This window comes from Vipera berus, assembly GCF_964194415.1.
Source record: "Vipera berus genome assembly, chromosome: 1".
Classification (NCBI taxonomy): Eukaryota; Metazoa; Chordata; class Lepidosauria; order Squamata; family Viperidae; genus Vipera; species Vipera berus.
Window position 1 is genome coordinate 62,244,077 of NC_138202.1, and position 72,089 is coordinate 62,316,165.

The following is a 72,089-nucleotide window of genomic DNA, read 5'->3' on the forward strand; positions in this document are numbered from 1 at the left end:
GACTTAACATAGTGAACAAATGGTGAGGAATTCACAGAGTTTGCACAAGGCAGCAGTAATTGCAGAAAACATTGGACCTTGCCAGGTTGGTTGGGCCTCCTTTCATCACAGAGGCTAGATTTGAGGGTCTCCACAAATCTTACTAATCTTATTACCTCAGACAACCCGCCTTCCTTCCTACTGATGAAAGTAGGAATAGGATGTAAACTCAGATTTTAGGGTTTATTTTTTAATTTTCTATTTCTGTCCAAGTCTTGACTGTATCACATTTTTAGATTCTGCTGCATTCACTTTTGTAAATTGTTTATATTTTTGTTTTTAATCACATCCAGATTTAAGGTGTGTGTGAGAGTGTGTGTATGTATGTGAGAGAGATTTGTAATCCCTGGAGTATAATGCAAGGCTTTGATATGAGGGAGCTGGACATAAAGACCTCACTGAAATACATGAGGCCTATATCTGAATAATCAGATCCAGAATTTAGGGTGGCTGAATTTATAGAACAGGGACTTATTTTGCTAGCTGTTAGTATATTATTGTATTTGTTTGCTTCACTGTTTGTTTTGTTTGTTTTCTATTAAATGTTGCTAGTCATTGACCAAATTATTATTGATCAATAAAGGGGGGAAGAGGGGAAAAAGTTTTTTTGGGAAGGAGTGCTCTGTCTTAGAATTTCTAGTTTTGCTATGCAGTACAAGAAAACATTGTTTTCACAATGCAAATTTCTTTCTCTCTCTCTCTATCACACACACACACACACACACACAAGACACAAGACACACACACACAGAGAGAGAGAGAGAGAGAGAGAGAGAGAGAGAGAGAGAGAGAGAGAGAGAGAGAGAGAGAGAGATATTCTTCGGAAAACAAGAAATAGTTTAATTTATACCTTGTCTTTCTTTCTTCTTCCTTTCTTTCAGGAATGCTGGGCAGCATAAAGAGGATGGACTCCTTCCTCTTTTTTACTCTGTAAAATAATCCTGAGTGGTAGGTTGGGTTGAGAACCAGTGGGTGGACCAAATTCATCAGTCAGTCTTGCGACTGGATGGGGGTGAGGGAATGCATTTCGGCACTCCCCATCCCTGGTTTAACATCTTAACTGTTACACCACCCTAGTTCTCTTATTGGCCCCTTCTTTCTTATATGGAGGAGGCTTGTTATGAAATATCTGCTTTCCCTCCAAATTCAGAGAAAGATCTGAAAGGGAATCATGAAATCCAGGCTAGAAGATGCATGTAGCCTCAGCCCAAGTAAAATAATAGCCTTCCTGGTTAGTTCTCATCTCAAAAGCTTGCCCTGCAAACCCACAAGATGTTGAAAATATCACTACAAAATGGCTAAATGGGGGGGGGGGCTGAATAAAATAGTAGTGCTCTGACTGTTGGGGAATGAACCAATGTCTATTTAATTCTGAAGAGAAGCTCCTTATTTACCCTGAGTAATAACTATGCAATAATTCAATGCATCTTTGTTATTTCCCAAAAGAATTCAGTGTACTTTTATGTTGACATGTGGTTTCAAGCATCAAATAAGCAAAAAGGGGAAGGCAATTGGGACTGGCATTTCTTTTTCTTCTTTTTTAATACTTCCCCTTGAGTTGCTAAACCAATGAAAACATCTCTTTGCTGCTGTCTGGCAGTTTCTTAAGCTTAACATTTTAATCACTGCACTCTAGTTGATCTCAATATCAATGCCAGTGAAACCATCAGGTTTTTTTTAAAAAAAAATCCATAGAAATGGAGAATTTAAAAAAATGAACTCACTAGAATAGCTTTGCATACTTTGGGTCTTGTTAATAATTCTGTAATGTGCTTATCTAAAAATTATAAGCCTCTATAATAAGACTAGTCGAGTAGCTGATTCAGAAAGAAGCAGCTGTCATCAGCGGTCACTGCCTCCTTTTCTTGCATAATTTAAGCATACAGGATGCCAGTGGGTGAATGTTGTAAGAGTAGGGGATAATTTAGGACACAAAAATTACTAATGAATTATACTTTGACCTTTCAGTTGTGAAAACTGATGAAGGCATAGTATACGCCGGAGGTACAATTCTATATTTCACGTTAGGATAACTGTTGATTAAATAAATGAAAGCAGCACCAAAATCTTAGTGTTATCTATTTAGACTCCCTTGATATACCAGTAAAACCCACATGAAGGACTGATAACATTCAATGGCAAAGTTATGCAAGAAATTAGAAACTCTGATTGCGACTTAATACCTTTTCAAAGAACAGTATTAACAAAATTAACAGTTAACAGGTTGCACATTTATCTTCTATCTAATGTGTCTTCAGACGTTAACTTTAGTTAAATTAGATTCCATCTCTGTGTGTATATGTATGTGTGTGCTCATATATAATTAATAAAGGGCCTATGATATTGTATCATGAAGGGCATTCCAAGAATAGCCTTTATGAATGATACATTTACAAATTGTACATAATACACTGATTTTCTGTTTACAGTGGGCTAAAACAGAAAAGAACATCAAAGCATGTAAGAAGAACTGTGAGTATATGTTAAAGAAGAGATTCTAACTTTCACTCCCATGTAGCCTTTTTGTCTGTCCAAGAGTTGATCTTGAGTGCTGTCCCAATATCAGGATGGGAAGTATGTAATATGGCTGAAATAAATTTTTTGAAATAAAAGCAGAATTGTAGTCACTATTTGTCTATAACAGAGAATAATAAAGTTCTCATTCAAGGCAGAAATGATTAGACACAGGTTACCATGCCTGGGTCATGTTATATAAAGACCTAGCTCTACAGGAAAGGTATAAGGGAAGAGACTAGGATGACTGGCCCTTAGGCAAGTGGAATCTATCACAGTGGCAATGGGTGCAACATTGGAAGATCTGAAGGACATAGTATCCTGGAAAATATCTAGTTACTAAGAAATGACAACTACTTAATGTACATAATCAATAAAAATGTTCTCTGGATATAAATATCATATAAGGGGAGGGGTAGGGAGGGATAGGTTGGGGAGGGGGAGGGGGGGATTGTTAAAGATAAAATGTATTTTAAAACTTTTCAATAAAAAAAAATGTTCTCTGGATATAAATATCATATAAGGGGAGCAACTTTAAATCCTGATATGTGTTTATAGAAAAATGGGCAAGAAAATATTCATGTTTATTTTGTCCTGATATAAAGTAATCAGGAACCTAATTACATGTCACCATTATTGTGAACTAGCAAAAGGCTCATCATTATGCTTGTTTGAAAGCCAGTTGAGTGCAGTGCATTTCCATGATAAGGGCGGGATCTCTACTGGTTGTTAATGCTTGTAAGCCACCCATTGTCATCTCTACATGAAATGGGAAGCACACAAATCTAATAAATAAATAAATCTCTAAACTTAAATGCAGTATTTTTCCTGAGAATGAAACGGGAACCATTCCCTTACACTCAATGGTGGTTTTAAGGCCACCACTGAGCTACGCTTAGTTTTGCTTCCTATCCGTTGGCTTTGCATTGAGAGATTAGCTAACTAACCACATTTGATTTTAACAGCTTATGCAATCTTAGCCCAACCTATTAGGACTAGGTTGCACAAACTCAGAAAATTGGTGAATTTCGTCGTCATGGATTAACATGTTGGGCAAGTAACCAAGGATACACTTAATTTTAAAGTTTTTTTGTTTTTTTTATAATAGTGCAACAAACACCTAGGAACCTTTAACAATGTTGGCACTGAGTTATGTTGTATTTAACAATTGTTTATAGACTTGCCATCACATACCAATATTGAATTCAAACTCAAGAGTGTTTATTACTGTTAACTCTTTAAGAAGCACCCTGTGAATCAAGGGACTTTTTTTGCCATTGGAACAGTACTTGAAAGTAGCAGCCTGCTCCATCATCCATGCTTTTCTCTTTACTGTAATTAAACATTCCATGTTCACAGACTATCAATCTAAAAATAGATCTTTTGACAATAGAGGGATGTCAGATTTAAGCAGCAGAATGCTGAAGTGCCTCACGATGCATAACAGGACTACTCTTATTTTATAGCCTAGGAATTTAGAGCTGATATGGGTAGGCCTTTTGGCCTTATCTTTGGTAAAGAGGGCAGTGGGGAATCATTTATTATTAGAGAGCTTTTCACCTGGAGACTGCACAGTGTGCATATCATGTAGACAGAAATCTAATTGTTTTTCAATTGGACATTCCTTACATCAATTAAGAGAAAAAACAAATGTGAGACATACCGAAACATGGAATGTCATACAGCATCCATTCTTTAAACTAAGTTAATACATTTCTCTTTCTCATTTCCTATCAGTATGTTTTATATTCCTAACAACTCATGCCAATCTATTAGTTTGTCAAATTCTAATATAAATCCTGTTGTCCTCAGCCCTGACTTCAAATCAACTTAGGTAAGTTCCTCTGTATATCCAATTGTTAAATATGTGTAGTGACAGAGCCAGTACAATTAGAAATTTTATTTAAAAAATCTGTAAGCTTTCATCCTAGTTTATTGTACTTACTGACAATCTTATTAAAACCAATTAGCTAAAATGTCTCAAATTTCTTATTAATATATATAACAACTAGCAGCTGTTTCTGCCAGTATTTGGATTTATTTTATTAAAAGGCACGAATTAATTAAGACAGTGGAATATTTTTAGAAAATAGGTTAGAAAGCTGATGTTCTGTAGCTGAGCTGGCCACATTTTGCCAGAAGGTTTTTCTGCCATTCATCAAATTATGAATGTTAGTTTAAGTTATTGTATCATCAGGTCTCATGGCTCTGTATAATAAAACCTCTCTGAGAGACAAATTAAAATCTGTGACTTATTTTATTTACAATAACACTTAATGAACCAAATTGCTCTATTAATGCAGCAAAATCTTCTTTTCCATCTTTGTCTAGGCATGAATTTCATATACAGTGTTTTGAATAGAATAGAATAGAATAGAATAGAATAGAATAGAATAGAATAGAATAGAATAGAATAGAATAGAATAGAATAGAATAGAATAGAATAGAAGCTGGAAGGGACCTTGGAGGTCTTCTAGTTCAGCTCCCGGCTCAGGCAGGAAACCCTATACCATTTCAGACAAATGTTGTCCAATCTCTTCTTAAAAACTTCCAGTGTTGGAACATTCACAACTTCTGGAGGCAAGTTGTTCCACTGATTAATTGTTCTGTTGGGAAATTTCTTCTTAGTTCTAGGTTGCTTGTCTCCTTGATTAGTTTCCATCCATTGCTTCTTGTCCTGTCTTCGGGTGCTTTGGAGAACAGCCTGACTCCCTCTTCTTTGTGGCAACCCCTGAGATATTGGAACACTGCTATCATGTCACCCCTCGTTCTTCTGTTCATTAGACTAGACATTCCCAATTCCAGCAACCATTTCTTATGTTTTAGCCTCCAGTCCCCTGATCATCTTTGTTGCTCTTCTCTGCAGTCTTTCTAGAGTCTCAACATCTTTTTTACATCGTGACCAAAACTGGATGCAGTATTCCAAGTGTGGCCTTACCAAGGTGTTATAAAGTGGTATTAACACTTGAGTCTATCCCTCTGTTAATGCAGCCTAAAATTGTGTTGGCTTTTTTGGCAGCTGCAGTCCATTGTTTCACTGCGTGTTTTTTTGCGGCCACTCGTGGCTGGTTGCCATGTGGTGCTTTGTGCCGGTGCCACCACTCGTGGTAGGCCATGTGGTGCATTGCACCGGTGCTGCTGCTCATGTGCACCCTGACACATGCTACAACACACCATGCGTCCTCCTGCCATGAGCAGCGGCACCAGCGTGACGAGCCCTGTGGTGTCATGAGTGGCGGCACCAGGCTGATGTGCCACGTGGCGTCCAGCCACGATTGGCCACAGAACTCAGGCAGCAGTGCAACAGATTTTGGGGCGTGGGAGGTTGTGGCGGTCCTAAGGTAAGTGGGAAAGACGTCCTCTGAAAATAAGACCTGGTGCCTCTTTTGGAGGCCCCCCAAAATATAAGACTGGGACTTATTTTCAGGGAAGCGCAGTAGATACAGTTCCAATGAACTTCAGTGCAGTTGGTCAGCCAGTTACGAATTCATCTAGTGGTGATGCTGTCTAACCCACATTTTCCTATGTTATCAAGTAGTAGGTTGTGATTTATTTTATCAAACGCCTTACTGAAGTCCAAGTAAATTATTAGTAAAGCTCAGAAACTTAACTTCATAAATTATTATTCTCATTTTTATGCAATGTACAGACATAGCCCTGTTGGCAACTTTATCACCAAATGTAAATCTTTAACTTTGGAACATATTTATCCTAGAGTATTGTAGTCATAGAATTAAGTGCCAAAACACCTATTCTAGTAGTATATCACCCACCCACGTAACAGTGCATATGATGATTCAGTGCCAATTTGTGAATTGTATGACATCAGAATTAGGCAATATTTACTTTTATATCATCGTTATTTCTCTACTGGACAGGAATAACATTCCATTAAGAATGTACTACCTCAGTCAATAGGTAATGGGAAAAGAGAATGTTTTTCCTGATTTAAAAACCCACATGCATTATCTTGTTCCCAAAATCCTCACCTCCTAGTAGAAAATTATAAGCAGGGAAAAGAACAAGCCAGTTTAAAATGCATTTAAACTTCTATTATTACGGTTAACAGAAACACTTGTTTTTATAGTGGCACAACCTAATTATATTCTCCAAGTAAGGTGATCCTGAACTTTGTTTAGGTTATCATAACAGATTATCCCGGTAGTGGGCCGTGGACAGACTGGCCCACCCCCTCACTTGTGCTAGCACCATGGCCTCAACTGTGAAAACGGGATGCCAAAGCCATGCCTCGACCACAAAAACGGGCCACTGCTGCCACACTTTGGGGCATGAAAATGGGCCACCGCCGCCTCAGTTGCAAAAACAGGATGTTGCCGCCACACCTCAGCTGCGAAAACGGGACACCGACACTATGCCTTGGGGCACAAAAACGGGAAGCTGATGCCTTGCCTGGGGTACGAAAACAGGCCTTACTGTGGAAATAAGCTGGTATACCACCAAAATAAAAATAAAAAGCAAGTATCTTATGATCTATTCCTGTCTTCTTTCCCAACCAAGTATTTTTTTTTCAGTACTGCAATTTCTCAGCCAGCATGAGTCTGAGAGAAAAATTTAGCAGATACCACTTTAGAGAAACTTGATCTCTAGCTTTGGGCCTGTGTGTGAAAACATGAGCTTATGGTGATTTTTAGTAATATTTCTACTATCAATTGACTGTGACAAATGAAGGAGAATATTTGTAGCTCAGGGTTGAAATGAGGGGTCCTTGGTGCTCTTTGAGGTGGCTTGTTTTCTTGCAGACATTTCATTACCCTAACTAGGTAACATCATCAGTCCTGAGGAAAAATAAAAATCTCCTGGAAGTTTTTTCAATACCAAAAAATAAAAAAGACTCAGAGCAATAATTTAAAAATGTTTTACTAAATACATTACATACACATAAAATGTGATGCCATTTGTGGACGCTCCTTGGTTACAACCACATAAATGGTTCATTTCATATTTATAGTAAAAAAGATGAAATCTTAAGTATCATTAATATTTACAGCAGCTGACCCACTAAGACAATGGATACATATGGCATCTATGGTCATTTTTTCCTAGCTCCTTTTTTCCGACCTGAAAAGGCAATGTTCATTTATCAGCATCAAGTTCTGTTTCACTGTCTTCACTGTCACTATCTCTTCCAGGATGTTCAGGCATTTTCCGATGCTCCTCCTCTTCCCCTCTTGTCTTTGGTTTCTCATTCAAAATGTTGTCTTTTACAGTATCTCCTGACGTAGCTTTGATTTCAGTTTCTATTTCCATTTCAGAGTCCTTATTCTGGGTAACTTCAGTTTCTTGAGGTTTGGACGTTTCACTTTCCTCAATAAGTTCTGGAGGAGGTAATAAATCCTACAATGAAAAAAAGAAAAAAAGATAATGTGTTTTGTTTAAGAACAATTTCAACATAATACAGATCAAACTTAGATGTACATCAGTAAGAAAAATCTATTCTGCCAAATAACTCTATAACTTGTCTATTTTATTGGAGTGGACATCTATAACAAATTAAATGAAATAAGTGAATTTTAATTTACATGATATCCTCAACACAGAATTCTTTTATTTCCAGGTTTATAAGTGAGAGACATTGCATAGTGTTCTATAGGTTTATGTTGATTCCACAGAATTTTTGAATGCTCTTAAGATTAAAGAGAATTCAAACAAGCATTTGAATATGCTGAAATTTTGTGAATTATTACATGTTACTTAATGAAACCAGTTTTTATTAGTGTTGTGTTCTGAAGAAGAGGATTGCTGTTTGTGGGACAAAAATCATAATATTTAAGTAGGTCCTTATAGAAAGGAATAAACTCCATTAAAACTTTAATATATCTGTTGACTCAAGATGAAAACAGGCTAATCTTTAATTAAATAATACTATAAGCCTTTCTCCAGTCTTATCTTTCTGATATCAAGGCACAGGAACAGAGGGTATGACCATCTCCTATAATATTCTTTTTCATAGTTCCATGTGGAGTTCTTGTTTACATTAGAATTTAAATATGGAATTAAGCTAACTTTCTATATATTCAACTATGCTTCTAACAGCTGTATATAAATTTGATGCTGCAATGAAGAATAGCACTCAAACTTAAAAATTACTAAATGTCTGTATCTGGGTTCCATGCTATGTGGTCAAAAATGATATTTTTGGTAGAATAATTATAGACATTCAGAAAATCTAAGCCTCTTAAATTAGGGATTCCTTTGTATTTGACTAAATATATATTTTTATCTGCCGGATACAAACTCAGACTCCTTCTGTGATGCAGCTGGTACAATTTCTATCCATATACGATTAGTGTCATTCAGATCTTTTTGTAAGAAAACTAACATGAAGTTAAAAATAAAATTTTAATAGTGCAATTGAAAATGCACTTCCAGCATCTCCAGGTCTGCGGGAATAAGCTATGTACAAACATATTTAGCTAGATGCAAATAGTATCAAGAGCAAGAATACAATGAGCTTTCCTTTACATTAATTAGTCACAGGAGTTCCCAGTCATATCAACAAATGTACCCTAGTGGATGCCAAACAATTTTCTACAAATAATAATTACTTCATAAAAAATTGTTATTCTTTTTTCTCCATAACAAAATTCTTTGTTATTTGCTTATTTTTAATTAGCTGTGGTTTCAAAATGAAGTGGACGGAACACGTAGTATATATTACCAACTTTTATTTACAGCTATCTTGAATGAACAATATATAAGTGTAATACTTCTCATGCAACAGCTATTTTCAGAGGTTAATTGAACTGTGGTTTAGCAACATGTAAATGAATTTTATTTAGATACCTGGCTTCTTCTCTCAACTTGTAATAAGATGAATTTAGGACGCTTTTAATTAACTGGACTGTCATGCTTAAATCCATTAAATTGATTAATCTTATTTTGAACTGCTATTTCTTCTCCTGTACTGATTTTACTGTCTGCCAATATCACTAGATTCTGTTGTTATGGGAGACTAATAAAATTTCTTTGTCAACTTTCTGTATGTTAAATATAATTTAATTTATAATCTCTAGCGAAGTTCAGCTACAAGTTTTGTCTGACTCACAAGAGTACAGCATATATCATTTTCTGTTTCTCCTGTCTTCCAAATTGATAGAATTAGTTCATACTGTTTACAAAGTTACCTAAAGCATAAAAGGCTTTTTTAAAAATAAAATCAACCAAGTCAACGGATTTTCAACTCTGCTCATTTGTTATCGGAAAGCATTAACTATGTTTTCACTCAAAGCACTTAAATTAAACATGTTTTTCTCAACTTTTATTCCTTTACCTGTCGATGTTGGTGTGTACTTCGGATCATATGCATATACATGTTGTACACAAAATTAGCCATCTGAGGCATATTTTTTATAATATGAACTTGATGAGATGGATGTTCTCCATTCTGAGGAAGGAAAAAAAATGATAGAAAATTTTGGAACTAAAACAACCACTTCTTAAGCAAGATAAAAGAACTACCGTATTTTCTGGCGTATAAGACGACTTTTTAACCCATGAAAATCTTCTCAAAAGTCAGGGGTCGTCTTATACGCCGGGTGCTGAAACTTTAGGGACAGGGCTGGCTGGAAAACCTGGAGCGGATTTTCCATTTGGTCTGCGCAGGGAAAGCGGGACCAATTGGAGAAGAAGCTGCAGTCAGTGATTTTTTACAGGCTGGGGTCTGGGCGACTTTCCTTCTAAACTTGAAGAGCAGCTGCAGTCTATCCCAACTTGAAAGGCAGGTGGGGAATGCAGCAGCCAGAGCAGCTGCTTAGCTCTAAGGACACATTTGACTCAGGAACTGGGCGGGCTGGCTGGAAAACCTGGAGCGGATCTCCCATTTGGTCTGCGCAGGGAAAGCTTTAGAGTGAATTAGGAAAAGTTTAACCCACTTGCACTGTTTTATGTTTACATGTTTGATGATAAACAGCCTTATGTTTATAAGTGACAGTTTCCCTACCAAGTACCTGCATGTCATAAGCATTTGAATTAAAATTACCATATTAAAATCAAATCTGATGTTTTTTAATTTTTATTTGGTGTGCGTTGGAAGAGGGGTAGTCTTATATGGCGAGTATAACCCAAACCCTATAATTTAACAGGAAATGTAGGGGGTCGTCTTATATGCCCAGTCGTCTTATATGCCGGAAAATACGGTAATACAGTATTAATGATAGATATATTTTTAAACATTAAACATAATTAAAGATAGTTCGTTGTACCTGACGAGCAGTAGGAAAATACTCTGCAGGGACTATATACAGTTGAAGAGGACGAGCCGTAAGCTGGCTAAAGGCTGGAGTCAGCTCAAAGCAGTTCTGGAAAAGTGACACTCTTGCAAATATATAGAGACCAAGCCTGGCTCTTGACATAGCAACCACCAAACGCCGGACATCCCTTCAGGAAAGAAAAATTAAACAGCTCCACTATTTAACACCAATAATATTTAGTTTTTCACTTGAACATTATTATGACCACACACAACAACAACGCCCCCCCCACCGAAAACTAAAACAGGAAACCTATTCCTTTTCAATGTGAAATTCAATACAAATTAATCCCCATTTTTCCTTTAAAACTGAAGATAACATTCTGATACATATATTTCTGTTAAAAACTTTAATCAGCAATAAAGATGTTTTTAAAAAAATCAATTTCATAATTAGTCTCTAAAATTGGGCACTGGAGTTAAATGTTGCACTTATGGAATACATTAAATGTAAGTATGGACAAGACAGAAAACAGGTTAAATGTCATATTCCAATGGCTTACTGATAAGATAAAATGGAATTCAATTGAGTTTCTACTCATAAATAGTCCATAAATACATCTCATACATACGCCATTTATGGTAGGATTGCACTGAAGATACATTGTTGCTTACCTCAAGTGTCCAACTGCTTTTGTTCGCACAAGTGAAAGGATGATATAATCATTTTGCTGACCTTGAAACCTGTCCACAGTTGTCACCTAGCCAAAAAAAAAAGTTTATTAATTGCGCGCGCGCACGCGCGCACACACACACACACACACTTAAAATAAACCAGCCTATGAAGTTAATGGTATCAAAAGAAAACTACTGTAGGAGGACTGGCAAAATCTGGGGATGGAGTTAAAAGAACGATCAGTCTAGAATCCCTACACAGCCACAAATGAACTTAGTCCAATCATCCTTGAATTCTGTTGACCCTTATCTAACCCCACGCAGGTGCTGTTAGTTGAGAAAATTCCTGTGCATAGGCATGATTAGCAATACATCTGTTTAACTGCACCTTCACATGTGGACCTGATTTTTTTTCTGCCTGACAATTATTGCTTTATTAAGATGACTAGCTAGCAGCAGTAAACATACAATTTTTATTAGAAGTATTGATGTAAGCACTCCCTTCCTCTGTAACATATGACCCCATATGGAGGTGAGTGCAACCCCCTTGGATTGTATGGACCACTTTTTTTGTTCCATTCCAGTCCAGTTTCTGTCAAATTTGCTGTCTTGTATTCTTTATTTTTCTTATTGTATTTTTAAAAATGATTTTACTTGTGAGCCACCCAGTCATTTGGATTCAGGTGGCATATAAATCAATTTTTTTTTAAGGAGAGTCAGGGTCAGTTTCCATCTATTCTTTATTTTGTAGTGGCCACATTTGCCTTCATGTTTTTCACTAACTAGGAACTCACATTCTCCTTAGGGATTTATTTACTGTTTTTCAACAAATTGGTAAAATGCAAGTCTGTGCTTTTTGTAACACAAAACTGAATAAAAATTTTCTATACGCATCTAATATTTATAATAAATATTTATTATTCCCTGCAATTGACCAATTCCCTGCAATTACTTTAAAAGTAATTGAACTAATTTAGATAGGAAAACAAATGAATGACTTCTATTTTACAAAGTATGCAATATTCACAAGCAATATTCAATATGATGAATGCATTTAACAATGGTTACTTGCTCTACACTTTGCTTGAGATACACACCTGATTGTTATTTGGAATATTACCTTATTTGGTCTTCCAATCAATGGATTATTCCCGCAGCGCTGATTGATGATATCCCGGATCAGGTGTTTCTGCCCATTGTAAGTTGTCAAGATGCTTATCTTTTCTGCAGGGTATCCTAGTAGGCACATGTACATGAACAGTGCAACAACATATTCTGCCTCACCAAGATTCTGGAATTTTTAAAAAACAAGTACAAATCTGTTTCATGTATCAAATCACAGAATATTCATATAATTACGGTCAGGGAAAATCACTCCAAGCCTCACTGAAAAGAAGCAACATGCACCAGGCCTATGTTAATCTTCCATGATCTGTCAAGGAAAGGCAAAGAAGTCTACTTTTTGCCGAGGCAGAGCCACACTGATTTGATCTATCAGTTGGGAAGAGGGGGTATTTCTATGCATGCACAGAAGACTATAAACATAGAAGAAACCACTCTGCTCCAAAAGAAGCAAACTGTTATTCATGGAATCACTTTAATAAACTTTTAATAAACACGGCTTGGAGGGGGAAAGCCAGATTCCAGTCTATTTTGTTCTCCTAATTGAAACATAATTGTATACTCTCCTTCCAGGAAGAAGGTTAAGTTTAAATTCCTATGTCTTGCTTGTGACCATTCAAAGTGACAAAGGCACTGAAAAAAGTGACTGATGACCATTGTTCACACTTAAGACTTTTGCAGCATTTCCACAGTCATGTGATCAAAATTCAGACACTTGGCAACTGATACATACAGTATTTATGATGGTTGCTGTGCCCCAGGATCACGTGCTCTCACCTTTTGTGAATTTCTGACAAGCAAAGTCAATGGGGAAGTCAGATTCACTTAACAACCACGTATCTAATTTAACAACTGCAGTGATTCGCTTAACAACTGTGGTAAAAAAAAGGTTGTACTGTAAAATGGGAAGAAACTCACTTAACAACTGTCTTGCTTAGCAATAGAAATTTTGTGCTCAATTGTGGTTGTAAGTTGAAGATTACCTGTACACATTTCAGTAGTAGACTGAAATCTCCCAAAAGACTAGTTTAAGCATTCTGTGAGGGAGATGGGCAGTTTCTAAATATCATTTGGATCTCTTTACAAATATAAAGTGGCAGTAATTATTATAATTCAGACATCAACTTGTAAGACTTTGTGCCATCTTCAAAAGGAGAAAAAACTTTAGGGTATTTTAAACCCTGAGATATTGAAGCTTCTAGGAAAAATATCCTTTGTTATTTATTGAATTTATATATTTATATCCTATCTTTATTCCAGCCATGTAATTGCATCTGTTGGAACCATGACAGTAACACTGACTAAATACATCATCTCAAATAACATTTTCCGAATGCTGAAGTTGTATTATGTGAGCGTGGAGATACTGAATTGCTATTTTTGCAACTTAATACCATAAAATTTGTTAAACATATTTTTATCCCACCATAATAAAGTACATGGATATATTATAAGCTTTTCTGTTTTCATAATTATCTGAAAAATGTTGTTGATATAAAAGATAATGATATGCATTTCTTACCTGATAGAAATAAGGATTCGGTTCAGATTCTCCCATGCCATGGAAATCCTCTACATTTATAAGCTGGAAGTCATACAAAAATCCAGCATTTGCTGTTCTGAATTCAGGTAAGAGTTGTACATGTGGCAAGTTGCCCAATATCTTATATCGCCAATTATAGAGATTACATAAGCTTTATGAAAAACATAAAGAAAACAGTAATTAATTCAATTCTTATAAAATTATTTTACTATTCTGTGTCTGTAATTATCTGAAAGATGTATAATATGAAAATTATAAACATTCTTAATTTACTAAATTCCTTAATATACAAAATATGGAAAAATGTGTTTGAACAAATTAATTCCTACCATTTGCATATGAAGGGATAATTAGTTATTCTTGCATACACTCAGTTCCAAATGGTTCTGAGTATTTTACATGAAGCAACAAAAAACCAAGATCATAATAATCTCAACATTCTGTAATGCAGCGGTCCCCAACCTTTCTGGCTTTGTGGACTGTCAGTGGCAGCAGCGAGGGCGAAGAGGATGGTTGCGCTTGTGTGCCGCTTGCACAAATACAACTTCACATGCTTGCGTGACGCTTGGGTGGCCTAGTTCCCAACAGGCTGCGCCCCGGGGATTGGGGACCCCTGCTCTAATGGAGTTAGTTTAATCATCTACCACCCCCACATGTGTTTCTGAAGATCCATGAAATGATTAACAATGTAGCAGTGTGAAAAGGGAGTAGCTACATGGAAAATACCAAGAACATTGCAAAGGATAAAGTATATTTCAGAATGGAAGGACTAATTTCACTAAAATTAAAAACCAATTGCAATGTATCCTTATTATTAACATTTTTTTCATCACACAAAGCCATTTCGTTTAAATTTTTCTCATGCCTTACCTTGCTCTTGCTCTCCCTTGGGCATCCAAGTCAATAGTTGGCACTCCCACACGAACAAACCGTGTAAAAAGAGACTGTTCCATGTTTGAATATTTTTGAAAAGCCATGTTTTTAATGACTGGTGGCAACTGATGATGATCCCCAATCATTATCCACCGCTTTAATCGGCTGAACCCATCTTGTGGGTTCTGTTAAATACAAATAAGATTCTAGCATTAGCATTATTATAGATGATTGATCAAAAACTATGATTGTACTGTAAATGATTGAACTGATTTAGTATATTAGCTTCTACACACCAATTACATTAAACAATTACAAAATCAAGAAAAAATGAGTTGCATTTGTAGATATGCTTCTTGATGCAGACTCTGCCAGCCACTTCTGCTGTTGGAGTCAAAGTGAAGAAGCTGCTATATTTTCCACACAATTTTATCTTAAGGAATCTTTCTTATCTGTTACCCAGGAGCTGAACTGGATTAAGGGCCTAGCCTAACACTGGCTTATCCATGCTCACCCATCACATATATATCCCAAAAACACTAGTCTTGTTTCTAGACCACACTGGTTGCTTTCCATCTGCAGATTCCCCTATGACAGGGGTCGGCAACCTAAAAAAGGAAAAGAGCCACTGGGAACCGGTTCCATCACAAATTAAAAAAAGTGGGAGCCGCGTGCGTGTGTCCATGCACGTGCATGCGCAAAAAACGTTTTGCGCATGCACAAAATGGTTTTTTGCGCACGCGCGGACGCACGCAGTTGCCATTTCTTTTAAAGTGAGATGGAACCGGTTCCCGGTTGCCCGACGGCGACGGCCCGTCTGCAAAGCTGCCGCTTTCGGCAGCTTTGCAGACAGGCCGCGGCAGCTTCCTCAAAGAGCGGCGCCCCTGCCCATTCCGAGAGGTGCGCGCGCACCTCTCCGAACGACCGGAGGTGCGCGTGCACCTCCCCAAACCTTTGGAGAGGTGCACGCGTACCTCCGCGCGAAGGGGCAGGGGCGCCGCTCTTTGAGGAAGCTGCCGCGGCCTGTCTGCAAAGCTGCGGCAGCTTCGCAGACGGGCCACGGCAGCTTCCTCAAAGAGCGGCGCCCCTGCCCATTCCGAGAGGTGCGCGCGCACCTCTCCAAAGGTTTGGGGAGGTGCGCGCGCACCTCCGCCCATTCGGGGAGGTGCGTGCGCACCTCTCCAAACGGGTGGTGCCACTCTCCATTTGGAGAGGTGCGCGCGCACCATTGCCCGTTGGAAGAGGTGCGTGCGCACCGGGCGGCTGGGAGCCGCGGGTTGCCGACCCGTGCCCTATGAAATAAGTGAGACTTGGGCTCCAATGATAAACATAATTTGAAACCCCAGACCTCCATTCTTTCTCATTAAATTGTAACTGGAAAATATCAACTTGCAATTAACTTTTTTTCTATGTGAGGGAATATTTTCATTATTTTTCATCTAATTCCCAGTAGGATTAATGTGTAGTTGTCCTGAATTTACAGAATTGTAATCTCATGAATGGGTGACATGTGCCTAACTGAACACAAAAATATCTTTCACTGTTGTAGCCTTTGGATTAAGGAACTAGTCCTCACATGTCCCTTCGGATGACTCAAGTGTGTGATTACTGGTCTAGACTATAAGAATATTATCTCCTTTCTTCTGAAAATGACTCAAATAGAAGAAAGATTCTTGTCAAGAGAACTTTAAGCTATGAATCATCATATTTCTAATATAATATTTAAATGACTTAATAATAACAGAATTGGAAGGGACCTTGTAGGCCATCTAGTCCAACTCCCCACCCATGCAGGAGATCCTACACCATTTCTGACAGATAGGAGTCCAGTCTCTTCTTGAAAGCCTCCAACGAAGAAGCTCCCACAACTTCTGAAGGCAAGCTGTTCTATTGGTTGTTCTCACTGTCAGAAAATTTCTCCTTATTTCTAGGTTAAATGTCTCCTTGATCAGTTTCCATCCATTATTCCTTGTCTGGCCTTCAGGTGCTCTGTAAAATAGGTTGACTCCCTTGTCTCTGTGACAGCCCCTCAAATATTATCCCACTGGAATAATAGTTTCTTATTAATTTGTAAAGATAATAAATTGATGTAAAGCTTGAGTGCTCACCTGCAAAAGGAGTGGAATAAAAGTTTCAATTTCCAATATCTGAGCAGCCTCTTCCATTAAGATATTGTCATACTGAGAAATGACAAATGAAATATATTAAGCCAAACCCAGAAGCTGAAGGAGCAGAAATATCACAAAGACAACTGAATTAAGATGGTGACTTGCTTACCAAACGGCAGATAGGTTCCAAAATGTAGTAAACAAAATAATGTAATCATAATTTATTTGCCCTATAGTAATTAGTAATTGTAATTTATTTTCAATTTTCTGGATAATCTCATAACTTTGTTTGCCATAAAAGATGTGAAAAGTTCAGACAGAATTTAGTTACTCACATAACTCTTACCCATCCGCTGTCCAGAACTATTATTTCAACAAAGTACCCACATTCTTTTATATTCCTTTGTGGTTGTTATAACAATAAATGCACTTGAATTAGTACACTTGCAACATGCATAGATCTAGTCAGGATATCATTTAGTTACTTTGTGAGTACAAAAGGGATAGAAAAAATTGCCCATAGCTAACTAAAACGTTATAGTATTTTTTTATGTGTGCTTATGCATGGATTGCCTAACTATGTTTTTTTTAAAGAAGTCCCAATTGGCTGTGTTCACATAATGTATTAAACCATAAACCATGGGTAACAAACTACATGGTTGGATATAAACATAGTACTAAGCTTTATGTGGCTTGTTTGGTTGTAGCTCAATGTTTGAATTCAGTCTATGTTGAAGCATTTTGATAAAAGTAATCAGTAAAAGTGGCCAGTATATCAACTAAAATAAGAATACGTCTCTTTATTTTCTTTCTATAACACCTTGACTATTGTTAATTTTCATTAGTGTAATGTAACTCTTTTAATGTCAATCTTTTACAAAAGCAATTTGAAGCAAGCAGGAATGTGAATATAGTATATATCTGCAAAGTCTTAAAAGCAACACTTCTGCAGCTGTTTTGTGATTCCAGAAAAAAATTTTTAGCAACTTGCAGACAGATGTGGTATTCATGTTTCCACACATGCTGAAGCATCTTTCAGAAATAAAACCTAAAACACTGTATAGTCCTAATCTTTAAAAAATCTCTAGAAAATTACACTGGTACAATCATCATTTGAACAGCCAACAAAAATAGGGATTATCTTTAATGTAACTGACATTATGATATTACCTTAAATCCCAGCTCAACCAAGTCATGGCGTTTCAATGCAGCATGAGTACAAGTCATTGCAATAATCTTTGCTTCCTTCACAAGTAAATATTTTGATCTATCCAGTCCACTACGGAGCAGTTCAAATGCTCTAAATTCCTACAGAAAGAAAAGATTATACCCAAAATTCTATGAAAAAAGATCAGAACAGTAAAGTCTTCTATAAGCTGTTAAGTTGTCATCAAACAGAACAAATATAATCCAGAGCACTAGGGCTCTACCAGCATATCCACGCTCTACATGAATGTCTTTGGAGGCTATCCAGAAGCTACAATGGAGGCACAATGCAGTGGCATGGGAACTTACAAGTACAACACAGTACGCCCATGTAACACCACTACACAGGATTCCTAGACTTCTAGGTGAAATTAAAGGTAATGGTTACCACTTATAAAGCCCTTCACAGAATAAGGGAACTGTTTATCTCCACTGTTTCTGCCCATCCCATGAGATCCAACAGATTGGATGAAAAAAAAAATCCCACCTACTGGGTCCCAGGAAATAATACTCTTTACTTCAGATGATTTGAACATGATGTGAGCATGGAAGACATTAACGTTACTCTTTTACTGTGATCACATTGCTTCCTCATCAAATTATGGTTCACAGATGCTATAGATCTCCACAAGGCTCGAAGATCAATTAGAATGGTCTGCTCCAGGTTGTCTCAAAACTCATATTATTAGCCCAAGTTTCATCATGCAGGCAGACTGCATGATGAAACTTGGCTGTATGGATTTCAAAACCAATGTATCAAAGATCAAGTAGTTATGTTTGACAGGGGAAATGGATGGCTAACTTATAAATGGCAAAAACATATAGCATGAATTTGGCTATCTTGACAGAAGATTTACTAACATTAGGAAAATGAAGAAATTTTAAGATATGAAAATGCTAGCTAAAACAATAGTAGATAATATATATTGTGTTGGAAGGAAGGAATGTTGGTCAAAAGACTACATTTTGTGAATACACACACACACACACACACACACACACACACACACACACACACACACACACACAAAACCAAGCCTCCACTCAAACCCAAATAATACTAAACAACATATATCCAATCCAAACTTTAAAATTACACAAATTCCAGACTACATTTTATATCCAGCAGCACCTTTCTCTATATATTGCAACACAATCTCAAATTCCTCCCTCTCTAAAGGAGATAGGAGTGAGAAAGCATCTTCCCCTTTACAGTGGGAAGAGCCTTCCCCATTCCTTCCTGGGTTAATATATATGCCTAACTAATTGTCTTCGCATATTCATTTGAAACCCAGTTGCTCTTCTTTTTTTCCTACCTTATATTCAGATTTGGGAAGATGAATCATATATAGAATATTTTGGAACAGCAAAAAAGATGTACAGTATACTCTTCATTGAGAAAAAAATTCTTACAGAAGTGTCAATGAAGATTTTCAGTAATCCGGGTTGAGTGGTCTGGAAGTTGAGTCATGGCAACTGGACTTCTTTTCTTGTTGGTTTGAAACATTTTTCTCCTTAACCAAGTAGCTTCTTCAAGTTTGAGCAAATTGATTAGGGGGAACCATGTCTTCCAGAGAGGTTTCATTTCTTACCTAATCTGGATAGGCTTCTTAGATGAGCAGGCAGAGTTGTTGTGATGTAAATGTTCCAACTCTTAAATCCTTTAACCTAGGAAGTTAAGTATGGCCTTAACCCTTGAATAAGCAGCGAAACGTTTCGAACCAACAAGAAACGAATTCTACTTGCCACGATTCAACTTCCAGACAAGGGTCAAAAATGGTATGCTCCCTAAACATTAGTATTAATGTATATCCACTAACAAAACAAGAATCTTTACCTCACTCAAAGCACTTTAAATTTGGAATATGGGGGGGATGTTGGTTTTTATCTTTAACAAGTGTTGAAAATTTAGTATTCAGAGTAGCTTACTATGTCTATTACCTTTATCAAAGGGGGGGGGATCATTCACTGCTGAGTGAGATCTAATTTGAAGGACCTTATATAAATCCATTATAACACTGTGATATAGTTATTTTTTCTAACTAAAAATTTATTTTTTATTTTTATTTTAATCCCATTTATATCCCGCCCTTCTCCGAAGACTCAGGGCGGCTTACAATTTAAGCACAAACCAATGTGCTTAGCAATAGCCTTCATTCTATGTATATACCTGCTTATTAGGGCTTTCGCGCCCCCCAGCGGCATTATTACAAAGTCAGCTTATTGCCCCCAACAATCTGGGTCCTCATTTTACCTACCTCGGAAGGATGGAATGTCAGAGCATTATTTGATTTTGTTAATCTTACCTCAAGTTGAGTAAATATTTTCTTGATATGTCTAAAACATCCTTCAGCAATTTCCATATCTTCAGTGTAAGATCTGCCTTTAAAAATTGGTTGAGGGGCATTTGCAAAATATTGATGAAAAGGAAAAAAGCTGCAGATATCAGCAACTTCCGGAGGCTTGCTGCCTTTAGCTTTCACTTTGCTCATATACTCTTCCCAGCGAGACATTACCTAATTTTTTTAAAAAAAGATACATTAACAAACCCAGAGTCAAAACAGGCTTGTACAGAATTATGGAAATTCACTACGGCTTTTGCACTTTGCTCCCATTACAAAATCATCCTTTCCCACCAAACCCTCTTGACTGCTGTGCTGCAAGATACATGAAGGAAAGAGGTAGTATGGTGTAGTGTCTAAGGCAGGGACGTCAAACTGCCGGCCCACGGGCCGGACGCATCACGAGGAAACTGTGCCCACCCCATTGCCAGCAATGAGGAAGAAGTTCCAATACATCGCATGACATCACGTGACGCCACTAGTTTCACATGTCTGGTCTAAGGGGTCAGGCTAGAGACAGGGAGGATGCAAGTTCTAGTCCCACTTTAGACAAAAAGCCCACCGGGTAACCTTGAGCCAGTCACTCTCTCTCAGTCATAGGAAGTAGAAAAGGGCAAACCACTTCTGAAAAACCTTGGAAAGAAAGTGCTTGTCCAAGAAGTTCCCAGTAGTAAAAAGAAACTGATCTGAAGGGACTAAAAAAACCCTCTCCATGAAGGAACACTATTGAAAAAGGAGTCTGAAAATGTGGAAACATTATCCTCTCACATGTGGGGTGTTTTTTTTGAACTCCATTAAACTTTTAATAGGAATTTGGGTAAATACTAAAAGGACTTTATTTCCTTTCAGAATGCGTATCATAATGATCAAGCTGGCTTAATACATTCAAAACACTCCTTTTCCACCTGGCTGACCTGGACTGACAGGGATTTTAATTATGTTTTTAATTTTTTAACTCTAATTTTTAATTTATTTTAATTTTAATTTTAATTTATTGTACAGAGGCCTTTAATTTTAATTTTATCTTAACTTCTGTATTTATTGTATGTTATTGTTGTTAGCCGCCCTGAGTCCTTCAGGAGATAGGGTGACATATAAGTAATAATAATAATAATAATAATAATAATAATAATAATAATAATAATAATAATAATAATAATAATAATAATAATAATAAATATATAATCAGGACAGATCATCAGCCAATTAAGACTCCTTCACTAATGCCACACGAAGACAAAATCACTGGCCTTTTTAATTGTGCTTCCTAATGTACATAGGTTAAACAATAGTAACAAAACCAGGTAAGAGCGTAATTACAGATTTAATTGCCAGTTACGTTTTAAAACGAAGCACAACTAGCATCTCAGTCCAAAGCTTTTGGCCAATACCTATGTTTGTATTTGTCATACATTTAGGGACATTTGAAACATGAGCATCTTATATTCCAATGTGCCTCAGATTATTCAAAATCATGCCATTACAAGACTTAACGTATTGTTCAGTGAGGCAATGAATGGACTAAAGGACATATCCTACAGCCCATTCGTTGCCTCATTGAACAATATGTTAGTCTTGTAAGAGCGTGATTGTAATGGTAAGGTTGAGCAGCCTTCAGAGTCTGGATACTATAGTGACAGCACTGTCAATCTCTATCACTTCAGACTGTAGGTCTGTTCTATCGGGTTCTTACTTGATATAAAAAGAAATGACCAGCTGTTTCACAAGTATAGGAAACATCGCCTGGGACACCCAAACTCTCTTGTAATCGCCCAACTTCTCGCAGAAGTTCCAGTCTCCGAGACAGAACATAATTTACTCTTCCATACCTGCAGATCAGATTTAACACAATGAAGATATATAACTGAACTGAAAAACTTCTTCCCCCCCCCCACATTTTATTTAATTTCAAGTCATGCAGCCTTCAATATATATTCTCCTCATTATTATATCACATGTAGAGATGCCTGACTATTGTATAATAAACATTCATAGCTCATAGGCTGAAATATCCAGAAATAGTGTAAAATGTTCTTTACAGGTCCAGAAATAAAATTTGCCTAGGACAGAAAATTGCACCATAAATATAAACAAGTCTTCTCGATCAATCTTGCTTTAGTGCAATGAATAAAAAAAATAGAAAGCACACAACTTGGGGGGGGGTTAGGTTGTGCAGCTTCATTTTTTTTAAATTTGCTATTGACTCACCTGCTAAAATCTTTCTCAGTTTCCAATTCTTCCTCTCCATGACCAAGACGCAAAAGGTGACGCTCATCAACATCTAGGGCCATGATTTTCTCAAACAGTTGGTTCAAAGCCTAGAGGTTAACAAGAGGAATCAAAAGAGTAGACTTTTGAAAATTAGATGCTACTAAAGGGAAGTCTGACATATTAGAATAATTATTTCTCTTTTGGGAAGAATTAAACTGAAAACAAACATGAAAAGAATATTTACATTAGGTACCAATCACTATATGCGAGGCCTGATTTGTGCTTTGAAACAAACCCACACTTTAGAACAGACATTTCTTTACCTTGATTCCTTTATGCAGGTATATTTGTACATATGTATTTTTATCTTGCTTTTATTATTTCTATAAATAACTCAAGGCAGCGAACATCCCTAATACTCCTTCCTCTTCCTATTTTCCCCATAACTAAAAGAGAATGACTGGCCCAAAGTTATCCAGCCAGTTTAGGATGAACTAATAATCTTAGCATATCATATCTTAGTAATCGCATCACTGTATTATCTTAGTAATAGCTTAGTATTCATCTCATGATGTCCTAAAATATATGCTGGGTATGGATAATTGTTCTCTCTCTCTCTCTCTCTCTCTCTTTCTTTTACTCTGTCTCTGTCTCTCTGTGTTAGTTTCAATAGAACAATCTTCCATGAATTTGTCTAATGCCTACATTAAAACCTAATCTGATTAAATCTAATTAAATCAGCAAACTAATTTAAATTAATTATACTTGAATGAAAAGCATAAAAACGCTCTTCATCTGGTTTGCCAGAAGTCTATTGCTTTGCATACAAATCCTAATTCAATCAGAGGCAAACTCAGAAACCAAGAGCCTCTCTGCAAACAATCCATAATAATGGACAATACCACTGTAAAGGTTTTCTCAGAGGTCTTTAAATACATTTTAGTTTTACCCAAGACTTACATAGCTACCGCTTTATTCAGTGAAGGATTGACATAAATGACAGTAAGGTCTGGGCAGGATTATATGGAAGAAATGTTCCTTCAGAAACTTGATCTCAAACCATTTTCACTTCTAAAGATTAATTCCTGTGCTCTGAATGGATTTTTTTTTTCTATTTATGGTCTATATCACTATACAGCATCTGCATCACTGATCCCCAGAAATGTCACCACTATAAATATGTCTCCTCCTGACCTCGTGATGAATCTCAACTTAGTTCAATTAGTGTCAATACCTGCACAGATACATCCAAATGGATAGTTTCCCAGATCAAATTAGTAAATCAGTGAAAAATCTTATTTCCTTTCTAACTGGGCCACTTGTAATGTAATTGGCAAATGATGCATTTCTTTTTGAAATTAAAATAAAAGCAATTCAAAAGCAATAAAGGAACACATGGTATATTTACCTGATTGGAATGTGTAACAATCAGAGTCCTCTGCTCAGGAAAGTTGTGATAGAGGTTAGATATTATCTGCACCGCCACATCAGTTTTACCTGTACCAGGTGGTCCTACTACCTGCAAAGGGGTGGGTGGGGAATACATAACATATTTGGCATTTTACTCACTTGAGGAAGAGCTGTTCAGAAAGTTAAAAATTCAGAACAATCAGTAAAATAAAAGCCTTTTAAAATGATCATAAGAAAGAACATTATTTAGGAGGGAATAGAGTGTACATTTCGATTGGGAAATGAAAGCATGAGGAACAAAATACCAAGAAGCTCTAGATCTTGAACATGGTTCTGAGCCAGAGTTTATTGGTTCTTTTATGATTTTCAGCTGGAAAATCAGCTGAAACTCCAATTAAAGAAAGTCAATTTTAGTAAGCCTGCATAATTAATTAATAATTGTTGTTAAAAAACATCCAAAATTCAATTGACTTCCTTTTTAAATTTCTAGTGAAAAATATGAAATCCTTTGCTAATGATCATACTGCATATTGGGAACCATTTAGTTTTACATGTTTGGTGGAAAAATGTAGAATTCTTCACTAGTTATTAATAAGGTATATTATTTGTTATTACCATTGTCAAACCAGGTTGCATTCCTGCACGGATTGCTTCAATCTGGGTATGAGTAAATTGTATGGTATTGCTGCAGATTGAATAAAAATTAAATCAGTTAATTCAGGGCATGGCATATTAGTTCCAATTTAATTTATCTGATGCTTTTAGTTTATTTCTATCATAGTTATCCATCCTTTTAAATCATAAAAACTTGGTTACCGTATTTGCTTTCTAAAGGAATCTATACATAGCCGGAGAAAAGAATTCTTGTTTCAAAAATTGATATATTACTCCAAGTCATTATACTACCTTTCCAAATGAAACTACAGTTCCTCCTTTGTAATTAGAGTACTGCAAGCTAACTGACTTAAAGCAATAATTTAATCTATTTCAGAAGAAATATTTTAGTACAAACCTTAAACAGGTTATTTAGTGCTAAATAAAACTACCAATATAACTACTCACTAAAGTAATACTATTACAAACATTAAAGGTGTGCAAAGCATTAAAGACATGCTCACAATGTGTACAGTACTGTATTACCAAGAACAAAACATCTTTTTTCCCCATTCATTAAAGCAGCTGCATCTTTTGCAAGACTCGTGCAACTGATTCCAACTGCTCATGTATGCAGAGAAAGCATTTTGACTGCCAGCAAAACAAAGTGACTATGCATTGGCAAATTTACTGCAATTAAATAATGACATCTCAAATCTTATCATCGGGTTAACTCCAGATCACGTAAACATGAAACATTAAAATTGTTTCAGCAGAAAATTACTCTAACAAACATGCCCTTAATATCTGGACTTCTTTGAGTTAACCATGCCACATATGTACTTCCACAAAAAGCTACTGCAATATTACCGCTTAGGTTGATTGTATGGGTAAGGACCTCTGTTAGGGATGACATGTGGTTCAACCACTAGTGTTTTAGAGCTTTCGGTATTTTCTTCAACACAGTCTTTCCGTTTCTTTCCTGCCTCACATCTGATTGGAAATGTTATCCTATGGCAAACAAAATCACAGTCCTTCAGATTTAAATGCTGCTTGATTGTTAAAAGACCATTTTAGACAGGGAATAGCCCTCCTGAATGATCAGATTTGTAGGAAAAATTCAAAAGACAATATGATACAGAAAAACTGAGTTCTGGAATGACTGAAGATCAAGAGTACAATTTTTAAAATAAATGGTTCTAAGAAAAGAGAATCAAGAAATATACAAGACAAGAATTGTGACAACACAAAATAAACAATTTTTTTAGGGGAGACAAAAACAGGAAAAGCAATTAAAAGCTGAGACTTCATACTAACAAAGTAGAAATTAAGGGAAATTTAAAAATTGCTTTATAATCATAAGAGAAGAAAACCTGCATTATTGGGCTCTTGAGTTACAATGGCACAAAAGCTATAGTTTGGAATATCCTGAGGCAAAAATTTCCTTATGCAGTTGTAGGCCACTATGAGAACAGACTTCTGGATGACATGAGCCAGGGATCTCATCCAACAGGGCACAGCTTATGTTCTAATGAACTTGTTCTGACATTACAGAAATACATTTTTCAAGATGCACATTTCATCAATGAATAAAATTAACAGTGCCACCCTTTTAATGAAAGACATGCTTATTAAAAAAGACTTTCACATTTGTACAAAGAAAAAGGTCTCACCTGAATGGAGGAATTTGCAATGCTTGGTCTTCCACTGTTACTTTAATGTCGTATCCAGGAAAGCTAGCTTTTAAGTGATCAATGGAAAGGAAGGTATCATTAAAATCCAAGCAGGCAATCTGATTTGGCATTTTTGAATAGTGAGCGCTGCCAGGATCACCATAACCAAGGATAATGTCATGCAGCCAATCAGGAACAACACAGTCTGTGTTCATCAGATTTCTTATGGTCTCCAGAACAGCCTGCAATCATTTATAAAATGCATGATATTATTTATTATTCATAACTCATATTTAACTGCACAAACCTATTCCGGCTACTAATAGATGGTTTTAGCTTGGCTGAATGAAATACATTTTCTGCTGACATCAGCTCATAAATGTTGATCATTTCACTACTGAATACATATAAAACTGAGACTTTTATGGATTATATTTTACTTTTATTTTCATATGTGCTGTTAATACTTTTAAATTTACATGTATTTCTGCTCAAAGAACTATATAGAAAAAGGTTGAGAAAGCAGAAGGAATGAAATAAAATGAATAGTTTTAAGTTCATCATTTGTAGGAACACCAGGACATACTGTAATCTAACGCCTGGATGCAGTAAAGGACTGGATGAGGGTGAATAAAGTACTGGATAAGGGCCAATAATCAATATTGAATCCTGGCAGGATAAAGACTCTGTGCTTTCACAGATGTCATACTTCTTTATGCTAGCAGTCAACATAAGACTTTTACCAATTTTCCCTTGCAAGCTCAGCAAAGAAATCATGCTTCTGCTATTCATTTGATAAATTATTCAATATTTCTCATTAGTGAGAGCAATTTATCTTATTTTCTCTCATGTGAGTTAGAACTTATACAGCAACTAAAAGATGACAATTCTCTAGGATGCAGCTATCCTATAAGAAGATTGAACCTAATCAATTGGTTTAATTTTAAACCTGAAAAAAATGAAATTAAAGACACTGTCAAGCCTTTTTGGCATTACTGTGATGTCTGACTGTAACTAAATTGCAAATAGTCTTTTAGAACTTCAAAGGAAAATCTACAATAAAAGTCTGAATAATTGTTTTTTGGGTTTTTTTTGCCTTTGAGGCACTTGAAAGCCATTTCACTTAGAAAAAGCAAATGTCATTTTAACATGTTTATTGCAAAACAAGCAATAGAAACAGATGGTTCTGGTGGATATGTTTGATTATTTGTCTTGGAATTTTTCCATCACTAAACAATGCTTACTTAGCATTCATTATTCTTTTATAGCATTAGCAATGAGACTTAACTGGAAGTAAACGTTTAGATCTATCTTATGTTTTTACCATGGCTGGCAGCACAGATTAGATAGAGAAAACTGTAGCGTAAGGAAGTAAACTAAGACTCCTTTTTAAAATTTGTATTTAAACAAATATTCTGGAGGGTAAAACACAAACTACTTGGGAAAAGAAAACACATCACAACTTACTTTAAAATTGTTTTCTTTGGGTTTTCTTCTCATTATTATATTAAATGTTTCATATACATCTTCTGTTCTATTTTGGATGGTACTGGCCATGTCTTGTTGGTATTGATTAGGATCCAAGAACACTCTAAATGTTCTTGAGTCACCTTTAAGTCTTGGTTTGGGTTCCGGCCCTGCTTACAATGAAAGACAAATCAAATTTAAAATTGATTAAATACAAATTAAAAAAAGAAAAACCATAAAAAAATCTTTTAGAGATTGGTTCAGGCTGTAACCGGTCCTTTCCAACTTATTCCACTTTTTACTGTTTCTTTCCCTCTTGCCTGCTCCTATATTGCATAAAATTGTTTATTTTTCTTTATCACAACCAGTGATCAACCTTCTGAAAGGAATACCACTTTTACATACTATTTTGAAACCACAATGGTATCCAAAGAGTGCACCCCATTTTAATGTTGCATCACAGTCTTATTGGCATAACACCTGGCAAAAGTCTATTTACTGAAATGTATCAAATGCATTGTTCTGACCTGAGAGATGTTATGATGTTGTTTCAATCACTCCAGAAGGATTCTAAATCTAAACTGCTGTTTGGTGTAAACATTATTGCACATCCCACATCTTTACATTAGGTATACTAAATTATCATTGTTTGTTTTGGTCCAGATAATGAATCTGAAACGTTAGCTTCAGAGTCTCAACATCACTAATGTTGAGAATATACAATGGACAATATATCCTCAAATAATAAACTGACATTTCATTCACAGCCTTATCCTTCCTACACTCCTTAATAGTAGGAAAGTGTATTTCAAGAGTGTAAGTTATTTTTTCCCCTTTGCAAGTATAAAAATAACCAACAAAGAAAAGAGCTGGGGCTGACAAAATCAATCATCTCAGCTCTGTCCCTTCAGAATGAATACTTCTTTAACATTTTTGGAAGTTCTCATTAAGGGTTGCGAGTGCTGCTATTGAAAAATGGACACATATTAAATGGCATCATTCTGATTCCCATTTATATCCACTCTTATGGTCAGGGATGAAATTTTACAATTAACAATTTCAACTACAATTTTATTGTCATACCTTCTTCAATGACACGTCCCTTATCATCTAGCATACCCTGGATTTCACACCCCCTGACATAAACAAGACCAGTTTGTTCCACAAATGGCTGCCTTCTATCAAACTTGGTACCATAAGGCTGTGTGGGTCGGACAGTAATTAGAAAACAGACATCATGTTTGCGCAAACCTATATGTAATGAGAGAGAAAAAACAAATTCATGTTTTATACTTTTAAATATAAATTTAAATATAAATGTGGTTTAAGAGAATGTAATTTAAGCCTACGGAAACAAAGTCAAAAAGTTTTGAAATAATATTGATGAACCTATTCAATAAAACGTTACTTTTGTCATTGGACTTCCAGCAATGTGTTTTTATAGGCTGATCTATAGAATTGTTCCCAACCAAAAGGTCTCAGTCAGAAATGTGCAGCTTTACAAAGGAATTCATAAATTATATTTACTGTTCTCAGCCAATCAATTGGGAGAGTTTCCTTTCTCCTCCTCTCTCCATTAATCTTCTGCTACAGATGTAACCCGCGGCCCTGGAGCCGCGTGCGGCTCTTTAAGCTGTCTCCTGTGGCTCCCGGTCACCCGGTGCGCGCGCACCTCTCCGAACGGGCGGAGGTGCGCGCGCACCACTCCAAAGGTTTGGAGAGCTGCGCGCGCACCTCTCGGAACGGGCGGAGGTGCGCGCGCACCACTCCAAATGGGAGGTGTGCGCGCACCACTCCAAAGGTTTGGAGAGCTGCGCGCGCACCTCTCGGAACGGGCAGCAGCGGTACCCGTTTGGAGACCTGGTGGTGCCGGTTTGGAAAGCTGCCACGGCCCGTTTACAGAGCTACCGCCTTCAGTAGCTCTGTAAACGGGCCGTGGCAGCTTTCTAAACCGGCACCACCAGGTCTCCAAACGGGTGTTCGGGCGGCAGTTTGGAGGTCCCGGGGGTGGCTCTGGCGGTGCCCGGGCTGAAGGCGGCGCCGCAACCCAGCGCCCGTCACCAGGGAGACCCGTCGCCGCTGGCGTGCAGATGCGTCCACATAAAAGTGGAACCGCACGCGTGTATCCACGCATGCGCACGCGCAAAAAACAAAACATTTTGCGCATGCGCAAAACATTGTTTTATGCACATGCGCGTGCGTGGATGCACGCGTACGGCTCCTTTTTTTATGTGTGATGGAACCGGTTCCCAGTGGCTCTTTTGCTTTTTCAGGTTGCCGACCCCTGATCTAGAGGCACAAAAAGCTGGATTAAAATTTCATAAGCAATTTTTGGGATTTTACATTTGGGATTTTAATAGTAATCCTATAAAATATATGTATCTATATCTACAATAGTTTCAATATGGATCTTGTTAACAAGATGCTTCCTTGTGATCTATCTATATCGATCGATTGATCGATCGTCACAAGGAAGCACAGTTTGCAAGTTCTTCTAATACAGAGAAGCACAGTTATCTCAATGTTCCTTTCCATTTCTTTATGGAAAATTCTGTCATTTTCACATTCCCAAGTTAGCTCAGCAAGATTAGAACTTTTATTAATGCCCATTAAATGCCCAGTTGATTTTGGATATCTTGATGGCCATTTAGCATATGATTTTAAATGATACATTCACATTATTTTCCAATTTAATTAATTTGCCTTTTGGTAAATGTAAGAAAGTACAATGGATTATGACATAGTTAATACTGTTTATCCATCATATTCAACTATGATAGCTGAGATGAAAATCCCAAATTATATACAGGCTATCAGTCCTGTCTGTCATTCTTGAATGTTCTAGTTCTGCCTTCTTTACATCCTAAGGGCTTCCTTGCTATCCTGTCAAAGCAGGATTCCGGATTGTGAGAAAATATATTAAGCTGATCTTCCCATTCAATACAGTAAAGTAGGAACAAATGTAGTAAGTGGAGATAGGTATAAGCCTTTCTGCAACTTAGGGAAGTAACATCGATATAGCACCACTCTTTCAATAATTCAAACGTTAGCCTTGTGAAGATGAATATTAATCCTTGATTCTAGATAAGAATTGTAAATCTAGAAATTAGGTATGCTTTACAAAAAATTAATTATTTTGTAATGTTTATATGATTTGCCATCTAATATGTGCTAATAGAAAGAGTTAAAAATAATTATCTATTCGTGACTTTGAAGATTACAATTTTCTATTCAAACTGAAGAACTTAATATACAGAGCAAACCTAACATTTGACAATTTGTACCATTTACATGATTTACTGAATATTCTATAAGATTTTTTTTTACAAAGTTAACATTCACTGGTAAATGAATTAATGGCCTCTTTAGGATTTGCTACACTGACACACTCAAACTTACCTTCCCATTCATCTTTGATGTTGTCTCTAATGTTCAAGTTAACTGTAACATCTGCACGGACTCTCATAGGCCAATTTTCTCCTATGTTTGGCTTTGCCACCTCTATGATGGTGAAAGAGACAATGGGCTGTGCCATTCGAGCCCATCCGCCAAAGACGATGCCACCATATTCTGATTGCCTAATAACCAAGGCCAGAAATAAGAAGCTATAAACCTTAGACACACACACACACAAACCCCTTAGTACAAACTTTCTATTGAAATTCCTTGGAAACATCTTGGAAACAAAGAATAAGAAATAACCCATGGCCTTCAAAGCAACTTTTCATCTTCACAACACCATAATTAATCTACCCTTTCCCATAATCTGGTCCTGGAAAATTAGCTTTCTGAGTGAACATGAGAATAAAAGTTAGAATGAAATCCATCCAACATTCTTCTAATTTAGTTAATTTCCCATAGCTCAAAAAAGAAAAAAAACAATGACAAAACAAAAAGCATCACATGGAAAATCCTTTTTAGTGCAGGTAACCCTCAACTTACGACCACAATTGAGTCCCACATTTCTGTTGCTAAGTGAGACATTTGTTAAGTAATCTTGTCCCATTTTGCCAACTTTCTTGCCACAGTTGTTAAGTGAATCACTACAGTTGTTAAGTTAGTAACACTGTTAAGTGAATCTGGCTTCCCTATTGATTTTGCTTATCAGAAGGTCGCAGAAGTTGATCACATGATCCTGGGACATTGCAACGGTCATAAACATGAACCAATGGCCAAGTGTCCAAATTTTGATCACGTGACCATGGGGAAGCTTCAACGATCTTAAGTGTGAAAGATGGTCATAAGTTACTTTTTTCAATGATGCTGTAAGTTCGAACAGTCACTAAACATACTGTTGTAAGTCAAGGACTACCTGTACATATCGTTAATGCAACCACTGTGTATATTACCATGGTTTCATCCTACTGACACTATCTTCAATATCTTGTCTGATTTCATAAGTAGACTCCAGACGAAAGAGATTGAAATTTCGCAGGAGGTAATCATGAAGAGTCAGAAACTGTAAATTCAATTTTGGGAGGGCAAGACAGCCTGGAAGAAAAAATGGATGGGAGAAGAATTTATCTCTAGTTTCTTCTGGGAATTAAAATTTTTGTATTAAATACTGCAGCTGCAACTCTGTACTATTTACCAGCAAGCAAGTCTCACTGAATTCAAAGGAACAACTTCTTTTAAATAATAATACAGAGAATTACAAATCCAAGGCAAAGATCTAAGCTTATTTTGCCACATATAAAAGCATTATGTATTGTTCATAAAAAGGGCTGTGGTCAAATGAACACTCTTGCTGAAAGAAGTGGAGCAGATTGCATGCGCTGATTTCCTCTTTCGGTGCAATCCACATTTGAGTCAGGAGAATAAAGGTATCATCATTATACAAAGATATATATTTGTACTCCTGAATGGACCCAGCTGAGTTGCACTCAGTTAGTCTAAACCCATATTCAAATATTCATTGCAGACACATTTTAATATTTACACGTACCCCTAATGTCAGTTTTAAACTGAAAGGATAAAGATGTATGGATTTATACCCCAAAGATGCAGTGCCCATTTATTGGACGAGGAATATACTGTCTACAAAGGGAAATGTACTCTCATTTATGTTTTAGGGTCCCTAAATCTACTTCACAGAGGATATACTGAAGAGGAGCACTGTATAATTGTCCTCCAGCACATGGATAAAAACCTGGAGGATGTAGCCAAGCTCTTCAGATTCTTAACAACTTTAATTATTCTCTTAGAGCTGTACAATATATTCCATTTCCAGTATTCCAATTACTGAAATGGGACGATTCCATTCGGTAATGGTCCAACCTGGAATAGGCTTATCTGAGGTAGAACTATTTCTAGCATACTTAAAAGAACCTGGTCTGAGGAAAAGTCCATTTCACCCTTGGACCCCTCAGATTGACAATCCCATGCGACAGAAGATTTTGCATCTAGTATCTGCCTTTAGGGAAATAGGTATTCAATGATTATGTGAAATGTCTCATCTCATTGCCATGTTTAGTAAATGCATTGCCCTTGGAAATTAAATTCCTGTTTTCACTGTAACATCATAAAGGAAGCTCGTAACTGCAAAAATAAAAGATTCCTTCCTATTTTTAGACAGCCGTGCTTTCCTTCCAAAGAGGCCTTTAGCACAAATCCTAGGTCTTCATAGGCTAATAAAACTCTGAATTGTTCAGTATTCTTTGGGTCACAGGAAAACACAGGGAAATAAATTTTTATCCAACTTCTTTGTTAATTGTCCTTATGTATTTTTTTTCTAGATCATCAGCCCAATGGGAAAAAGGAGGCAACATCTTTCTATCTCAACAAATCAGGGAAGACAGCTATCCAAAGGAAATAGGATGGACACTTTCCACAGAGAGATTCACTTAATTTTTAAAACTCATTTTCATAAAGTACCTTCTTGTATTCAGAAATCTAATTCTATTTCAGCAAATTTTACCTTCCCCAGAATAGTATTCAGTTGGAACAATATTTTCATCCCAAATAATCTTTTCAGTGGGATACAGAGGCATCTGATTAAGCTGTTGAATTTGAGAAATTCTACGTTCATGTCGAGAGACCTAAAAACAAAAACATCTTTATGAGTGCCAATTGCTTGCAAAGAAAATGTTCAGATGCTGGAATTAACCTGAAGGAACTATACCAATTTGGTCTCTTTCTAGCCTATCACAAATTTATCCAAATGTTAAGTTCTGTAGAAACAGTTCTTCTGAAGATGTTCCCACTGTCAGAAGATTCTGGCATGTTGGCTATGTTACTCTCAAACAAGGAATATTTTTTACCCTTCTTTAAAAGAAAGAAATCTATAATGATCTATTTGTTTTTTCAGGCTTTTAGTTTAGTTAATTTGTTCTTTTTGGAAATATGAGTGTTTGTGTCTGTGTTTCTCCTTCATAAGCCGTCTTGAATATCTGAGTAGACAGGTAAAAAATAAATTGTATCAATAACTATGCACAATTTGATAACTACATCAAATAAAGACACATAGGTATACAATAAACTTCACTGGAGATAACTATCTCCAAATTTACTAGTAATAGTTTTGATTACATTTTATAAAGAAAAGGTAAAGAACTGGGTTCTTTTAAAAATGTATCTGTCAACAGTTCACTGAAAGAAGCTAAATAATAACAGCATTGAATAGGAGGTCTGGGCTGGTTTCAGAATACATGGCAGATGTCCACTGACACATTAGCAACATTGTAAAGAGATTTGGCTGACACCAAATACAAATGTGTACAAATGGAGTGACAAATGTCAAACAGTATTTAGCATGACTTCCATGCAATACAAAATGTGAACTCAACTATAGCATGCTAGCAACCTGTCTCCATACCAGCTTTTGTATCTTGAAAAATGTAAAGAAGAGTATTATAGAACCACTATTTATTCAAACATTTTGTTTCCAAAATGTTAACCAGTAAGTCTTCTTCCACTGTATGTTGTCTTTGAAAATGAACACAGCCAATAATTAAAAGCTGTCCAAATTGACAGCTACAGTATATCTTGTCAACATGATTTCCATATTTGAATTGTGCTGGGTGAATTATTTCTTTCACTTGAAACGTACACCGATTAAAATATAATTCTATTGCTTTTTACATTTTTCAAATAATCCAGACAATTCTTTGTGCTACTGAGATTTTAACTTTTTATATTCTTTTCTAATGTGTGTTTAAATACAGTTGGAAGATAGGATGTAAGCTGAAATAATACTAAAAAGGATAAACATAATATTTTTGTGGATGCCACAACTTTTGGGGCTTTTCCTTCCTACCATAATTTATGTACACTGTCCGCCCATTGCCAAATCAGATTCTGAATGACCATCTGAATTAAACCAAAAAGCTATAGGTAGGGTATCTACTATTCCTTGCCAGCCTGTCATGAAGAGGCATGCTCTTCAAAACCAAAACAAACAAACCTTAAAGAATTCATTTAAGCAAGAATAACTTAAATTTACCAATAGTTCAAGCAGAAAACCTTTTTCATAATTTGTATTTTCTCCTTCACGTAGGGCTGGTAGTAAGCAAAGATATGATGCCACCTGGTGGAGCATATCTGGACTAAATAACAAAGAAATGTATTAAGAATCTTTCAGCTGTTATGAAAAAAATAGGCTGCTTATTTTAATATTTTTATTTACTTCTATCATAAAAAAGAAACCAAGAATGATCTACTTGGTCAAAGAGTTCAAAATAGTAAAGTTATATACTTCCTATGCATACAGTACTTTATCAAGATTTAGTACTACATTTATGAGCAAAATCATGTACAGCTAGGGAGATTAAGATTTACCTATTGCAAAATTAGTTTACCATTATGCTCAAACAGAAGGTGGTATGCTTAAACAATTGCTGGTTAATCAAAACAGAAATAATGAATCTAGTGTACACAGCTAGTTTTGAATCCAAGTCACTGTTACCATCTTAAATTCAATTATAAAGACAAGCCACAGATCTTATATAATGTGAAATTAAATGTTAAATGAAGCCAAATTAAGACACAGGAAGGTCTACTTGAGCATATTCCAGCCTACACGTATTATGTGAAATGCTAGTTATTACATGCATACCAGACCATTATCCTGCAGATTCTTTTTAAAATCAGCATATAAATTACACTACTTTTAGGGCACATAAAATGCTAAGCATTAGAGCTGTGAATTGCAAATAAGACAAATATGTATACAGGATATTGGTTTTGGAAACTATTGACACACTCTCCACTCTCTTTTTAAACAGTAACAGAATTGCTATCCTAAATTTAGAAACTAGTTTAGTTATACAGAACACGGGTATGAATCACAGAGTATTTTCATTTAAGCAACCATTTCAGCCAAAAATCTATAATAAAATACACTTTGGCTTAAAGAGATGGGCAATCATCGCTTAAATAATCCTGATCATCATGAAAATCAAGAATTTGCCATTAAGTATCTGCAATCCCCACCACCACCAAAAAAAACCCCCAAAGTTAATGATGATGTACCTTAGAGGCCCAAAAAACTTTACCAGAGAATCACGTGTGTCTACAGCAGATACATTTGAGAGGGCAAAATTGTAAAGTTCCGGAAAATGTGCAAAGGCAGCTCTCTGAAAAACAACCAAGAGTCAGGATTAGAATCAAAAATTCTTATCCTCTGCATAATTTGCAATTCACCAGACAAACTGCAAATTTCTGAAACTTAGCTGAGCATCAACAGCAGTTAAAACAATGCTTTAAGCCTGCTTATTGCTAATCTTACCACTTTCATCTTCATTTATGGCACACATTTATTGGATTTACTCATCATGCTAACTGACTATGGCTCTAGGTCAGGGGTCAGCAACCTGAAACAGTGAAAGAGCCACTCGGAACCGGTTCCCTCACAAAAGGAAAAATTGGGAGCTGCAAAAAATGTGTGCGCATGCACGTACATGCACGCATGTGCAGAACAGGGTTTGACTGAAGAGTGGAGCCAAGGCAAGATATGCACCTACCCTGCATATTTGAATTGATTGGTTGAACTTTTTTAGTCCAACTTTTTTTTTGGGGGGACTGCACATGGCAGAGAACTGGGAGCCACAGGAGACGTCTGAAAGAGCCACATGCGGCTCCGGAGCCGCGGGTTGCAGACCTGTGCTCTAGGTGATATACAGCATCCAAATTAACAAAACATTGTAACAAAAAATAATGCAGATTAGCATCCTCTTCTAATCTGTGAAACAGCATATACATTTTGATACTGTATATTATTTTTTCAACCACTGAAAATTTTGGTCTATGGCAGTCTGTTCTCTTTGGGTAGTTTCAGTCTAGCAGAGGAGAGGTTAGTTCAGTGGTTCCTCACTTACAGGGTAGCACAAAGGTCACTCCCCACCGCCCATTTTTTAAATAACTATATGAAACCACTGAGGTAAGCCCTTAGACAATTTTGGATACAGTATGCTGATGATACATTGCTATTCCAAGCTGTGGAGCAGATGCTTTTGATATTCTACTCAGCTACCTGGAGGATGTTGGGCTTTGGATGGGAGAGAACAGGCTCAAATTAAACCCAAAGTTGCTATTCATACATCAAGGTTCTCCTTTGGTGCCAGTGTTAGCCCTAACAGCAACTATCTCTGCAGCAGCAGGTTTCTAATTTGGGAGTGCTTCTGGACTTGTAGTTGCTACTTTTTTTTTTAATCCCATTTATATCCCGCCCTTCTCCGAAGACTCAGGGCGGCTTACAATCTAAAGCACAAATCAATGTGCTTAGCAATAGCCTTCATTCTATGTATATGCCTGCTTATTAGGGCTTTCGGGGGGCCCCAAGCGGCATTATTACAAAGTCAGCTTATTGCCCCCAACAATCTGGGTCCTCATTTTACCTACCTCGGAAGGATGGAAGGCTGAGTCAACCTTGAGCCTGGTGGGACTCGAACCTGCACTAACTGCAGGCAGCTGGTGTTACTTAAGGAGGAAGGCTGTGTGTAGAGTGACATTTGGCCAGCTTTGGCTGGTGTACAAATTGTGTCATTACCTGGTGGAAGAAGACTTAAGTGATAGCAAATCACAGTCTCATTACCATCTGCGTAACTATCTGCAATGTGCTTTACATGGGGCTGTCTGGATATTACAATCAGTGGAGAGTGCGATGACCTGTGTCTTCAATGCTTTCTCAACGCTTACACCTATACTGAGGGCCCTGAAACTTTCTGCTGGGGAGATTTAGAGAAGGAAACTTCTAAACAGCGGGCTCCATTCCAGCGGTGCTTCAGAAGTCTCCTTCCCCAAATTGCACCATATGGACACCGATACTTCCAAAACTCAAAGAGAATGGAGCCCATAGAGAGAATGGTGCAAGGTGGCCTCGATAAAAAGGCTGTGCCTTGCATAAGCAGAGCATGCCTGTCAGTAGCTGGAGAACAGTGAAGGTAAGTGGGGCACATTCTGGTGGGGCAGGGAGCAGGTCAAGGCCTCCCAAACCCGGCAGTCTGAAGCCTCCCTGTGCCACAGCAGCTTTACACACTAGTGGGGAAAATGGAAGGCTGAGATAGGGGGAGGAATATGTGGGTGCGGATAATTGAAGCACCCCTGTACTCATAAGTGCAGGTGGACTGTCAAGCACCCAAATTGGGACACTGCAATGGCTATGAACTATGGTGCTGGAGAAGACTCCTGCAAGTCCCTTGGACTGCAAGGCGATCAAACTGGTCAGTCCTAGAGGAGATCAACCCTGACTGCTCTTTAGAAGGCCAGATCCTGAAGTTGAAACTCAAATACTTTGGCCACCTAATGAGAAGGAAGGACTCACTGGAGAAGAGCCTAATACTGGGAAAGGTTGAGGGCAAGAAGAAGGGGACGACAGAGAATGAGGTGGCTGGATGGAGTCACTGAAGCAGTAGACGTGAGCTTAAAGGGACTCCAGAAGATGGTAGATGACAGGAAGGCCTGGAGGAACGTTGTCCATGGGGTCGCAATGGGTCGGACACGACTTCACAACTAAAAACAACAACAATGGCTCTAAATTTGGGCATAGGTTGTAAGTCCTTTTGTTCAATATCATCGTAATGCTGAATAGTCACTGAATGAATGGTCCTAAGTCAAAGACTACCTGTATGAGTATGCCTGTATCTACATATTCAGATTATACAGAAGCAACTAAATACATATCTTATGAAATATAATGCTATACTTTATTTATTATTATTATTATTATACAAATTGTATTTCCAAACATATATCCATGCTTTCAATTTCATAGCAATAGCATTCAGACGTATATACTTTACATAAGTATCCATATACTTATATGCTTTACAGCACTAAGTGGTTTACAGAGTCAGCCTATTGTCCCCAACAATCTGGGTCCTCATTTTACTGACCTCAGAAGGATGGTAGGCTGGGATCAAATTCCTGGCAGTGGCAATACTGCATTCTAACCAATGCACCACCATGGCTCCTTTATCATATCCTTTTATCTTAGCATAAATATTTAAGAATCAGTGATATATAAAATAAGTCTTTTCCAAAACAAAGTTTGGCAAAAAAACCCAAACCCTTTAATTAAAAAAGCCCTGAAAGAAATCTTAGAGAAGTCTGAAGGTCTAATTACCTGGAGGGAAGTAATCCTATCATAGTGAATTGTAGTCATTTCATTTTCAGTCAAAGCATTTCCAGTCTGATCATTAATTTCAAATCCAGTGTAGAATTTGAGCATGTCTAAAAGCTGAATAAAGTAATATGTGAGGCCAAATAAAACATAGTAATTTCATAAAAGTTATATTCTAGTACCCGTGCAGTTTATAAACTGTTCAGATATTCAGTAATTCAGGGTATGCTTGGCAATGTTTAAGCAATAATTTATGAATAATGTGACTATGAAAAATATTTAGAAAAACTTTTATATTAGATTTTAAATTTTTAAGGCATGGAAGTAGTTTTAAAATGGATGTATAAGTTGAAAATTGATAATCATCAGAAAAATCCAAACACAATTAGACTTCAGCTAATAGTTACAATGCAAAGAAACCTTATTCTCTCCTGTATAATCATCACAAGAACAATCAGAGGCAGAAAATGTTGGCAGTGACTGCTACACTCCCAAATTCCTGCCAATAGCAAGTGATGCTCACTTGCCCATTCTCACTTTTCGGTTGCAATACTGCAATCTTTCATGAAATTTGAAGAAATTCAGTAAACAAAAGCAGGTCTCACCTGGCAGAACAGATGCCCCTCTTTGTCCCTTTTTGCTAGGCTGGATAAATAACAATGTACAACTAGGTGGGAATCATCTAGTACAGTATTGAACCATCGCCGTGTTGGAAGCAGAGCCTTTAAAAAAAGGTAGTATCACACGCTAAAATATTATGCAAGTCAGTGTTTGATCACATTTATTACTCAAATACTAGTTAGAATTCAGAGTTCATTAAAAAGTATGACTAGTTCTTAAAACTCTCTACTCTGATGTGTAAAAAAAAAGTGTTGCTCAATCATTTATAGTGGGCTAATTTATATTGATAAAATTCAACTATTCAGACTTTTTGAAAGTGTAACAAAATTGAATTAATATTTTCTGACAAAGGTTGTGGCTAAAATGGCTACCTCTTAAACTGAGATAAACACTGATCTCTTGGCTCAAAGTCACACTAGGCCTTAGAGTGAAGTATAAGTTTACTAATGTCCAAAAAAACTATCTAAAAGAGAATAAATCCAGAGATGAGGGGGATAAAATATAACAGAATTAGCAACCACACAAGGCTAGTTTCTAACTTTCTTTAATGGGTGTTGCTATAATTATTATTCCCCTTCATGGATTACTGCCTCGTCGTGGCGAAGGAGCTTGCGTAATTCAATGAAGCTATGAGCTATGCCGTGCAGGGCCACCCAAGACGGACAGGTCATAGCAGAGATATCTGACAAAACCTGATCCACTGGAGAAGGAAATGGCAACCCACTCCAGTATTTTTGCCATGAAAACCCCATGGACAGTACCAAAAGGTAAAAAGATTTGGCGCTGGAAGATGAGCCCCTCAGGTCGGAAGGTGTCCAATATGCTACTGGGGAAGAGCAGAGGGCTAGTACTAGTAGCGCCAGAAAGAATGAAGTGACTGGGCCAAAGCTGAAAGGATGTTCAGCTGTGAATGTATCTGGTGGTGAAAGGGAAGTCTGATGCTGTAAAGATTAATTCTCCATAGGAACCTGGAATGTTCCATGAATCATGGAAAGCTGGACATGGTCAAACAAGAGATTACAAGACTGAACATCAACATCTTAGGAATCAGCGAACTAAAATGGACAGGAATGGGTGAATTTAATTCAGATGACCATCAGGTATATTCCATCCCTCAGAAGAAATGGAATAGCCTTCATAGTCAATAAAAGAGTAGGAAAAGCAATACTGGGATACAATCCTCAAAATGACAGAATGATCTCAGTTCGAATCCAAGGCAAACCATTCAATATGACAGTAGTCCAAGTCTATGCCCCAACCACCAGTGCTGAAGAGGATGAAATTGACTGGTTCTATGAAGCCCTACAGGATCTTATAGAACTAACACCAAAAAATGATGTCCTTAACATCATGGGGGATTGGAATGCTAGAGTAGGAAGCCAAAAGATAACCGGAATAACAGGTAAGTTTGGCCTTGGAGTACAAAATTAAGCAGGGCACAGGCTGACCGAATTTTGTCAAGAGAATACGATGGTCATAGCAAACACTCTTTTTCAACAACCCAAGAGACTATGTGCTCTGCAGCCAAAGATGGAGAAGCTCTATACAGTCAGTAAAAACAAGACCAGGAGCTGACTGTGGCTCAGACCATGAGCTTCTCGTTGCAAAATTTAGGCTTAAACTGAAGAAAGTAGGGAAAAGCACTAGGCCACTCAGGAATGAACTAAATCATATCCCTGATGAATATACAGTAGAGGTGACAAATAGATTTAAGGAATTAGATCTGATAGACAAGAGTGCCTGAAGAACTATGAACGGAGGTTCACAACATTGCGCAAGAGGTTGCAACTAAAACCATCCCAAAGAAAAAGAAATGCAAGAAAGCAAAATGGCTGTCTGAGGAAGCTTTGCAAATAGCTGAGGAAAGGAGGGAAGCGAAAGGCAAGGGAGAAAAAGAAAGATACACCCAATTGAATGCAGAATTCCAGAGAATAGCTAGAAGAGATAAGAATGCCTTCTTAAATGAACAGTGCAAAGAAATAGAAGAAAACAATAGAATAGGGAGGACCAGAGATCTCTTCAAGAAAATTGGAGAGATGAAGGGAACGTTTAATGCAAAAATGGGCATGATAAAGGACCAAAATGGCAGGGACCTAACAAAGGCAGAAGAGATTAAGAAGAGGTGGCAAAATTACACAGAAGAACTATACAAGAATGAGCTTAATGTCCCTGATAATCACAATGAGGTGGTCACTGACCTCGAGCCAGACATCCTAGAATGTGAAGTGAAATGGGCCTTAGGAAATCTGAGCAACAACAAAGCTAGTGAAGGTGACACTATTCCAGCCGAGCTATTAAAAATCTTAAAAGACGATGCAGTAAAAGTGCTACACTCGATTTGCCAACAAATTTGGAAAACTCAACAGTAGCCACAGGATTGGAAAAGATCAGTTTACATTCCAATTACGAAGACAGGCAGTGCCAAAGAATGTTCAAACTATCGCACCATTGCACTCATTTCACATGCTAGTAAAGTTATGCTTAAAATCCTACAAGCTAGACTCCAGCAGTATGTGGATCGAGAACTACCAGAAGTACAGGCAGGATTTCGAAGAGGCACAGGAACTAGAGATCAAATTGCCAACATACACTGGATCATGGAGAAAGCTAGGGAGTTCCAGAAAAACATCTACTTCTGCTTCATTGACTATGCTAAAGCCTTTGATTGTGTGGATCACAACAAACTGTGGCAAGTTCTTAAAGAGATGGGAGTACCAGACTATCTCATTTGTCTCTTGAGAAACCTATATGCGGGTCAAGAAGCAACAGTGAGAACTGGACACGGAACCACTGATTGGTTCAAAATTGGGAAAGGAGTCCGGCAAGGCTGTATACTGTCACCCTGCCTATTTAACTTATATGCACAGGACATCATGAGAAAGGCTGGGCTAGATGAATCAAAAGTTGGAATGAAGATTGCTGGGAGAAATATCAACAACCTAAGATATGCAAATGATGCCACTCTAATGACAGAAAGTGAAGAGGAACTAAAGAGCCTCTTGTTGCGTGTGAAGGAGGAGAGTGCAAAAGTTGGTTGAAACTTAACATTAAGAAAACCAAGATCATGGCATCCGGCCCTCTCAATTCCTGGCAAATAGATGGGGAAGAAATGGAGGTAGTGACAGTTTTTATTTTCCTGGGCTCCAAGATCACTGCAGATGGGGACTGCAGCCAAGAAATTAAAAGACGCTTGCTCCTTGGGAGGAAAGCCATGGCAAATCTAGACAGCACACTAAAAAGCAGAGACATCACCCTGTCAACAAAAGTGCGTATAGTCAAGGCTATGGTCTTCCCAGTTGCAATGTATGGCTGTGAAAGTTCGACTATAAGAAAGGCTGAGCGCCAAAGAATTGAGGCCTTTGAACTATGGTGCTGGAGAAGACTCCTGCGAGTCCCTTGGACTGCAAGGTGATCAAACCGGTCAGTCCTAGAGGAGATCAACCCTGACTGCTCTTTAGAAGGCCAGATCCTGAAGCTAAAACTCAAATACTTTGGCCACCTAATGAGAAGGAAGGACTCACTGGAGAAGAGCCTAATGCTGGGAAAGGTTGAGGGCAAGAGAAGAATGGGACGACAGAGAATGAGGTGGCTGGATGGAGTCACTGAAGCAGTAGGCGTGAGCTTAAATGGACTCCAGAAGACGGTAGAGGACAGGAAGGCCTGGAGGAACGTTGTCCATGGGGTTGTGATGGGTCAGACATGACCACAACTAACAACAACAACAACAACAACTATTATTATTATTATTATTATTATTATTATTAGTAGTAGTAGTAGTAGTAGTAGTAGTAGTAGTAGCAGCAGCAGCAGTACTACTACTACATGCTGAAAGCATTTAGATTTTTTAAAAAAGAAGATATTAAAATGTGGAATATTTCCCGGTACTGAATTTCTGTTACTGTTAAATTTCAGCATTTAAAACAACAGTAAAGAAATCCAAGAAAATGCAGCAAATATTAACATTGTCAATTATAATTTAAGACCAATATTAAACTCTTTTTCATGAAATACATGTAATAAAATTATGTGCCATATATTGAGGGGTGGGGGTGGATTTGGGTGTGTTTGTTATATTATCCCTTTAATCCCTAACCTATCTTTAAAAGTAGCATGGTTTGATTTCCAAATTTTAAAAAGGACAAAATGCTAAAGCATATTTATGATACTGTAAATTACCAAAAAAATATGAAACTGCCTATACTGCATAATAAGTTTATTTTTTTTCTCCTTCTCACAATATTAGAATGAACAATGCACGTAAACAGCTTGAAAGACTATTCAAAAAGCTATTGCCATTGAATAAGCCCTTACTGCAGCCTAGAGATGATATTGTAAAAGAACTAGCATTTGCCTTATAATTGGTTTACCTCTAAATCTATTGTGAATTCAATAAACCTTTCACAATAGCGGACTTTATCCATACAGAGGGCATCTAGAAGAAAACACAAGACAATTATACATTATCTCAAGGACATTGGTGGGATAGTGGTTAGAATGCAGCATTGCAGGCAAACTGCCTACAGTTGCATCCTGACAGAACTCAAGCCTTCCATCCTTCTGAGGTCTGTAAAATGAGGATCCAGATTGTTGGGGGCAATATGGTGACATTGTAAAACGCCCAGAGAATGCTGAAAAGCACTATGGGGCGGTATATAAGTCTCAATGCTATTGCTTTTGCTATCTCCTTACTTTACACAGATAGCAGTCTTACATGTAAAAATCCAGAGACTTTCAGTTATGTTGGCTGAAAATTATGAAAGCTGTTGTCCCAAGACTGAGGGTGGAGCTAAAATTTCATCCAGAGAACTCTTGACATTGCAGCAATGTCAAGTAGAAAAGTCGAAGGTAGAGTACACCAAATTTAAAAAACCTCTCAATAATCTTGCTCCCTTCCCTCTATTTGAGAGCACCTACAAGAATTAGGGAAAGAAGAGCTGAGGACAAACAAATAAATATTTAAAGCCCCTTAGCATTTTGTTTTCTATTTGGGATTCTTTCTTCACTGCTGAAGATCAGACGGGCAAGAACTGATCTTAGAAAAAATTTTCTTTAAATCTTACTCCTTAGCCCATTAAGCTACACATTAAAGAAGGGAAGGGAGTACTTGCCCATATGAACTACTTACCTGAAATGGATATTGACTTTAATACAGAGATAAATTTCTGGATTAGTTGTGAAAGGAATCTCCTTTCCTGATATGTCCTACAATATAAAGACAAAAGAAAAGCCAGTGGAACTCTGCATCAGCAGCCATCTGAAATAGGCATCATCAATATCTTTGCCTAAAAGTTGCTAATGGCAAGTTGAATAATAAAGGAGAACATCTGTAGCTCAGACTGAACTGTGTGGTCCTTGGTACTCTCTGAGCTTGGTTGTTTTCTTGCAGATCTTTCATTACCCAAAGTAGCTAATATCATCAATGCTAGAAGCAGTGCACTGATGATGTTACCTAGTTTGGCTAATGAAGTGTCTGCAAGAAAACAACCAAGCTCAGAGAGCACCAAGGACCCCCAAGTCAAATAATGACCTTCCTCCCCTCCAGCTGCAGCATGATCCCCAATAAAGCATTCTAAAATATTTGTATTTTTCTAAACTAAACAGACTAAATGCAGCAAGGGATTCTTTTTTTTTTCATTAGTAAACTCCAGTACATTATAAACTGTCCATAATGTAGAAGATATTGGAATGCGCAGAGATGGACAGACTAACTATGAGACTGAAAGACAAAGAAGAAACAGAATATTATGAAAGCTGGAATTTATTTTATAAATGGTTGGGAAAAAGAACCAAAGAGTGAAATTAATGAATTATAAACTCAGTTCACACGTTGTTTGGAAAATTAACATATGTATGTAAAGAATAAAAATAAAATATATAAAAAGAATAAACTGTCCATAATGTAATATGTTCAACATTACACTAACACCCCCAAGTTATATAGGACATATATAGGGTCAACTACATCGCATCTTTCAATATAAAAAGAGGCTATCAAATTTCAGGCTCATTGTCAAGGAAAAGGTTTTCTCAAATTTTGCTTTTCATTTTGAAGGGAATGGCAAGAGAGAAAAACCTGAGTGTTCATTCTTCTCACTTTTTCAAAAGAAGTTCCAAATGGTTACATATTTCTATGTACTTCCTGAACAACTACTTGGTAAAAAGTATTTTGCTAAATGGATACACTGCAGATTATTGGGGGTTTTGTATAAGATGGGCAGGGGAAGGGTAGATGGGAGGGAGGGGGCAGACAGACAGACGTATTTCAGACTAGCTTTGCTGCAAGAGGCTAGCTAGGCCATGGAACATACTGAATGCTTTCGCCTTCTAATCCTATCTAGATGTGGTATTATAAATTCTCCAACTCCTGACTTCTCACAACATGGCTTAAAAATGATCTTCCAGCTCAGCTCAAGAACTGCTATTAAACAACAGTGGTAGGGTTATTGTTAAACTTACTGCAATCGTGAATTTTCATCCATTTTCTCATCATTTTTCTTGATCAAATTCCAGAATTTTTTAAGTTTTGGTGTCTTTTTCAATTCAAGTTGTAGACGTGCCTAGAATTTTATTTAAGAGATTTATTTAATTTTTCAGAAAATCAGTACTGCAGCATTTACATTTACCTATTATGCTCCTATTTTCATTTAAAAATAAGTATGGTAAAGGGCCTTGTTTGCCCACCAAAATATAAGATAAACCAACATTATGGCTTACACAAAGTGTGAACAAACCTATTATATCTTAGTTAACAAATCATGGTTACACATGGTTTCATTGACACAGCCAATGAAATTTAGTTCTGTTTGCCTTTCTCAGCAGACATGAGTGGGGAGATGGTATAAGCTCCAAAGGAGCATTGAAAATCATATAGCATACAATAAACATTATGGTTCTTTGAATATAAAAGCTTGATTGATAATGCAAATAAAAATATGTATGGTGGTTAAGGTATAAGCCCTGATACCAGGAGTCTGAGTTCTAGTCCTGCCTTGGCACAAAGCCAACTGGGTGATCTTGGGCAACTCACTTTCTCTACAAGTAGGCAATGGTAAACAACTTCTGAAAAACCTTGTCAAGAAAACCGCAGAAACTTGTTCAGGCAGTCTCCAAGAATTGGAGACAACTGAATAAAAGAAAGGGAAAAAAAACAACCCCTAAAAACAGAAATTTTACCTGTCTGTATATTCACTGTAATTGTAGATACAAACATTTCTATCTATAACACAAGGTTCTGAGATCTTTGAAACCTTTATCTTAAGACAACTTACAGGCTGCAGCCCCATCCACATTGGGAGAGAGATGAGTTGCTGGATTTGTCCTCTGATCAAGTCCACTTCCTGTCATAAGAAATTATAAAATAATTTGGGATCTTATACAAATTTAGATACCTCATATATGGTGGTATAGGCAGCATTTCTAAAGTATGGTTATTCATTCTTTCTTGCTGCACGAGAATAGCTTTTAGTGGAAGAGTAAGAAAACACAATTTCATGAAGTGAAATCCCCCCAAAATGTACTATGATTAAGAGTTAATATTCTGATCAGCTACTTAAAACATTTCAGTCTACTTTCTACTATTCTTGACTTGCTTCCAAGCTCTAGATTTTTATGTTATTTCCCGAACCTCTGTTTCACCAGTCTAGTAGCATCTTTACTTTAGTGGCTCAAAATATTTTTTTTAAACTTCCTTGTAGAGCAAAAATTTGGAGGGGGAGGAGTTTGCTTTGCGTTGCTTTTAATTTAAAAAGGCAATAAAACAGGCTAGCGATGCTAACAAAGAATGATGCTACAATGAATTGGTATTACAGTACGCCAGGGGTAGGCAACCTTGGCTCTTTTATGACTCATGGACTTCAACTCCCAGAATTCCTGAGCCAGCCAAGCTGGCTCAGGAATTCTGGGAATTGAAGTCCATGAGTCATAAAAGAGCCGAAGTAGGCATTTTTTCACTATATACTAAAAGTATCATTAGTTGTAACAATCTTTGGAAAATAAACTTACCAAACTGTTGAAACAATGATCAAGGAACAGCAAGAGTATTGTCTGCTCTTGAAGAGTGATTTCACTGTTATGCTCTGCCAAGGAAGCCACCAGCACACGTTTGAAAAAGAATGGAAAATGCTCCGGCTTCTTCTTGAATGTCTAACCAAAAAACAGAAGTAGAAGCAGATTGTCAGGAAGTTCAGATGTAACAACATTTGGGGGAAATAAAGACTTTGAGACAAATACAAGTTCTGTTCCCATTTTCATATTCCAGTACTATATAAATACGAAGAATCTTATTCTTAACTCCTATCATTTTACTGAAAGATTAGAACATGCCTCTCATATGCTGAAGTATAAGTAAAGACAGCTGGGAACCTGTTACAAGGAGAGCTCCCAATGTCACATAAATGGATAATCTTAATTTGTGCTGCCTATGTGGAAATCTAAGGAGGATGCTCAAGGAATTGGGCCAATAACATGGACCAATTTCTTAACCTCTGAACTTAACACTGAATCTGCAGATGAAGAGATGAGGGACACAATCAATTCACTAAAACATTCACCTTTCTGAATTGGTCCCTCCCTCAACTAATACCTGCCAACAAGCATCCTCTCAGGCTGCAAGAAGTAAAAAGGAAAAGTAGAGGGGTTTCCATCAAAAGGCCAGCTTCCCCATGGTTTTCTTTTCCCTCCACTGCCATCTTTCAACATCTATTCCATCAGACTACAAGGGAAAGAAAGCTGGGAAGCAACTTGCTGAGGAATTAAAAAAAATGGCTCTATTTCCTCCTACACTATCTGGACCGAGATGCCCTACGCACAGTCACTCATGCGCTCGTGACCTCCCGTTTAGACTACTGCAATGCTCTCTACATGGGGCTGCTCTTGAGGACCACTTGGAGGCTTCAACTGGTGCAGAATGCGGCCGCGCGAGTTGTGATGGGGGCTTCCCGATACTCCCATGTAACACCTCTACTCCGCGAGCTGCATTGGCTTCCGGTTGCCCTTCGGGTGAGATTCAAGGTGCTGGTGATGACCTATAAAGCCCCGAATGGCTTGGGTCCGGGTTATCTGAGGGAACACCTGCTGCCGGCATCAAGCTCCCTTCGTCCCGTGCGCTCCCACAGGGAGGGCCTTCTCAGGATACCGCCAGTTAAGGAATGCCGGCGGGCTATTCCTAGGGGAAGAGCGTTCTCTGTGGGTGCGCCTGCCCTCTGGAATGATTTACCCGTGGAACTTAGGACCACCCCCGATCTGCGTTCATTTCGCTGGGACCTGAAAACCTGGTTTTTCGATCTATCAGGCCTGGACTGAAGGGGTTTTAGCTTTTTTAAATATTGTTTTAATTGGGCTTAATTAATTTAATGTATTTTACTTCTATATTATCTTTTATATTGTATTTTATGCTGCCCTGTAAACCGCCCTGAGTCCTTCGGGAATAGGGCGGTATAGAAATACATACAAACAAACAAACAAACAAATAAATAAATAAATTTAATTTAATTTAATTTAATTTAATTTAATAATTTGATTTCTATACCGCCCTTCTCCCGAAGGACTCAGGGCGGTGAACAGGGCAATACACAATAAAAATATTATACAAAAATTAAAAAGCCATTAAACATTATGCCCTTAAAATTAATACATATTACAATTAAAACTATTTATAAAAACCCAACCCCATCCCGTCAGACCAGGCCAGCTTGTTCGAAAAAGAAAGTTTTGAGATCGCGCCGGAAGGAGCGAAGGTCGGGGGCCGTCCGGAGCTCAACCGGTAAGCTGTTCCAAAGGTCTGGCGCGCCCACAGAGAACGCTCTCCCCCTGGGGGTCACCAATCGGCATTCTTTGATCGGCGGCACCCTGAGGAGGCCCTCTCTGTGGGAGCGCACTGGACGGAGGGAAGTTGACGCTGGCCGCAGGTGTTGCCGTAGGTAATCCGGACCCATGCCATGAAGGGCTTTGTAAGTCATCACTAACACCTTGAACCTCACCCGGAGAGCAACCGGTAGCCAATGCAGCTCGCGGAGCAAAGGTGTAACATGGGAGTATCGGGAAACTCCCAAGACAACTCGCGCGGCTGCATTCTGCACCAGCTGGAGTCTCCGGGTGGACCTCAAGGGCAGCCCCATGTAGAGAGCATTACAGTAGTCTAGACAAGAGGTCACGAGCGCATGAGTGACTGTGCGCAAGGCATCCCGGTCTAGATAGGGCCGCAACTGGCGCACCAGGCGAACCTGGGCAAAGGCCCCCCTAGTCACAGCTCCAATATGCTCTTCCAAAGAGAGCTGTGAATCTAGAAGGACCCCCAAGTTGCGGGCCCTATCTACGGGGGGTAATAGCTCACCCCCCATGGCCAATGATGGGATAATCGGAATTTCCCGGGATGCCGGCACGAACAGCCACTCAGTCTTGTCAGGGTTGAGTCGAAGCCTGTTCCTCCCCATCCAGACCCGGACCGCCTCCAGGCAACGGGACATCATAAATAAATAAATAAATAAATAAATAAATACATACATACATACATACATACATACATACACTGTTTTATTTTAGTAGTTATCTGCTTTCTGACTTATGTCCTATGCAAATTGTTCAAAGGAGGGCTTCACTTAGGGTCAAGCCACATGAAGTACCGTTCCTCAAAGCTCAAGCTGGCTGTGCCCTCCAAAAGTGAGGCCAATCTGAGAACTTTCCCAGATCCTCTGCACATGCTCAGAAAAAATTCCCTGAGTGAACATGGAAGCATATAACAGTTCAATGACATAAAGTTGAACAAGGGTGAAGTTGCTTTTAATTTCCCATGCAGTAACCTTATACAAATGAAAAATTGTATTACTATATTTTGAAAGATAAACTTTCCACAAGATTCTAGCAATGCAGAGGAAGTGCATCCAGCTGCCAAAACGATTCTTTTCACATTGACTCTGCTTCCACTGCAAGCTTTTTAACTATCCATAGGTATTGTGCAATGTAAAATATAGTGGCAGGTGGCTTCAGATAAGGAATGATCACCATACTGTTTACTCTAACGTTTGATAACTCTTTAAGTGGTTAATGAGAAACATGAAAATTAAGAATCAAAGTTTCTGCTTGCTATAACAGAAGTTTATTACCTCCCAAGCTGGAACATTTTCTCTGAACTTTTCATTCACCATACAACAGATGGACATCAAATAAGCTTTGTTAGACAATTCAGGAGCATAATTCACCCATAAGTAATTTTCCAGGTACTGACTGAAATGAAGGAAAAACAAAAAAGAAAATAGTGACCATTTGTATGTCACCAATCAGGAGATCAGCAATGTAATTGTTTATGAAAACTTTCCTGTAAACTTTGTAAGTAGCTTTCAGCGTTATCTTCCAACACAACATATCGCACATCAAACTTTGTGATAATTAGAACAGTTCAAGAATAGCAGGCAAAAGCATTGGGTCGCCTTGAAATTTCCACTTATTAAATGAATAGAGACATTTTACATACAGTGGTACAGACATGATATGCATTTGAACATTACTTCAAGTTGACTGTATAGCAGTAAGAAAACAAACACACCTCCAATTTACTAGAGTGAAACAAATGTCTGCTGTCTCAATAACAGACACAAAGGTTGTATGAAAGTCATCTTATGCAAATGTAACATAAACAAAAAGAAAAAAAGCACATATATAAACAACAGTCCTTGACTCCATAATGCAGCTCAAAAAAGGTACCATATTCAGAAGCCACAGACACTTCAACTTAAGTGGTCTCGATCTATCTGTTATAATTTTATATAACAACTATACAAAACAACAGGTAAATGCAAAGTAATAGATATGGTATTTTTAAACAATGAATGTTGATACCAGAACATTATGACCGTTGTAACATCCCCAGGGTCACGTGATTTACATTTGGATGCTTGACAACTGACTCACATTTATGACGGTTGTAGTGTCCCTAGGTCATGTGATCACCTTTTGTGATTGTCTGACAAGCAAATTCAATGGGGAAACCAGATTCACTTAACAACTGTATTACTAATTTAACAACTACAGTGATACACTTAACAAATGTGGCCAGAAAAGTCGTAAAATGGGGCAAAATTCACTTATAAAATCTCTCACTTAGCAACATACATTTTGGGCTCAATTGTGGTTATAGGTTGAGGACTACTTGCATTACAGCTATGCCATGCTTCAGATACAGTTCTTCCAGAGCTGCTGTGTCAAACAAGGAAAAGATCTGGCTACTTTAAAAATTATCTGGGAGGTGCTCACGGTGGTGCAGTGGTTAGAATGGAGCACTGCAATCTAACTAACTGCTCACTCCAGGAGTTTGATTCTGAGTGGCTCAAGGTTGACTCAGCCTTCCATCCTTCCAAGGTTGGTAAAATGAGGATCCAGATTGTTGGGGACAATATGCTGACTTTATAAACCACTTCGATGGGACTGTAAAGTATTGTGCAGCAGTATATAAGTCTAAGGGCTATTCTATTGCTATTGCTTTGTTGTAGATTCTGAAGCATAATTTTGGAATCAAATGCATAAACTCATACAACCCTCCTATTCCCTTAATTCCCTTTACTCTTCACTGTGCTAAAGAGTAAATAGTTCAAGAAAATTTTCATCCAGGAATTCATAATGAACTATTATGCTATACCAGACTACCTGTCATCAGATTTGAAGCTAGTATCAGCTCATTCTATGATCAGTTCATACTTTAAATTTATTTTCTATAAAAAATATACTTACCTAAATTCTAGAAGCATTATCTTTCTGATAGCAAATCTGAAATCAATAAAAAAATTAAATTTTGTCACATCAAAATCAGTAAAGAGGAATATCTCAGACTAAACCAGGCATGTATCACTCAAGGGCCTCCAAATACTGCTAAATTGCAACTTTTATATCCCTCATTATGAGCTCTGCTGCCTAGAGCTGTGGTACGACCTACATTTGGTGGGAGGGAAATTTATTTTTGAATGTAAATAACTGGCCATCTCACTTGCATATGATTTTGGGCAACGTACATAATTCCTGCTCAGAAGATTGGTACCTTTATCCTTAACCTGAAGAACCCCTTGCAACACAGTTGTTATGCTATCTTGTACATGATAATGGTATCTAAGGATATATAAGATTTTTTAAACAAATATGCTTCATAAAGGCCTGATTTGGATTATTACTTTCATTTATTCCAGTGAATAAAACTGTCCATGCAATACAATTTATAGAAGAAAAAAGCTCACATCAATTAATTTTTATTATGCTTTAAATGTAATGTAAAATGTATAAAACGTATCTATAAAATAAGCAATTTGGCAATTATATATAAGATGCAGTATATGATACATACTTTGACCTAACAATTTCTTTTTCATACACATCTTCAATAACCTAAAAAAACAAGAAAAAAATTAAGATGTATAATAAAATGATTGTCTTATGTATTTTCCTTTTCCCAGTAATGTGCATCTGCAAGGAACTAAATAAGCAATAAATAGTCCAGCACTGTTACTACACTTAATTTTTCTATTACTACAGAAATTTTACAAATGTCTTGCTAAAAATAAGGATGTATCAGGATATAAAAAAGTAATTAAAAACTCTTGCTAGCTAATTTTAAGAGTAAAATCAATATTGTTTTAAAGTTAAGATACAAACTACAAAAAATAGTTTGATATTGTTATTGCTCTTTATCCAATTAAACATTTTTTTATTTGTGGTATCTATTGTCAAGATCAAATTACTAAATATTATATTTAAACAATTACCCTTGTTTCAAATGGCAGCTTTTTCTTGACATGTGGTGCCCAATATTTATTTGCCAGCTGCAAAATAAAAGGTCATGTAATTCAATTATACTATTCATATACATTACTAACACTGTATTTACAATATTAAATGTATACTATTATGTGAGGTTAAAAGTGTATTAGCAAAATGAAGGCATTAGATAATTTAATCTAGTAAGTCATTCTTAGGTTAGTTTGCATTTAGCCTTTTGGGGCATAAAGAGGTAGTTCTCAACTTACAACAATTCATTTAGTGACCACTCAAAGTTACAACGGCACTGAAAAAAGTGACTTATGACAGTTTTTCACACCTATGACCATTGCAGAATCTCCATGGTAACATGATCAAAATTCAGATGCCTGGCAACTGATTTATCACCGTTGCAGTGTCCTGGGGTCATGTGAGCAGCTTTTGAGACCTTCTGACAAACAAAATCAATAGGGAATCCAGATTCACTTAACCACATTACTAACTTAACAAATGCAATGATTCACTTAACAACAGTGGCAAGAAAAAATGTAAAATGAGGCAAATTAACAAATGTTTTATTTAGCAACATACATTTTGGGCTCAACTGTAGTCGTAACTCAAGGACTACCTGTAATTTTCATTTCATAAGTAATCTGGCATTACAACCGGAGAGAAGATTCCTGGGAGTTATGAAAGCTCTTCTCAGATATCCAAAGGGCTGTCAGATATAAGGTAGAGTTGTTCAGATTTGTTCCAAAGGATGTAAGAAACAATGGGTTTAAATTAGAACCAGAAATAATTTTCTAACAACTAAAGCTTTAAAAAGTCAATCAGATTGCCTCAAGAGGTGGTGGACTCTCTTTTCTCCAAGATGTTTTTTAAAAGCCAGATGTCAGGAATGCAATAGCAAGGAATTTCAGCAATGGCCAGGGAGTTGGGCTATATAATCTATGAATAAACATTTATCATTAGAAGCAAAAATAGCTGAGTGTAAGAGCAAGTGTTTGTTCCTTTATTATTCAAGAATGCCAATTCTAATTATTTACGTAAAATTGTAACCATTTCCTGTAACAACATATTATATACTTCTTCTCTGTGCTTTGCTTAAAGTTGCTTACCCAGAAATGGAATAACAGAATAACAGAGTGGGAAGGGACCTTGGAGGTCTTCTGGTGCAACCCCCTGCTCAGGCAGGAAGCCCTAGACCATTTCATATAAATGATTGTCCAATCTCTTAAAATCTTCCTGTGGTAGAGCATTCCCAAGTTCCAGAGGCAAGTTGTTCCACTAATAAGATATTGGAACACTGCTATCATGTGACCCCCAGTCCTTATTTTCATTAAATTAGCCATACCCAATTGTAGCAGCCATTCTTTATATGTTTTAGCCTCCAGTCCTATGATAGCATACCTATGTTTAAATCACTATCGACCCATGAAATTTATGCCAATTTCTATCTGAATTCATGCATTATGCTAAGCTATAACACAGTTTTTCTGTTTATGATGTGGTGCTATTTTGTTTCATAAAGCATGGCTTAGTCTACAATTCAGCAAACATACTGCAATAAACAATAACTGCCTAAAGTATGTTGAAAAAACTACAATTTGCTGGATTTGTTAAACTATTATGATGATAAATTAGGAAGAGAAGAGAAAACTGTATAAGCAATTCTCTGAAAGAAATATGAATGCAATAATTCGTTTTTGAATTTTATTCAACCAATGACAATTCAACATGAGCTGAATTGATAGCTTTGTTTTCATACAACTTGGTATAGAACTGGATGCTTCAGTATCCATCTTACTATCCACTAACATCCATTCATCTTAAAACATGTAATATAATTTCAGGCTAATTTGTTGTGTTAAACCAGATAAAGTTTTTATTACAGAAAACACACATACAAATGTCATCGTATCTTTTCATGATAAGCAACATGCGCATTGCGCAGAAGTGAGCCCTTAGATTACTCTTCTCTTTTTAATATATATATATGTATGTATGTATGTAAAAGGGACGCGGTGGCTCAGTGGGTTAGGACGCTGAGCTTGTCGATCAGAAGGTCGGCAGTTTGGCGGGTCGAATCCCGAGTGCCGCGTAACAGAGTGAGCGCCTGTTACTCGTCCCAGCTTCTGCCCACCTAGCAGTTCGAAAGCACGTAAAAATGCAAGTAGAAAAATAGGGACCACTCCGGTGGGAAGGTAACAGCGTTCCGTGCGCCTTTGGCGTCTAGTCATGCCGGCCACATGACCACGGAGACGTCCTCGGACAAACGCTGGCTCTTCGGCTATGAAACGGAGATGAGCACCGGCCCCTAGAGTCGGAAACGACTAGCACGCATGTGCGGGGGAACCTTTACCTTTACCTATGTATGTATGTATGTATGTATGTATGTATATGTATATGTATATATGTATATATGTATATGTATAATTAATAAAGTAGTATTGGGGGTTGGCTCTAAGCTCTTTAGAAAAAATAGATACAGTTGAAAAACACGAAGATGCTTTTCCACAAAATTATACCCGGCTATCTAAAGACGGCCCTGTGGGAGATCAGAAGCGAGATTTTTTGAACAGCCATCTCCGATTTTATGCCTTGGATGCGTCCAAATACATCTTCCTAGGCCAGGGGTAGGCAACCTCGGCTCTTTTATGACTCATGGACTTCAACTCCCAGAATTCCTGAGTCAGCTCAGGAATTCTGGGAGTTGAAGTCCATGAGTCATAAAAAAGCCGAGGTTGCCTACCCCTGCCCTAGGCTGCAGGTGGCAGCTCTGGTGGGGCAACTAACCTGGCTGGGACCGGCATTAAGGAAAGGCAGTGCATGGGACCTTCCTAGACTATTAGACCAGAACCTGCGGCCACTAGCTTAACTTTCTTCCAGGTAGGAGGAAAGCCAAGAGGAAGAGGTTGCCAAGAAGCTCTGACCAAAACAAAACTCCCGTCTCTCCTTCCAACTCCCGCCTCGTCCGGGAGTTGCAGCCTCCTCTCCGGCAGCGGCCTTTACCTGCGTCACGAACTCCGCGTTAATCTGAGATACGGTGGGAGCCACGATCTTCTTAGGCGGAGGGAGAGACTCCGGTTGCTGAAGAACAGATCCTACCGGCGCAGCCATCTTGCTCCCGCATGAAGAAAAAAAAAATCCCCGCTCAAGTTAGTCAACCCCTTCCGGGTTCACGATAGGGAGGGGGTTTTTTCCCCCTCCTCTCTCTTTCTTTTTCTCTCGCTTAGGCCCACCCACCCCTCTCCCTTCATCAAATGGAATTGCCCCGTCAGTACCCCCGAGTATCAGAATAACTTCCGCTCTTTTACTCCTGCTTGCTCGCCGAACTCTTTACGTAAGACGGTTTCCAACCAATAGGAGATAGGAGGGAGGGGGAGGGGGAGGGAAAGAGCGAATGGTAGCTTTTGTCTATTGCTCTCGAGATTTTTACTACGGCAACGCGACTCCGTTCAAGTAAAAGCAGGGGAGGGATAGGAGGGATTGTAAGGGTTTCCTTTACTGCATCCCAGTTAGGTGGCATCCCCTAGGCCAGGGGTAGCAACCTCGGCTCTTTTAGGACTCATGGACTTCAACTCCCAGAATTCCTGAGCCAGCTTGGCTGGCTCAGGAATTCTGGGAGTTGAAGTCCATGAGTCCTAAAAGAGCCGAGGTTGCCTGCCCCTGCCCTAGGCCAGTGTTTCTCAGCTTCAGCTGCTTTAAAATGCGTGGACCTCAACTCTCAGAATTTCCCAACCAAAAAAACCAGTGTGCTGCAGCTGCCAAAAAAGCCAATACGATCAATAGAGGAATAGAGCACTTGAAGTGTTAGCATCACTTTATACTGCTTTGGCAAGACCACACTTGGAATACTGAATCCATTTTTGGTCACCACGACGCACACGCACAAAAAAAAGATATTGAGACTTTAGAAAGAAAAGCAACACAGATGATTAGGAGCTTGGATGCTAAAACATGAAAAAAATGCTTGCAGGAATTGGGTATGTCTAGTTTAGCAAAGAGAAAGACTAGGCCAGGGTGTTCATGATAGCGGTGTTCCAAGGGCTGCTACAAAGAAGGTATGGGGGTTCCTATTCTCCGAAGCACCTGAAAGCAGGACAAGAAGTTAGGGATGGAAATTTATGAAAAAGAACCAACCTGAAATTAAGGAAAAATTGACAGTGGAATTTGTGGGTATTCCAATACTGGAGTCTTTTAAGAAGATATTGGTCATTTTTCTGGAATGATATAGAGTCTCCTGCTTGAGCAAAGGACTAGATTCACAGGGGTGTCAAACTGCACGCGTCATGTGGAAGCCATGCCCACCCCATGTGCCGGCAATGGCAAAACAGTCCTAATACATCATGCTGGCTGGGGAATTCTGGGAGATGAAGTCCACACATCTTAAAGTAATTGAAATTGAGATACACTGACTAATAGACCCTGGTTGATCTCACAAAACAAAATGAATGGGGTAGATGGGAAGCCATCAGAAAATCTCAGGGTTACACATTAGAATTTGGGGGGGGAGTGAAGAAGACAATGACAAACTGCTTTCATAATGCTGAAGGACAGCTAATGAATATGTTCATATACCAAGAGTTAATCTTGCATTTATTTTATACAATTAACCACTCGATGGTTTGATATTCCCGTGCTTTAAAAGCAAGGTTTGAAAATCCAGGTTAATTTGGATAGCAAATCAATACCCCCCAGATAGGTTAGATGATAGACTCAGGCAAACTGGCGGTATAGTGAAAAGATAGTCCAAACAGTCAAAAAGCATCTATTGAGAAAGACTTGTATATTTTTGCGGCTTCGGGCAATATTTATCTTAGATTAAAAGGTTATGTAGATATTAATTTGATAGTGTTATAATATGAAGAAACTTGACTCCTCAGAGTTTGAGATGAAGAATTAGTGTTTCAAAATTGTGTATTTAGACTGCTACAGAAGACAATTTTAAGCTTCCTAATTAATATAATCAAACCTAGAATCCAAATAAGTAAATAATACAAGACTAATTGCAAAGCAAGACTGTCTAGAACGGATAATAAGAACTGAAGAAGCTACTTGGATGAGAAGCGAAACGTCTTCAGGGACGGGCGATCCCCAGGGGGAGGGCATTCTCTGTGGGCGCGCCTGCCCTATGGAATCAACTGCCAACGGAACTCCGGACTGCCCCCGACCTTTGTTCATTTCGCCGGGACCTAAAAACCTGGCTCTTTGAGTTATCTGGTCTGGACTGAGGGGTTTAATGTTTTTAAATTGTGGTTTTAATTTTTTGCAGCTAGACTTAATTTAATTTTATTTTAATTTTATATTGTATTGTTTTTAAATTTTGCCTTGTAAACCGCCTTGAGTCCTTTGGGAGTAGGGCGGTATATAAACCAAATAAATAAATAAATAAATAAGTAAATAAGTAAGTAAATAAATAAATAAATCAAAGAAAGTCCGGTTGCCTTTTGAAAAGGCATATTTGGGACAACCATGACCTGGGTGACTGAGAATCTCCATAAACAATCCAGAAAGCATTGTTATATAGTATAGGATTCTCCAACATGGTACTTTACCTTCCATATGTGTTTAAGTGGCAGCAGTAGGGGGATCTTGGCTGCTGTAAAAAAAATTAAAGATCACAGTACTTGGCATTTATTGTCATATTAGGAAATCCTTTGGCAGTAAATTAAAGTGAGAAGTCAGAGAAAATCTGAAAGATGGCATTAGCTTGCCACTTCTCTGTTGCTGCAAAGATAACTACAGGTACATAGCTGTGCAGTCACAAGGAATCCAGTCATATAAAGAGATGTTGCTATATTATTTTCTAGAGTACCGTATTTTCCGGCGTATAAGACAACTTTTTAACCCATGAAAATCTTCTCAAAAGTTGGGGGGTCGTCTTATACGCCGGAAAAAAAACATAAATCAGTCGAGCGTCCCCGTTCTTGCAAAGCAACTTCAAGCCTCCTTAGTCCAGTCCCCCCTCCATCGTGACTCTCGCTTCCCACCCCCAAGAGCCTCTAAGCCCCTTCCCTTCCCCCTTGCAAACGCCAGACCCCGGGAGCAGCAGGGAGCCCCTCCCCCTCACCCAAGCGGCATCTGAGCATAAGCAGAGCGCGCCCTGCTACCCGCTATCTCTCCCGGCAGACGCCCGCATCCGGCCTCGCAACCAGCCGCAGAAGCCTGCGCCCGGCTTTCCTTCCCCCCACCCGCACCCGGCTACCGGTTCCTGGGCCCTGGCCCTAGCCGCGGGCCAGCTCGCCAGCGACCAGGCCGACGGACTCCCGGCCGCCAGACGCTGCACTTTGGGAGACGCTCCCCGGCGGATCGGGGAGGGAGCGCCCGCCCACCGCCAGCATCCTCCTCTTGGTTCCGGCGAGCACGGAGACCAGGCTCAGTCCTGACGTGGGGAGGATGGAGCGGGCCCGGGGCCCTTGGCTCTCTAGGACCCCGCCCGGGCCGCGCAACCGAGCTATCTCCGGCGCAGCTCCGGGACACGGCTGGGCGGGAGCGTCGGGCGGCTCTCCCCACGCGAAGGCGGCGCTGCCCGTTGGCTCTTGGCCTGAGGGAAGGGCCTCGCACCCGCCGGACTCACCTGTCACCAGCACCGCTCTCCCCCCTGCGGGGATGAGCTTCCGCCGGGCGGTGCTGGCCGAGACGAGCCAGCAGGCAGCCGCCGTGAGCGCGGCGCTGAGGGGCAGCGGCAGGATGGCCTGGCCCAGCGCCTGCAGGACGGCCAGCAGCTCCATGCGCAGCAGCAGCCGCTGGCTCAGCAACAGGTCCGAGCGCAGGAGCCGCACCGCCAGGCTGCCCAGGAAAAGCATCCACACCGAGAGGCTGCATGCCCAGTCCAGCTCCATGAGGGGCAGGGCGGGAAGCCGGCCGGGAAGAGGGACCGGGAGCCCGGGCCGAGCGCGCCTCGGCCGACAGTGAGAGGGAAGCGGCACATGAGTTGTAAAAAAGGCGGCGGGCGGGGCTTGGCTCCAGACGCGCGGCTGCTCCGTCTGCAAATGTGCTCTCAAATGGGTGGGTGGAAGGAAAAGCCCCTTTGGGCTTCAAAAGGGAGGCTTTGCACCATCTGCATCAGCCGGGGCTGAATCGGGCTTGTGTCGGACACTTGGCAACTGGCATGTAAGTATTTTCCGGCGTATAAGACGAAAAACCTTGAAAATCTTCTTAAAAGTCGGGGGTCGTCTTATACGCCGGGTCGTCTTATACGCCGGAAAATACAGTAGATTTATTGTAATTAGAACTAGAATTGTCAGCACAATTTTAGAGGTCAATAAATTCAATAGAATGCAGTGGCTATAAATATCTGAATAAACAATATTCTTATGAGTATTTTGAACAAAACGATCTGTATTGAAAATACTGGATTTACTAAAGCTACTCTTTTCTGTATGATGAACCTTCAAATGTTTATTGTGAAATGAGAAACAGATGATTGCTGCTCCCCTCTGCTGGACATAGGATGTAAAAGCAAGTATTTAATTTGTTAAAATTTCTTCTGAATGTTTTGCATATTCAGTGTTTTTCATCCACATTACAGTATTCTAAATACAACACTGAAGTTGTCAGTGATTGTGTAGTGTAATAAAGACATTATGCCATTTTGTTCCCATTTTCTCAAACCACATACATGCACAATCTTCCTCCAGGATTTATCTAGGTGCTGGTTTTGTTACAGAGATATATGGATAATAAGTGGAAGGCATCTTTTAATTTAGTTAAAGTATATTTCTGCCATGCTTGGCTATTTCTTCACTTCACCAAAATAACTAATTTTGCTTAAAGTTGAGATAATGCAAAGAATAGTCTGGGAAGAATCCAGAGAAAGTAATATTTTGGGAAATATTAAAAAGGCAGAATATATTTCCCCAAAGGATCTTAAAGGCAGAAACCAACCAATGCCCCCACCCCCATGTCTTTCTGCCCCAAACAGAAACGAGGTCTGCAGAAATGCAGATGTGATAATCTTGTCAGAAAGATTGGAGCCAGGAAGCTTGGATTAGAAAGACAAAGATCCCTAGAATCAACAATCCCTCACACAAAAATATCCAACAGTCATAATAGGATTAACTCACCACCATCAGAATACTAGAAAGGCACACTCAGACTCAAGTCAAAGTTCATGCCACAGGAACAACTCTAAACAAAAGCTCCAGAAGGTATAAAATCCCACCACTCCCTACTACATGTGGTCAATTTTTCCAGAGCCATCTTTCTGTCTGGCTCTGCTCTTCAATAAACTCCAACCTTCTTTCTAAAGCAGCCTCCATTTTGTTTATTCCCAGCTTGGACTGGACCCTGATGAAGATTTTTCTTTCAACAATAGTTTGTATAATCTGAGGAGGACTAGTATATAATAAATCATGATAAAACAAACATGGTTTAGCACAATTTATTTATTTATTATTTATTTATTATTGATTGATTGATTGATTGATTGATTGATTGGATTTGTATGCCGCCCTATCTCCCAAAGGACTCAGGGTGGCTAACAACAATAAAAACACAAAATACAAACATTAAAAGGTATTAAATCAAATTATCCCATAAATAGTCCGATTAAAAACACAATAAAATAGAATTAAGAAAACCTCCCTTCCATCAGTACAGGTCGGCCTGTTGAAAAAGCCATGTTTTAAGGTCGCAACGAAAGGAACGGAGATCCGGGGCCATCCGGAGCTCCAAGGGGAGTTGATTCCAAAGGGCAGGTGCCCCCACAGGGAAGGCCCTCCCCCTGGGGGTCGCCAGTCGACATTGGCTGACGGCACCCTGAGGAGGGCCTCCCTGTGTGAGCACACAGGGTGATGGGCAGTCGTTCCTGGCAGCAGATGGTCCTGCAAATATCCTGGACCTAAGCCATGTAGGGCTTTATAGGTAAGAACCAGCTCCTTAAATCTCACCCACATGCCACATGCTTCTCCCAGAAGAAGGAAGCTAAAGCCACCAGCCTGATGATGACGGATGGGATTCTGTCGAAACGTTGCACCTACACCTTTAGTTCTACGTGGGGAAAAACCCGAATAACCAAAGATCCACATACAAACACCCGCGAAAACCTCAGAAAACATATATATATATATGTATATGTATATGTATATATATATATATATATATATATATATATATATATATATATATATATATATATATACACACACACACACACACTTCATCTCATTTCATCTTAAGTTTTAGTAATATAAAAACTTTGTTTCCTACTTCTTGAGGAATTGATGTCTTTCATAAGACATAAGGGTGAAGATGGTTCTGAAGAGACAGATTTTATATTTTCATGAATGCCAGATAAATAATTGTTTATTCCTCTCTACTCCCTTAGAAGCAATCAGAAACCATTTCAGCATCTGATAGAGCATAATTTGAATGTCTGTCTGCAGTCAACTCCTACATTCCATTTAAGATTATACAAGGATCAGACTTGATGCCATTCTCCTCCTACCATCCTTTGTTATCTGAATTTGAGTTGGTCTAACAGGTAGTACTCTAAAAAGCATTTCACATTTTTCCTTAAAATACTTATGTTTGCTTTTTTGTTTTAATCGATATTTTTTTAACTTAATTTATTTATTGGAGATCTAAGTTGAGATTACTTTCAGAAACCTTGCTGTCAGTTCAGATATCCTTACAGAAAGACACAGAAGCGGAATGTATGATTCTAAACCATGGTTTAATTGTAGTTTGTTGAATAAAGTATAATTGACTGGGCTCATATAATTAAAACAAATTATGTTCTGTTAATCAAAATGCCTGGATTCACTTCATATGCTAAGCCAAGACAAAAATGGTGTTTTATGCTATGTGGATCTAGCCTAGCTCTCAGTAGAAAAAGTGAAATGGCATTTTTCTTTTTGATACCATTGGCCATCTGAAATAAGAAGTATTAGATAAATAATACTTTATCTGGCAGCAGATGATTAAAAAGTGAAAAGCAATTTCCATTAATCTATGCAAACTAGATTAATAAGAACTGCAAAAGCTCTTGTAACAAATATAAATAAGTAGGTGGATAGATAGACTACATAAGTATAAAATAGATAAAAAACAATTCCAGTTATGCCTTCCGTTATTCTTGGGAGGTCACAAATGTGCTGCTAGCATTACAGCTTGGATGTTGGAAATTCATAATAACAAAGATGGCAGAAAAAACTACTGGTGTAATTTACAAGCTTAGGCATATGATAATCATATTGAAAAAAATTCAGAAATCCCATCACCCGAGGACTATCCTCAGCACGTGTTTTCAAGGCATAAAATTTACTGCCTGTGCAAATTCACTATTCTTTAACTTGACAATGCTGGAAATCAAGTCAAAACCCCTTGTTTTCAGAGATTCTGAATAATGGCTTGTTCAAGGTAGCTGAACATATATCACAGGGTACATTGCCACCCCAAATTTATTTGTGGAGGAATTTAAATTAGCAAGGGAAGAGCAGCTAAAATATTTATGGGCATTTTTAAATACAGGGAGCATTTCTTTACTTATTTTGGTGGGCAAAGGCATTGGGATTAAAAGAGCAAACAAAAATAGGACAATTCAAAGACCTGTCAAAACAATGAAAGAATAGGTTCTTTTGCAACTTCTGACTGAAAAAAAAGTCATTCAAGGACAGCTACATAAACCTTTGGTAAAAGTTGATGGGATAAATATGTGACACATCTGGGGATTTTAAATAGTTCAGTCACCACTGTAATAGTAGGGATCAATCTAATTCAAACCATCCCTTTTGAGAAGATTGGGTACAAGGAGTCAATCAGATGAGAAAATTTATTTTAGTAACAGCATATGAGGAGGGGAAATGTGTATTTGGGGCCATATGCTTGTGTTTGTATGGCTTGTTTGTATGGCTAACTGAATCATGATTTATAAAAGTGACACATATTTTGAGTTTGCATGATAAACTGAATCAAAAACCCATGAAGGCTGGGTTTGTATAATACAGGTAATCCCCGAGTTACGAGTATTCACTTAATGCTCATTTGAAGTTATGCGATGTGCGCCCCCTAGTGTTTATGAGCAAGTCCCAAAATTACAAATATTGCAGCACCATGGCAGTCATTCGCCCTTACGAGTGACTTCTGTGCCGCTGCAACATTCACCCTATTCCCCCCCCACTCCTCACAACTGCTTCCCCCTTCTTTCCTGCCGGGCCGGACTCACTTACCTTGCAAAAATCCTCTCTGCCGTGGTTTCTTTCCCTTTGAGGGTGAGGAGAGTTGGCTTGGAAATGTTTTTCGTACTGAGAATAAAACTTTCTGGAGTCCGTGATCTCACGCGAGTATTTGAAGTTGCACCAAATCACGGACCTCGGAAACTTTGATTCTCTATGCAAAAGGTGCCTGTCTCCTGCTCCTGTCCCCAACTCCTTTCTGCCTGAGGGCAGGCTTGAAGCCTTCAACTGAGGGAGAAGGCCAGGCCCCTCGCACCTGTGTTCATTCCACTGGAGTTCGCTACGCTGGGGGAGAAAGTGGCCTTGTTGTCCCCAGAGCCTCGGAGGCCTCCAGATGGCCTGGAACAGAGGCCGGGGGGAGGGGGCTTCTGCATGCCTCCAGAGGTTGGATCCAGCCCTTAGAGGACTGCTCCGAACTGCTGCCACCTGGAACAGAGCTTCCAAGGGCTGGATCCAAGCCTCGGAGGGGACTTCCAAGCCGTTTGCACCAGTAACAGAGGTCGGAGGGGGGGGGCTCCTGTAGTCTTCTGAGGGATGGGTCCAAACTCCAGAGCCATGCAAAACCCCCTCTTGACCTCTTTTCCTGGAGCAAATGGCTTGGAAGACCCTCCAAGGCTTGGATCCAGCCCTCGGAAGGTCCGTTCTGGGCGGCAGCAGCTTGGAGCAGTCCTCTAATTCAAGACCAAGACCAAGGTAAATAAATGTTCAGCATGTTAACCAGAGGGACTAAAAGTCAAGATGGTGCCTATGACCTCATGATTGAAGGCATACCCCTTTGTCACATTGGTGGCTATCATTTTGACTTTTTTGATCCCTTCATGTTGATTCCCCTGGGGTATTCCTTGGTTTGGGGCGGGGAATACAATTTGATATTTTTGTCCTTTAAGGAATTATTAGGCCCGTGTTAGGATTTACATCCCAGTTTTCATGTGTTTCTAGTCTTGAATTGACAGGAAATGATTTTATGATTCATGATTTTCAGAAATAGTAATATACAATTACAGCAATAGTAATTAGAGGAGGCCAAAAGGAACAGAAAGAGAGCTTTTGGTTGTATTAAATTTTGGTCTTGAGACCGCTCAGCTCAGTCTGGTGCTAGAGAAACATTGTTTGCATCTGCTGTGATGCAACCGTGGCTATTGTAAGTAGGTTAAGTCTATCATTGATTCCTGGAAATTTTATTCAAGTTGAAGTGGGCCTCTGGATACTCATAGAGCTGTAACCCTAGGATACAAAATGATCCAGGTTGTTCAGCAGTCTTAATTTTTTTTGTATAGCTATAAACAGAGTTAAGTACATACAAGGATTAGTGAAGCAGTGGCTGTTTCCCTTATCCTTGCTTGAGTCACACAGAATGCTTCAACCTTCGTTGCTCCTGATGCTCTTGGACATGTGACATCTCTCACAGACAGTTCAAACAATAGCACAGAACCAACAATTTAGTTGCCATTCATGCCTTTTTGGTTCTTGAAAGCAAAAGCTAAGCTAATATCTAGTAAACTTTTATAGAATCCCCAAAGAGCTCCTGCTTTGAAATTAGTTGCAGGCACTATCAATTATATCTGCTTAAATGGACACATTTAATTACTATGGAAGAGAAATTGATTTTTAAATTACCACTGATTGTGCTGTGGGTATCTCTGTGGGAAGACAGGTACATCCAGGCTTTTAAATGTAATGAGTATATTAATTAATCTCCCACTATCAGTAAATGAACAAAGTCTCACTTTCCTCTTTGAGTCATTGTTTTCACTTTAAAACAAATAAGGATATTATGGCGATCCCAAAATTGAGTTGGAAAGGATCCATTGATAATCTTTTTTCTCCAAGTCCCAGAATTAAAGCATGCCTGAATGACTTTTTCTTGTTGAAGAACCCTGTTCTTGTATTTTGCTTGACAAAGCGCAGGTGTTAAGTCATTCAGCACCTACGCACAATTTCAGCAAAAGTGTCTGGTGTAATAGAGACTAAATAATAAATATTCACCTAGGCAGAAAGTAGGACAAAAGCTGTGCATATCAAAAAATGGCTAGTCTGCTAGGCCAGGCGGGGTTGAAGGCTCTCCCTGCTAAGACACTCATAAGCTAAATCTTTTTTTCTGCATTAATGTAACTGCTTATGAAAATACCAGGAGCCTGCAAATTTATGATGGCAATTGCAAGAGCAAAGTGAATTAGGTTATGCATTTCCAAAGAAGAATTGCTTTCTTTGAATTAAGGAATAGTAATATCTGGTATAAGTGACAGTTTGGCGTAATGGTTAAGGCACTTGGCTAGAAACATGGGAGACCTTGAGTTATTGTGCTATTTAGACACAAAGTCAGCTGAGTGACCTTGGCCCAGTCACTAACTCTCAGCCCTAGGAAAAAGGCAATTTCAGAAAAAATGGAGGGGGGAAAAGAACTCCTGCAGAGACTTTTCTATGTGGTCACCAGGAGCCAAGGATATTTTGAAACCACATGTAAAATATCTAATATTAGTCTCTCTCTTGAGGAAAGCAGTATAGGTCAATTGCAGAAAGAATATTAAAGTCTCAAGCAGCAGACTAATCAATGGAATACATGTAAACTATCATAAAAGTTAAATTATTCTAATACTCATTTTTCTTCCCTCTGGATGGGAATGCCAATCCCAGAATCCCCCCAAATCCATGGTAGTTGAGAATTCTAGGAAATTCTGCCCAAACTCAGGCTGGGGAAATTTGTTTGTCGTGCAGTCGTTTCCATTGTTACATCCTAATAAGATGAATTTGTCAATGAAAAATATGCAGGCATTTTTATGACTTACATCCAAGAACCAGTTTATGTTTTTAGTCTGAAACAATGTTAGGCAAGCCATAATGGTCAAATCAATCTTAAGGTAGCTGCCATAATAAAATGACAAACAATTAGCCATTATAGCATAACATAAAAGCCATTGAGGGCATTGGTTATCATCTGCCAGACCCAAATCTATATGAACTTCTCTGTAAACATGCATTTCCTTATTAATAAATAAACAAATTTAATTAATACAAGCATTTGATGACATAATGCTACAATTTGATTTGCTTCAGCATTTTACCCCTTTCCACATTCCTGACATAACCTACAAGAAAATTACATTTCAGTGGCACCTTTCAGCACTATTACCAGTACTTTTGCCAATAATTGAATTTTTAAAATTGAATTTTTCATTTTTAAGAATATGTTCTGCAAATGCTATATTATAATAATATAATAATAACAACAACAATGTTGGAAGGGACCTTGGAGGTCATCTAGTTCAACCCCCTGCTCAGGCAGGAAACCCTATACCATTTCGGACAAATGGCTGTCCAGTCTCTTTGTATGTGTGTGTGTGTCCAGTCTCTCTCTCTCTCTCTCTCTCTCTCTCTCTCTCTCTCTCTCTCTCTCTCTCTCTCTCTCTCTCTCTCTCTCTCTCTCTCTCTCTCTCTCTCTCTCTATATATATATATATATATATATATATATATATATATATATATATATACACACACACACACACACACACACACACACACACACACACACACACACACATATACATACAGTTGCAAGAAAAAGTATGTGAACCCTTTGGGATTACGTGGAGTTTTCAATGAATTGGCCATAAAATGCGCTCTAAACGTCATGTAAGTCACAACAATAGAAAAACACAGTCTGCTTAAAATAATACTACACAAACATTAGCTGTTGTCATGTTTTAATTGAACATAAGATGGAAACATTCACAGTGCAGGGTGGAAAAAGTATGTGAACCTTTGGACTTAATAACTGGTTGACCCTCCTTTGGTAGCAATAACCTCAACCAAACGTTTCCTGTAGTTGCAGATCAGACCTGCACAACGATCTGGAGTAATTTTGGACCACTCCTCTTCACAAAACTGTTTCAGTGTAGCAATATTCTTGGGATGTCTGGTGTGAATTGCTCTCTTAAGGTCATGCCACAGCATGTCAATCGGGTTGAGGTCAGGACTCTGACTGGGCCACTCCAGAAGGCCTATTCTGTTCTGTTGAAGCCATTGTTTTGTTGAATTACTTGTATGCTTTGGGTCATTGTCCTGTTGCATCACCCATCCTCTACGGAGCTTCAGTTGGCAGACAGATGGTCGTATGTTTTCCTGCAAAATGTCCTGATAAACTCTGGAATTCATTTTCCCATCAATGACAACAATCCGTCCAGGCCCTGAGGCAGCAAAGCAGCCCCAAACCATGATGCTCCCTCCACCATGTTTTACAGTGGGGATGTGGTTTTGATGTTGGTGTGCTGTGCCTTTTTTCCACACATAGTGTTGTGTGTTTTTCCCAAACAACTCAATTTTGGTTTCATCTGTCCACAGTATATTTTGCCAGTAGTGCTGTGGAACATCCAGGTGCTCTTTTGCAAACTTCAAACGTGCTGCAATATTTTTTTGGACAGCAATGGCTTCCTCCATGGTGTCCTCCCATGTACTCCATTCTTGTTTAATGTTTTCCTTATTGTAGATGTGTTAACAAAAATGTTAGCATGTGCCAGAGATTTCTGTAGGTCTTTAGCTGACACTCTAGGATTCTTCTTTACCTCATTAAGCATTATGCGCTGTGCTCTTGCAGTCATTTTTACAGGACGACCACGCCTAGGGAGAGTAGCAACAGTGCTAAACTTTCTCTATTTGTAGACAGTATGTCTTACCGTGGACACATGAACATCAAGGCTTATGGAGATACTTTTGTAACCCTTTCCAGCTTCATGCAAGTCAACAATTCTTGATCGTAGGTCTTCTGAGAGCTCTTTTCTGCGAGGCATGGTTCACATCAGACAGTACTTCTTGAGACCAGTAAACCCAAAACAGGTGTGTGTTTTTAAAGGGCAGGACAGCTGTCAGGAACACATCCAATATCATCACACTGATTGGAGTCAAGGTTGGCTCACTCCTGGCTCCAATTAGCTCTTGGAGAAGTCATTAGGCTAGGGCAGGGGTAGGCAACCTTGGCTCTTTTATGACTCATGGACTTCAACTCCCAAAATTGGGAGTTGAAGTCCATGAGTCATAAAAGAGCCGAGGTTGCCTACCCCTGGGCTAGGGGTTCACATACTTTTTCCACCCTGCACTGTGAATGTTTACATGTTATGTTCAATTAAAACATGACAACAGCTAATGTTTGTGTAGTATTATTTTAAGCAGACTGTATTTTTCTATTGTTGTGACTTACATGACGTTTAGAGCGCATTTTATGGCCAATTCATGCAAAACTCCATGTAATCCCAAAGGGTTCACATACTTTTTCTTGCAACTGTATCGATGTAATGGATCATTGCTCTCTGGTTTTATAACAGCTTTCTCTGTTTTGATTTTTTTAAAATGACAGTTAAACCATCTGGCAGGAGTGTCTCTAGAGAGGGATATGACCATGAAATCTCAGCCACTATCCTGGCTTTTTCTGATCCTGCCTCCTGCAGACCTCCATGAATTAGCTTTTGTAGGAAATTATACAAAGCTCGGTGTATATGATATTATAATAAAGGTTCTAATTATGTTATAAATGCATTCATACTGTTGCTAGTTTAAATTATGTGATTTGTCCATTTGGATAAGTGGTGCAGATCTTTAAGGAAAAACTGGTTTTAATGAACAATATGGCAGAGTTAATTACAGTAGCCTTTGTTCAATTCCACCTGCACTTGCCTTCCCTGGAAGTGGGTTTTATTCACTGTTGTCCCTTCACTTCCCTTCACACTAGACAACTGTTGCAAATGCCAGTCAAGACTGCTCATTTTCTTGGCAACTTTATAGAACTTATTAACCATTTTTGGGAGTTTGTTGTTTACCTCCCAGCCTAGCCAATAGACCTGGCATTCTCAGGTGGTTTCCCCTTTCATGACCTAGCCATGGCTCATCCTGCTTAGTTTCCAACAGCAGTTAAACAGTCATTTAAGAGTTTCCACCTCTTTTGCTCTAATATATCTGCAAATTAATTTGGTGAGAATAATTTTTTAAAGAAAAATCCACCAAACATGTAAATGGCTCTACCCCATTATTAAAAAGAAATCATTAAAATAATTAATTATTTAAAATAGTCCAAGGGGGGAAATGAAAATGCTGTATAACAAGTTCATAAAATAAACACCCATATATCTTATAGTTTAGTTTAGATTTTTAAAGATATTTTTTATCCTGCCTTCTCCCATTTTTCCACAGCAACATCCCTGTGAAGTGGGTTGGGCTGGCGTAAATTTAGTCCACCTTCAGTCCAGCTTTCGTAACTATAACAACTATATTTCTATGAGGGGAAAAATAATGGAAAAATAAGGCAATAGTCAGCATGTGTGAGAATCAGACAAATGATCTCCAGAAGTATAATCAGCTCTCTCTCTCTCTCTCTCTCTCTCTCTCTCTCTCTGTGTGTGTGTGTGTGTGTGTGTGTGTGTGTGTGTGTGTAAAATAGAAAATGAAGAAACTTTATTCTAAAATTAAACACACTTTATTCCAGTGGCAAATATTCCATTGCAAATATGCCAATCAATTTCCAGGCATGACCTGTCTACATACTTACTAGATTGCCCTACTCAGTGTATTAACAGTTTTAAAATAGGAAAAGCAATCCTTTTATTTGTAAATGCAATCCATAAGTAACAATTCCACTGGGAATTTTCCCAGGTTTTATTTTATGCCCATGAGAAAAGTCTACGGCAAGGAACTTGTCTTTTATAATGTGATATTATAATTCTGGTCAGTATCTATCATTTTCAAGGCCAAGTAATCATTTTAATTGCATTCTGCCAGGCAATGGCTCCCTTGATGATATTAACCAGCACAGAGAGACTACAGGCAGAAAGGAAGTTTTAGTAAAACACTTTTAATAGGTGGCTTCCGCAAAACAGACTTTTTGATAGATGGTACATGCTGAAGACATTTCATTCAGTAGTCTTCAACCTCTAGAGTTAGTCACACAATCCATATCACTATTTTAAGTGCCTTTTTTAAAATGTTAAACAGCTGTAAAGACTGGCCTGGCCTGTTCCTAGAGCTA

General features: G+C 38.3%; 1 protein-coding gene across 1 annotated transcript; it reads right to left on the minus strand.

The window, feature by feature from the left end:
• Nucleotides 1–7,413: 7,413 nt before the first annotated feature.
• AQR (aquarius intron-binding spliceosomal factor) lies at nucleotides 7,414–57,055 on the minus strand. Its single transcript, XM_081317862.1, has 35 exons — nucleotides 56,911–57,055; nucleotides 53,907–53,963; nucleotides 53,489–53,529; nucleotides 52,885–52,920; nucleotides 51,264–51,384; nucleotides 48,166–48,306; nucleotides 47,433–47,501; nucleotides 46,621–46,721; nucleotides 45,290–45,366; nucleotides 44,532–44,596; nucleotides 40,149–40,265; nucleotides 39,547–39,660; nucleotides 36,456–36,559; nucleotides 35,428–35,530; nucleotides 33,904–34,024; nucleotides 32,336–32,477; nucleotides 31,386–31,564; nucleotides 29,070–29,237; nucleotides 27,987–28,156; nucleotides 26,520–26,761; nucleotides 25,717–25,857; nucleotides 24,868–24,937; nucleotides 24,251–24,361; nucleotides 22,840–22,949; nucleotides 22,325–22,460; nucleotides 20,596–20,805; nucleotides 18,254–18,391; nucleotides 17,084–17,155; nucleotides 14,973–15,160; nucleotides 14,082–14,253; nucleotides 12,558–12,728; nucleotides 11,438–11,523; nucleotides 10,776–10,950; nucleotides 9,845–9,958; nucleotides 7,414–7,908 (listed from the first exon to the last, which is right to left on the minus strand). Exons 1-35 carry the CDS (start codon nucleotides 57,016–57,018, stop codon nucleotides 7,648–7,650), a joined length of 4,431 nt encoding a protein of 1,476 aa, XP_081173988.1. The 5' UTR covers nucleotides 57,019–57,055; the 3' UTR covers nucleotides 7,414–7,647.
• Nucleotides 57,056–72,089: the final 15,034 nt, after the last annotated feature.

Coding starts and splice junctions, on each gene's coding strand:
- AQR (XM_081317862.1), bottom strand. CDS start 57,018: ATGGCTGCGCCGGTAGGATCTGTTCTTCAGCAACCGGAGTCTCTCCCT. Junction 25,858..26,519: donor TTGCAAATTCCTCCATTCAG/GTGAGACCTTTT, acceptor TGTTTGCCATAG/GATAACATTTCCAATCAGAT. Junction 7,909..9,844: donor GTACACACCAACATCGACAG/GTAAAGGAATAA, acceptor TTTTCATTGTAG/GATTTATTACCTCCTCCAGA.